Source organism: Phragmites australis, chromosome 22 (assembly GCF_958298935.1).
Source record: "Phragmites australis chromosome 22, lpPhrAust1.1, whole genome shotgun sequence".
In the NCBI taxonomy this organism is placed as follows: Eukaryota; Viridiplantae; Streptophyta; class Magnoliopsida; order Poales; family Poaceae; genus Phragmites; species Phragmites australis.
The window spans coordinates 5,170,502-5,241,330 of NC_084942.1; the positions used below are offsets into that span (position 1 = coordinate 5,170,502).

The following is a 70,829-nucleotide window of genomic DNA, read 5'->3' on the forward strand; positions in this document are numbered from 1 at the left end:
GCCCTGGGTCGGCTCGACAGGAGCGGCCTCGCGCTTCTTTCTCTTCTTCTTTTCCCGCTTGTCGGAGTGGGAAGAACTTGGCTGGTCGGTGGTGGGGCGAGGAGCATGCCACGCCCTGGCCTCCGCAGCCTTGGCGCACTTATCGGCCAGTGCGAAGAGCTCCGCAGTGGTCTCGATCTCGTGCGTACCCAGCTTTTCGAGCATCCGCTCGTCGCGGACGCCCTGCCGGAAAGCAACAATAACAGCATGGGGGGCTACTCGCGGAATAGTATTGCGAACCTGGCTGAAACGCTGTATAAAGCGCCGCAGCGTCTCCCCTTCCTGCTGTTGGACGGCGTGGAGGTCGCACTCCAAGCCGGGGCGCGTAAACGTGCCCTGAAAATTGGCCACGAACTGGTGGCAAAGGTCATCCCAGGAGCTAATAGACCCTGGGGGTAAGTTCATAAGCCAAGAGCGGGCAGAGCGCCTCAAGGCAACATGAAAATAGTTTGCCATCACATTTTCGCTGCCTCCGACCGCTTGGACGACCGTTGTGTAGATCTGGAGGAACTCGACGGGGTCGATGGACCCGTCGTACTTCTCTGGCAGCTCGGGGCGGAACTTGGAAGGCCACCTGACCCGGCGGAGCTCAGCGGTGAAGGCACGGCAGCCGGTGCCATATCCCGCAGCGCGAGCGGGGGTCCTTGGTGGCGAGTGGCGGCGAGCCGGGGATTCCCGATGGCCTTGGGCCGGGAGAGAGGAAGCCTGGTCCTCTGCCCCGACCTCCTGCCGGGTCTCCCGCTGGCGCTCGAGAGTAACTCGGGCATCCTCGTGGCCCCTCCGCTCGTCAAGACGCAAGCGGAGGTCCCGGGCTTCGGACACGGCCAGGGGGACGGCACTCCGCCTGGAGGCCCCTCGGCTCGTGTGGACGTTGCCCGTTGAGGAGCCGGCTCTGGCGGCGCCACGCTGAGAGGTGGTGCGAGGACTCCCGGCCTGCACCTGGCAGCGAGCAGTGCCAACCAAAGCGACGACATCTTGGATCCACCGGCCTTCCGGAGTATTCGGCGTGGCCTGAACGGGCGGGTGCCTGAGGAGAGCATGCGCTGCAAGCAGCGCGCTCCCCGGGCCGGCCTCGCTGAACGCGAGCCTGCGCCGGGATGGCACCCGACGCGGTCCAGAGGCGGACCTAGCGGCCAGGGTCCCGACCTCTTGCTGGGGGTCAGAAAGTGCATTAGCAGCGGCGGCGGCGGCCCTGCTGGGCCCAGCGCCTTGATCCCCTTGAGCGGGAAAAACCGCGCACATGGATAGTGGCTGCTGCTGGAACGCAGCAGCGACTGGGCTCTCCCGGACGTCGGGCAGCACTCCGTCATTGGAAGTAGAGCCAGAACGCTGGAGACGGTGCCCACCAGCCATCTTTTCCTGTGAAAAAAAGCAAACAAACAAATCTAGGGATATTCCCCCCTACCTAGCGTGCCAGCTGTCGGAGAGTGAACTCCTGTCGCAGGGATCCCGAGAGACCCCTTTTTAAAGATTCGGCCGGGGGGATGATCCTGAACGAGCTCGTCGGGAAATAAATGAAAACGGAAATAAATGCAGCGGCTGGTGGTGGGGGAAGATCGACCTAGTGCAAAAGAGATAGATGCACCGGGGTTTAGACAGGTTCGGGCCGTACGGGGGCGTAACACCCTACTCCTGTGTGAGTGCAATATCTTTCCTTGAAGGGAATTCTTCAAGGATGTGCCTGGTTACAAGGGTGTGTTGTCTACAGAGAGCTTGAGGCTCCCGTGTTCTAGCTCTGCTCGAGCTTGTCTGCGATGTTCTTGTTCTATCGTGTTCGTCGCGCTTCTTCTATGTCTCCTGTTTATGCTGTCTTGTCTGACGTGTTCTTTATGTGTTCTCCATCCTTTTCTTTTATAGGCGCGCCGACCTCGACTTATCCTGAATGGGAAAGAGGGGGCGCGAGTGCCAAGGTGCCACGGAGAAAGGTGCCATCATTCCGTCTTGGCGAAGTGACAGGGGCGGTGAAAAAATGCGGCGTGCATCCGACCACCCGCCACTGTGGATGTCCTCCGGCGCCATTAAGAGGGCCCACCGGGCAGCCATAGAGGTGCCCGGTGCGCCCACCCTGTCTTGTTCTTCGCCGGGGTAGGGTGGCAGGCGGAGCGCTTCGATTCTGGCAACGTTATCCCAAGGCACCCAGATAAAACGGGACGGGACCCGTGCATTTAATGGACCCACGCCCCCCTGCCAAAGCATGGCAGGGTCTGACACTAGGGCGTGGGCAGCTGAGAATGTCAGGATGTCAGGCCGCGCGTGACTATTGAATGCGGTATTGGACCTTTGACTGGCTGACACCCCGCCGATGGGACCCTTCGGGTCGTCAGGCGATCTTGCGTGAACCTTCGGGGAACCAGGCGCTCGAGGGCTGCCACGTGCAGCCCCGAGCACCCTCTCCCGAGCACTTCGGTAAGACCTTCGGGGAACCGAGTCCTCGGGGGCTGCCACGTGCAGCCCCGAGCACTCTCTCCCGAGCACTCCGGTAAGACCTTCGGGGAACCGAGTCCTCGGGGGCTGCCACGTGCAGCCCCGATCACTCTCTCCCGAGCACTCCGGTAAGACCTTCGGGGAACCGAGTCCTCGGGGGCTGCCACGTGCAGCCCCGAGCACTCTCTCCCGAGCACTTTCTTCCCGGTACTTGGACTCTGCGGGTCATCGGGGGACTGGGGTGCTCGGAAACCGGAGGCTGCGGCCCCAAGCGCCTTCTCCCGGAACTTAAGTTCTTCTCATCGTGTAGGGGGTCCTCGCGGGATGGTGACATGTGGCGGATGGCCGGCCCGGTCTCGAGACTCAGGGACCCCTGGTTCCTGATACACCGACAATAACCATTCAATCAACTCGTGTGAATGGTCAAAAACATCTAAATCTATAAATAACTGGTGAATTATACTGAAGTATAGAAATATAGATAATTCTCCGCAAGATAGACCCAGAGGAAATTTGACTACCACAGCTAAGGCCCTGCTTGGAAAGTTGGAATAATGCATGTCTCTAAATCATGGCAACAGGAACAGAACACATGAACAACGTAGAAATCCATCGTTAAAACCATGCAGTAGGAAAACACGGCGAAGTTGAGAGGAGTGCGAGTCAGGGCACAAGTGCAACTTGGAGGGATGCCGTGAAGCCGCACGAAATTTGGCAAGAACGCGAACGCCCGAGCGAGCCAGCCGCTCACGAGAGAGAAAGCCGGCGGGCACAACAGCACAGATCACCCGCCAACCGCATCACACCACCCCGCACCACCACCACCAGCGGGAGCGTCTCCTCTCCTCTCCACCACGCGCCCGATCGGGATATACCCCGGGAGGCGCGGGTCCAGGCGGAGCACCGGAGATGCCGGCGGCGGCGACGTGGACGCCGTCCACCTGCTCCTCCTCCTCCTTGCCCTCGTCGTCGTTCAAGGTTGAGCTATGCATCCTCTTGTCTTCTCTTGCCCCCGCTTTCTTTGGCGACGTGATGATTCTATGCTAACTGAACCATTCCATTCCGTTCTTGGTTTGGGGATTCGAAGGTGGGGGTCGCGTCGTGGTCGCGCGGGAGTGCCCCCTCTCCTGCCCCAAGATCGGTCGCCGCCGCGTCCACTCGCCGGCGTCCGCAATGTGAGTCCTCCTCTGCTCGGCGTTGCAGTCCGCATGTAGCTAGCAGTTTATGCAAGTTTTGATGAATAAATACATAAAAAATGTTTCCTACTGTTCACATAGGGGTTGAGAAATTACACCATGCATCATAGATCCATAGTTGCGTGCTGGCATTTATACAACAAACGATCTTTTTTAGAAACACAGGACATCAAAGCGATTCCCCAGCTCCATTATACATGAGGGAACCGAGTTCAGTGTAGCACAAAACAGTCAGAACCTAATTTCACATACGAAATGCTGAAGGAAAATGAAGCAGAGAACACAGTTTTTTCACCCAGCAAGCCATTTTTTCCTGTCTGGGTTCTTATTGAGCACGTTCAAACTCAGTTAAATTCTGAAAGATTCAGCATGCTGCCCTTTCTGAGGTTGATTGAATTGATCCTTTTTCCTGCTGTTCTGTTTGTAGCAGTTGTTCGAGCAGTTGCCGACCTAAATCCAGTGGTCCAGTTGCCGTTAACTGCTGAAAACGTCGAATTGGTTCTGGATGAAGTGCGCCCGTACCTTATTGCAGATGGAGGCAACATCGCATTGCAAGAGATCGATGTGAATGTGGTGAGGTTGACGCTGCAGGGAGCATGTGGATCATGCCCAAGCTCGGTGACCACAATGAAGATGGGCATTGAGCGGCGCTTGATGGAGAAAATACCAGAGATCCTCGCAGTTGAACCTATCACAGATAAGGAGAAGGGGCTTGAGCTGAATGAAGGGAACGTTCAAAAGGTAACTGCCACAGTGTAGTCTGGTTTTTTTGTGTATTTGCTTTCTGAATTCATACATGATAGTTGTGATAATTTGCTAGACTAGACATGATTATGGTAACTACAGAGATCACTTAAACCTGCAGGTGATTGCATGGGAGTATATGGTTGATAGGTTATAGACTGCTAGGTACTGAAATTTGATGCGCTGCCTATCTCAATAAATTAAACATCTAAACTAGTATAAATGTCTAGGATCCATCCAACAAATTTAGTCTACAATGTGCTAATTTCTCAAATTAGCATCCTTGAACGTGTAAAAACAAAAGGAGAAGAAATAAAATAAAGGAAAAGAAAAGATGCTCCGAAAGAGGTTTCAGTCGACAAGCCTCTGATTGTTAGCGGTAATAGTTTAGGAACATGTGTGACATCATCCTTCAGGTATTGGACTATTGGTACTGTTGCAGCTCCTTTCTTGTTTTTTGGTTGAAGCTACATTGTCTGTGTTGACTGTTTAATTTGAAAGTAAAATGCATAGCTTTCTGTTGGTGAGGGATCTATATACCTGGGGCACCACTCTTTCCACTGTTGACAGTATTCCATGTCCAGCTTATATTGATAAGAGATGGGCAGTATGAGATTTGTCAGTTCCTGTTTGTAGGAAAGAGCGCTCCAGAATTTATAAAGAAAAATGCATCTCATTTACTTTTATGATCAAATGATTTTTCTTACAGCATGAGCCATCTGGATATCCACCGGATGGCCACGTTGTAAACTAAAAAACTTTTCTGCTCCTCTCTTAATATGGAACGGCAGAACTCCTGTCTGATTCCACCCAAAAAAAAAAATCTTACAACATTATACCATCATTCCACACCCTTTACACCATTAGATGATTTACCTTCTGACATAGAGCTCCTTTTAACGCAACATCAGGTGCTCGCTGAGATCAGACCATACCTTGCTGGCACAGGAGGTGGTGAGCTCAAGTTCGTCACGATCGTAGGTCCTATTGTGAAAGTCCGACTTAGAGGTGCCGCTGCTCGTGTGACCACAGTTCGAGTGGCCCTAACTCAGAAGCTTCGAGAGAAGATCCCGTCCATCGCAACCGTCCAGCTGTTATCGTGAATTTGTCGAGATTTGTGTGCCAGCTCCTGCACGAGCATAGCAGCAGCAACTGTAGAGGAAAAGGGTGCAAATGTGTCAATGATCACGGCTGTAGTTTCTCACCTCTTGCCAGCAGTCAGGCTGAGATATGTGACTATTGAAGCAGCAATTTGGAAGTACGGGGTGTTCATCCTTAATTTCTGAAAAAAATGCTCTGGTCTCTCTGCTTCCTCTTGGAAGGAAATAGAAAAGGTGCATTCCAGTTGAATTTAACCAATTGTTTCCTAAATCACTCTGCGATTTTGAGAAGCAAGCAAGACAGAAATTTGTCAATGTGGCATTGAATCTGGTTTCATTTCACTTACAGAGAAGTCATGGTGGCAACACTGTTAGACGAACGAGAGCATGTATTTCCATTGTAATTGTAAAAGATAGCAGGCGTCATATCATTCCCTCAATTTTCCTCTGGTCCATTTGAATCAAAAGTATAAGCTGTGACCAATTGCTGCATAGATACAATAGCTCCAGCGACTGAAACTGCTCAAGTATCAGCTGATCCCAGTTCACACATTTTCGATCCGAGTTTGGTTTAGTGGTATCCCTTTCAACTTGGATACTTGGCAGAGGGGGAAGAGGAGCCAATTGATTTTTTGCCACAGCCAACAAGTGGCTTCAGAGAGAAGATGAGCAAAGCAATGGTAGAGACTTGTAGAATGGTAAAGGCGGCGTTTTTAGCCATTTGAATCACACACTCTACTTAGAAACTAAAGCATGAAATCAATTTGATCTAATCCATCGATCGGCATCAGCCGCAAATGGCACATCGCCGATCTCAGCTCACCAGCAGATAAACAACCAAACAAGCAAATCGCTCTCGCATCAAGTCATCAACAACACACCAATTGCCAAGAAACATCGTTGGTTCTCATCTCATTACACAGGGGATTGGATTACATCGCAGGAGCGGCATCAGAACGAGAAGAGAAACCGCCGCTCGGGGAAAGATCTCGGGGTCTCACTCACATCGGATCCAAACGAAACACAAAGCGGAAGAACGATAGAGATCCAAGAAAGTGAACCGATCTAGGCGGAGGAGGCGACGGAGGGCAGGACCCGGGACCCGACAAGGTAGGCGAGGAAGCCGGCGAAGGCGAGCAGGAAGGCGTAGTCCACCGCCACGAACAGCGCCGTGGGCCCGTGGCTCCGCTTCTTGGCCGCCTTCTTCCCCGCTCCGCAGGCGCCGAGCTTCTTGACCGCTTCCATCTTGGTTTTCCCCCTCCCCCTCTCCTCCTCCGGCTCCGCCGACGACCGACGTGGTGCGGGCGAGATCGGGGCAGCGGTGCCTCGCTCTGGTTCTTGTTCCTGATGCGGTGGGACTCTGCGGCGCACATCTGCATGGCATATATCTTGGTGCGGATTTAGATATGTGTATTAAAGTGGATCTTTTTAAAGAGCGGCGCCTGTGGCCTAATGGATAAGGCGTCTGACTTCTAATCAGACGATTGTGGGTTCGAGTCCCACCAGGCGTGCGGTTTTTTACATTTTACGATTGTATGATATGTACATTTTTGTTTTTTTAAATGGATGGATACCCTCCCCCTCCCCCTCCTTTTTCACCTTTTAATGTCCAATGACTCACTTTTTTTTTTACTTTTATCACATCAAGGTACGTACATTTGTTCTGCTGTCCCCAAACGTTCCCCAAATTCTGCGGCCCCTTTGCTTTACTCTTGATTATTCCAATTTTATTTATTTCGAATGAAGACGTTCAATGTTTGATTGCGATGTGATGGTACTTTCTTCCTATTTTTGTCTGCACTAGCCTGTTGTTCTTCAACCTCTTCACTACTGTTCATGTTTCTAGGGTTTTCGCAGATTATTAGTGGTCAGTTTTTTTTGTATGGTGAGTTCCCTATTTCCTTGTTAGTAGTATTGCCCACTACCTGAATTGAAGTCACAATGTAAATTTTACTTATTCAGACACTCAAAAAAACATGTGCATTTCAAATAAGTAAAGAAAATAACTCAAAAAACACATTGCCATGAGCTTTTGTTCTTCGTACAATAATATCTCGAATAATTAGGGGAGTATTTTCAAGATAAATGGAACTATGGTGTCAAGCTACGTATGCCACTAGAGTATTGTCCTACTCCTATTCAGATCTGACTATGCAATGGTAGAACAAGTTGTAAGATGCTAAGAACATATTAGTGTTAGGGAAAAGGCTCAGGCCTATAAAGGAGCTCATGTGGACAAAGTAGCCTATGTAAAGGACTAAAGGTCTGTTTGTAATATTTGTACTCCACAAGAGTTAGAGAGAAAATTTACCGCTCTTTTTCACCTATATAAACGACCCAAGAGGTCAAGAGAATGGAGGATTCCTTCCACCTCCACTCTCTCTCTTTTGCCTAGAATGAACTCATTCGGCACTGTAGATGCAAATAGTTCTAACAGTTGGAACAGTTGGCGTCGCCCGTAGGGATCCGGTTCCAAAGAGTGAGGAAGCCTCTGTCCCCGTGCGGGGGCCTTTGTTCAGGCTTCGTTCCCAAGCGTGGGCCTCCATCGATCTTCATCACCACGAGAGCACTGTCGTCAGCCTTCGTCCCTACGCGTGGACCTTCAACCAAACGGGCCTTGCACCACGCTCGTTGACCTTCGACCAGGCGGCCTAGGCCTTCGGAATCACTCGGCCTTCCCACAGACCTTCAGTCCAGGCCTTCGGGTTACTCGTCCCTTGACGTGGACCTTCAAACCGGGCCGATCACGCTAGACCTTCATCACTACGTCTGGGCCCTCGTCGGCCTTCGCCCCGCGCACCTACGCCTTCGGACAGGCGGCCTTCGCGCCACGCTCGTGGGCTTTGGAGGCAACAGTGCATGCCTTAATGCAAGGATGAACCCTCCGGAAGCAGCAGCTTCGGCCATCGTGCAAGGGAGGACTCGCTCATGGGTCTTCAGGAGTGGCAACAAGTATGGGCCTTCAGCAATAGTTGCACTCAACTCCCATGCTCTATATCCCTACACGTTTCTTATTTTTTGCAAAAGAAAATTTGCCACTAGTAGGCTTTGAACCTGGTACATGTAGGTGGGTAATGAGATTACAACACCCACCGAACCACTAGGCATCTGTTTCGTTGCTGATGTGATCAGGGCATTTTTCTTGTCTATCTTGCGAAGGGTTACTCGTTGGGTAAGAGTGCCACTAGGTGAAAACTTCTTTCTGTACCATCATACAATCTTACATGCTATTAATGAAAAACTAGTTTGTTGTTAAAAAGCTGGTTTGTGTACGCTTTTGATGTATCTGATAATATGAATCATGGGTGTGCACTAAAAAGCTGATTTGTATACAAAGCGTTGTGCACTAGAATTTATTGCTATACTAACATCAGCAGGTAGAAGCGGCTGAGCAATTAGAGCCAAAGGTTGGCACATCTACTCGTGTGCGGAGTAGCGATCCCTTTGGCGAGTAGGAGGCATGGTCCGTTCTGAAGCCGCGTTCATCCTTCGTTAGGCCTTCGTCGAAAAACAAGTAGACCTTCGTACTAGCAGGGTCTTTGTACGTGAAGACCCTTTGTAAAAGGGGCACCCTTCATGAAGGAGGCACCCATCGTCCAAGAGGCAGAACCCTTTATACACAGAGGACTCTTCGTGCTGGGAAGGCCTTTCGTACAGGGCAGAGCCTTCGTCGAAACTCTCCGTGCAAGAGTCATCCTTGTGTAGGGAAGAAATTTGCAGTATTTGCAGAATGGCTATGCTCCGAGCGCTTGAGCCACATGCGGTCCTTCAAGCCTAGACGGGCTTCGCATTGCACACGTGGATTTTTTTCTTCACCCACGCGGGCCTTCGGACATGTGGGTTCGACCTTCGCCTTTACGAGCGGGCAAGCAAGCACGTCTGTCTTTGATCCAAAACACACACCGCTGGGCGTGACTCGGCACCATGTGCAGGCATCGGGTTTGCTTTGTGGCTGTAGCTAGCTAACAAGTTGTCCCAGGTCAGGACTGCAAGCATCTTCAATACGACTGTGCTGGAATGTTTTCACTTGCGGATAGCATTATTTCCTCTATGTGGTTATCAGTTTCCTCCGAGGTTGTTTTTTGGCATTAACATCCACAGGAAAAACGGATCTCTGCATTAAGCATCTGCAGACTCTCTAGCACCAGTGACGTCCACATGGTCCCATGCGGATAGACGGGCCTTCACGGATCTCGACAGCTTCACAAACAAGGCTTAAGATGCTTCGACTACTTCGACATCACATTTGCATTAACATGTCGAGTTGGCTAGCAGTTCTACAATAGACCGGCCTCTTCCTGGCGACCTTCTTGTGCAATGGGCCGAGCTTCACCTCAGGCCTTCGTGTCCTGTGCCTTCGCGCCCCAGGCCTCGTCTTAGGACTTCGTGTGCACACCTATAGAGTTCGAGGCAGCCGCGTCATAGGAGGCCTTCGTACAAGAGGAGCCTTTCATACAGAGTAGGCCTTTATACTAAGAATCACCTTTCATCTGGCCTTCCTCGAGAACAACCCTTCATATAAAAGTTTGCAGCTTTCAAGCCATATACATTTACATGTTCGCATCAAAGAGAACTAGCATGTTAAGGCTTCTTGAATGTTATTCTATATTAAAAGGCATTATCCAAAGGTCAAGTGTACTCTGCAGTTTTTTCTTAACTGCTGATGAGATAGGTTAAAAAAACCACATCATTTTGGATCTAAGTGCTTGCTTGCATGGCTGCATGCACTAGGCATTTTTATACTAACGTGCACATGTGCACACAAGGAGGTGCTATCTGTACAATGGGCTCTAAATGGACCTTGTCGAGCTTCGGCTCCTCGCACGGGTGAAAGGATCGAATGGCCTAAGAGGGGGGATGAATTAGACAATTAAAAACTTCTATCAAAATCTAGAACAAATAGCAACCTTAGCTTAGATGAAAAGAAATGCGACTACAGGAACAAGCTAGGAGATGGCAACAAATTAAGCAAGCAAAGACACTAAGAAAATGAGGAATTGAAAGCTTGCAAGAATGTAAATGCTCAAATTAAATTACAGAATAGTAAAGAGATGGATAAGAGAATACTGGATTTTTTTCCCGAGGTATCGAGGAGTTGGCACTCCCCTTTAATCCTCGTTAGAGCATCCACCAAGGATATCGCTCCCTCTTGAGTCACTAAGACTTCAATGCTCCCTCATGATTGTCACTTCTCTATCTCTGGATTGACGGGTATCAAACCAAGTACATAGCTCTTCTCGGAGTTCCTATAAGAACTCTAAGAGCTCACTGAGACACCTCCAATCACCAAAGACTAGCTAGGTGTTACCAACTACTAAGAGTAACAAGCCAATAGCTTCACTTGACCAAGATCAAACCTAGACTATATGTGGATGCACACTTACTACTCTCCAAGCAATAATGATGTCCTTAATCTTCAATTAGAGACTTGGAGATCAACTCAAGTGCTCTCACTTGCTTCTTGATGACACACACAGTGAATAAACTCCTCTGTGTCGCAAGAGAGCCATATGAGATCAAATGAGAGGGTATTTATAGGCTAGAGATCCAAATTTAGCCGTTGCCTAACCACCCACTTTTTTTGTTAACACAGGATGATTCAGTGACTATCTTCTTACTCACACCGAACAATCCGGTGAGTACAAACTTCTATAGCCGTTACTGTTGAGAAATAGTCTGATCCTATCATCCGGTGAACACCGATCTAACACCGGACCATCCTATGTGTACAAACTAGCCAAACTGCCTGTTGCAACCCTCTGTGGAAAATATGCTTTGGTGATGATTTTAGTGCCATCACTGGACTATTCGGTGGGTTAAACTTCTTCTGCCCTCAAAATCTTCTCTGGTAGAAAAAGCTCCAGTGTACACACTTGTTCATCACCGGACTATTCAGTGAGTGGAATTCCTTTGAACCAAACGAAACAACCCTCTCTGGAAATATTGCCCTGGTGATCCTTTCTTGTCTTGACCGAACCATCCAGTGATTGATGTTTCTTCTGCCACCAGAAATTATTCTCTGCAAGAATTGGTTTGGTGTACACACCATGATCACCAGACCATCAAGTGATCTGAGCTTCAAACTTCTTCACTTGGAATCCCCTTTGGAATAAATAGTCTGATGCTATCATCATTGCATCACCAGATAATCCGGTGAGTTGAACTTTATTTTTTTCTGGCAATTCTCCTTCTGCTGAAATGAAATGAGTCCAGTACTCTTACCGGACTATTCGGTGTTACACTTCTAACAATTTTGGACACGTTTCATCCAGAAAATCATCCGGTGATTCCATCACTTTGTTCATCGGAGTATTCGGTGCATCTAGAGTGTTTTCTGTCTTGAGATAACCATATGCTCCAATGAGATTACTTCACATAGACCAGATCATCCGGTGAGGTAAATTTTCTCTGAGCTCATCCAATTCAAACTTTCTTGAGCCCTAACTACTCGACATCTCAACCATGTGCTTCTATGAGCTATCTAGTGCTAGAATTTTACAAGTGTGTATCAAACCAAGTCTAGACTCACTAGGTCAAGCTACTACTCTTAGCCATTCTTTATAGTACGATCAAAAGACTAAAGAAAAATGACATATACTACTCTAAGTGTCCTTCATCTCTTTTGCGACACTTAGAACTAGAAAATCCTTACTCTTAATGCACAAGTCCTTTGATCGTTCACATAATCGCCTTAGGGATCAAGAATACCCAATTATCATTGTGAAATAAATTTTTTATTTTCTTCAAAATAAATTGTTAGTCACAATGATATGGTTATCATTAATCACCGAAACACTTACCACTTACATAGGAGCCTAGATGCTACAATGAGCCATCGGACGGATGGGCCTAGTGCCATAGGGAGGCCTTCGACCAGTCAGACACGCAGAGCAAGTGGGGTGCGTGGATAGGCCTTCGGGCTGAGCGTAGGCACGCGGAGGATTTCAATTAGACGGGCCTTTGGACCGAGGGCCTTCGGACCGAGGTCCTTCAACCAGAAGCAGGAACCCTCGGGCAGGTGGGCCTAGTGCCGAGTGCATGGGCCTTCGACTAGACAGATGACTCTGCGCACATGGACCTTTGAACCGCGTGCGGAGCCCTTTGAATAGACACACGTGTGTGCCTTCGGACCACACGTGTGGGCCTTCAATAGGGAAGCTTCATAGGCCCCACCCACCGGATTGGTATGTCTTGGTGCACTGCTTTTAACCAGTTGGCCTGCAGCTCTTTTCCTGTTGCAATCCATGGAGTAGACCATTTATCTTAAGCCTTCCAGTGATAATTCTGCTAGCTTTTGTTTCTGCGTACACAAGTATTGTGCTAGGTACGTTTTTGGGCTGGCATGTGCAGATCAGTCCTCATCATGGCTGATGGACCACAAGGTGTGCATGTGACGAATCATTTAATTTTATAAATACGTCACCTCTATGTCCCATGATCACGGGGTTCGCTAACATGCCAAATTTTTTATTCTTCACGCGTTTGCATTACATATGCATCAAAATATTTACCCTTCGCTCATATGTCGAAGTGTTTATCTTTCGCATGCTCACGTTACATTTTCATGAATGTCAAAGTATTCACCTTCCGCGTTTACATAGCATAAATGAGTCGAAGTACTTGTTTTTACCATTCGCAAATATATGCAGGTTTTTATGCTCCGCTTGAGGGGCTATTTCTTCCTACCATGCAGGTCCTTACCCCTCTCATGATATAGCTCATTTTTATATGCCGAAGTGTTTACTCTTCGCATACCCACATCACATGTGCTCGTTTTGCATGCATGTTGAAGTATTTATTTTCTGTGTGTTTGAATTAATGCATACTTCGCGCTTATATATGCTTCGCATACATGAATATCTTCATTACTCATTTGCGATGAAGCGCACACTTTACATATATGTGCATAGTATCATCACTCGGGAATACATACGCTTCGCACGTTTTTGTATTGCATAAATGCATCGACATATTTATTCTCCGTGTATGTTTACTTTTTTGAAGGCGTATGTATCAAAGCGTTTATCCTTCACACAATCGTCGAAGTACTCATTTTCTTTACGCTTGCATTACTCTTGTGCATCGAATCAACTATTCTTACCCTCCCCGCGTGCGAATCAAGGGTTCTTCAATCGCTGCCATTACATATGCATCAAGGTATTTACCCTTCGCTCATGTGTCGAAGCTTTTTATTTTTTGCGCGCTCTCATTAGATTTGCGCCGAAGTGCGTACCTTTGTGCATGAACGTCAAAGTATTTATCTTTTGTGCATTTGCATGGTATAAACGTATCGAAGCGTTCTTACCCTTCGCTCAATGGAATAGTTATTACTCATATGCAGGTTTTAACCTTCGCCTGTAAAGCATAACACGAATCACTTGCAGGAATCTATATGCTTCGCAGGATGAAGCTGAGAATCATTTGCTGATAATCACTCGATTCTATCTATATTGTTATGTTGAAACACTGATTACACGGTGCACAAGACGAGGGATAACACTTACCTACGTAGAAATGTAAGACAAAGTGACGGTTGACCTCAATAAGAGGCAACGCGCCTTTGTGGCATTGAAAAATTGTAAGATGAAGTGACGATTGACCTTAATAAGAGGCAACGCACCTTCCCGACAATGAAAAGACGAAGCATTGATCGACCTCAAAACCGAGGCATCGCCTTCGCAGAAATGTAAGATGAAGTGGCGGTTTACCTGAATAAGAGGCAACACGCCTTCACGACAATGAAAAGATGAAGCGTTGATCGACCTCAAAATTGAGGTGTCGTCTTCGCAGAAATGTAAGATGAAGTGATGGTTGACCTCAATAAGAGGCAACATGCCTTTGCGACAGTGAAAAGATGAAGCGTTGATTGACCTCAAAATCGAGGTGTCGCCTTCGCAGAAATGTAAGATGAAGTGATGGTTGGCCTCAATCAGAGGCAACACGCCTTTACGACAATAAAAAGATGAAGTGTCGATGGACCTCAAAACCGAGACATCGCCTTCGCAAAAATTGTAAGACGAAGTGATGATTGACCTCAATAAGAGGCAACGCGCCTTCGTGGCTTTGAAAAATTGTAAGATGAAGTGACTGTTGACCTCAATAAGAGGCAACGTGCCTTCGCGACAGTGAAAAGTTGTAAGATGAAGTGTAGGTTCTTACCCTTTGCTTGAGGAAATATTTATTCCTCATACACATGTTTTAACCCTTCGCATGAGAAAGCTCTTATTGCCCTTATACAAGAATTTTTAATCTTCGGGGGATGGGACTAATCCCTCATATACCGAAGGTTTTATCCTTCGATGCTACGTTTATCATTATGCTAAAACATGTACTCTTCAATTGTACTTTTCTAACATCTATTTAACACATGCACAAAAGAGAGGCTAAGAGTACTTGCCTCGTACCGAAGACAAACCATGTCTTTGGATTACATCAATGCATTTAATTATTTATTCTTCATGTGCACACACCTAATCGGTTATAATGTGTTTTTCATCTCAAAAAGCATGTGAAGCACCTATAGTCCTACAGGACAAGAAGTCGAAGTGGTATTGGTCCTTAGGTAAAGGCAGCGCACCAATCGACTTGAAAGGCGAGCGAAGGCCCGCCAAGGAGCACCGAGATGCCACTCAACTTCAGGTAAAAGCAATGCTCCACTTGAACCTCAGATAGTAAGTCTTGAAGACACGGTCCTTTGTGCTCCGTGGAGTTGAAGATTCATTCATACACGGTGCGTTGCCAACCACCTTCGTCGACAATGGTTGCTACTCCGACCATGTTCGCACCTTCGACATCGACTCATCGTCACCTTCGGCATCGGCATCAACTCAGACAGAGTTGCCCTCACCATCGGCTTTTACAACGTTGATGAGACTCTGGATGGAGTCCTCGACTGCTTCACCCCCGTCTACTTCGACTAGAGTTGCCTTCGGCCACGTTCACTTCGGCCACGTCAATTTCCACGTCGACCAGGGGGTATTTGGTTGACGACTTCGACTGTGATGATTACGCCTCCGTTGACTCTGACTACATCGACCAGGGGGCTTCGACCGACAACTTCGGCCACAATGACTACGCCTCTTTCGACTCCAACTACGTCGACTAGGGGGGCTCCGGCTGATGACTTCGACCACGATGACTACGCCTCCGTCAACTCTAACTAAGTCGATCATAAGTGCTTCGACTCCGATGACTTCAGCTTTGTCGGGTACTACTACGCCGGCAGGAGAGGCTGCGATCAAGACGCCTTCGCATTCTTCCACTACTTCTATGTCGATCAGAGGTGCTTCGACCGTGACGACTATGCCTCCATCGACTATGACTTCGCCAACACCAACTTCGACTGTGTCAACCATGTGGCACCCTTCACCACTCACGAACACCGATCAAAGAGGGGATAGGGGGTACCCGGGTTAAAATCTCATCCTGGGTCCCAAGAGTTTAGCTGGCGTACGTGAGCAAAGATGGAGACATCATTTGCTTCGGTGAGCCATGACAGCAGCCTTCAACCTCAGGTACGTTGACTATGCATGACGAAGCCTGTCGAAGCCTCGGCAACATCCTTCGCTGATTACTTCATCGAAGACCCTCTTCTCCAAAACCCCCTTCACCGACCAGGACGGAGGTGTACACTCGACTTCGGCTGCTGAGGAGGAGCTACCTCCGCCGGAGACCCCCTTCTCCAAGCGAGACGAAGTGTAGTTATAAGAATGTATCTAGCTCTAGCAGCCATGTAAAGAAAATCCAGTACCATGTACATGCTCTTTTCTCCATGCCCTTTTTTCCCACTGGGTTTTTAGGATGAAGTTTTTAGCGAGATGTACATGATGGCTATAAGTTTGGGTCTTTTCCTAGTTGTAGCTGTTCGCCCTGCTGTCTTATCGGAGCTTACAGCTGATGGGCTACTGTTGGGAAAAGGCCTAGACCTATAAAGGAGCCCATGTAGATAAAGCAGCTCATGTAAAGGCTTAAAAGCCTCTTTGTAATATTTGTACCCCAACAAAGGTTAGAGAGTAAGTTTCACCTCTCCTACTCACCTATATAAAGGACTCAAGAGGTCAAGAGGAGGGGAGATTCCTCCCACCTCCACTCTCTCTCTTTGTCTGGAATGAACTCATTCAGTATTGTAGATGGAAATAGTTCTAGCAATTAGTGTTACCGTCCATTATGATGTATCCATATATACTACGCAAAATAGAGAAACCAAGAGGCTTGGTTAGATATACACAGTTAAAATTCAACTAATAAAAAAATGTATCATATGTCGAGAAAAAGATGCAAATTCAATGTTTCCTTGGTCAAATAAAAATGTTATGTTCGCATCAGAATCTTTAAAGTCAAATAAAAGAGAACAAGGAACTCGATAATTCACAAACTTAAGTGGATCAATGTTTGATTTTGCTTTAGTTAGTTTTATGTTGCTTTCAATTTATAGCAGTCAATTGAAGTAGTTGGCACGCTTTTAATTGAGCATCAAGCATGATTTTAACTTGCATAAAGTCATGAATCAAATTCCAAACTGTTGCAGAAAACGAGATGACGAGCATTACCATGTATTTTTTTTTTCATTTTAATCCTGTTAAACCTATGTGTGGGCCTTGAAAGGGAAAATCATTCACACTCTCAGAAGTCAATCTTAGCTCCAAATACCACCTACAAGTAAATAGTTGAATTATGCACCTCACATATCCCTCCACGTTGCAAACTCACACCTATGGGTACTCCCTCCATTTCCAAATACTTGGTAACTTTGACCAACGCACGCTTGCCAAGGTGTTCCACTTTTCTAGTATATAATGATCAAAATTGTAACACCCAGTGTCTTAGCATTTGTTAAATTTGACTAAACAATTTGAACTTTTTCAAATTTACAACAAATACAAACTTAAATGTGTAAACATGAGCAAAGTAACCAAAATACACATCTAAAGTTTTTATAATTTGAATATGCATAAACTGAACGATGTTGCATTTTGATGTTACTCAGATTTTCTAAATTTTTGTTGAAGATTTCAAATTTGAATCCTTTTTTGTCTCCTTTGAAAATTCCTAAATTCTATAATTTCCAATGGGCCAAATCCCTCACCAAACCCCTGATTACAGCCCAGCTGCCAGCCCATCATATCCCTTTTCCACTCCTTTTCTTTATGGACCCGAACTCCTCCCTCTCAATTGTTCAGCACAACATCTCTCGCCCTTTTTCTCTTTTTTTTTTGTTATTTCTTAACCTGGCTGAAAATCCGCTCATCCTTCATTTCCGAGCCCATCCTCGCTCTGTCTTTGGCCCAACTCCATATTGGCCCCAACACCGCTTGTTCTCACTTCATCCCACCTCAGCCCAATGGCCCAACCATGTTGACTCCGTGTGGATGTCGCTTTCCTCCCAACAACATATGACACTCATTCCTCTCTCTCTTCTCTTAATTTCTCTCTGCTTTGTCCCATCATCAGCTATGAGACCCATCACCTTGTTCCGTCGTCCTCTCCATTGTCCCATCACCAACCAACGTACTGCTCAAACATCGATATAAAAACTTGACACCTGATGACCTCAACGGTGCTTCTACGATAGTCAGATACATAGCCTAGACGCTCATGAATCATATTGACTTGATTCCTCCAACTTAGTCTAGCCCTTTTAGAAGATCTATCTCAAATTTTCATCATATTACAATGTTTATCATCTCATAACATAGACCTTGATTAAGGTGGTTTATTGGAGGCATCACGCGATGAACTCATCAATTATGGGTGGCACTTTTTTATAGGCTAGTCTAGCCTTTCTCCTCTAACTTAGGGAAATTAGGTTGAAACTATTTCAACTTGAGGGGAAATTAGATTGAAACTATTTTAACTTGTGCTACTCATCTAAATTGTAGATCTTACTGAGCTTAAGACTTCTACCTATTACTATGCATCGATAATAATTCCAGTAATATCTTTCAACCACCACGCTCCTTCCGAAGTATTTAACCTTCCGGAGGCGGACTCAGAGGAGGGCATGAGGTGCGTCACGCAAGGATCTAGGCCGTACGTTTTGCGACGAACGTGGCCGATCGAGCGAACAGAAAGCTTTCCCGTTAGGCTGGAAAGGCCAAAACCCTCGGCCGTGAGGGGAGCCGTCCCGCGCTCTCAAGACCCCCCACGAAATCGAAGCGCGCGAAACGCAGGAGCAGCCCGCCCACTCGTCATCACCGCCGGCGGCGGAGGAGGAGCAGATGGCGCCGCTCGTGCCGACGTCGCAGCCATGGGTGGAGAAATAGTAAGCCGCCGCCACCCCCTCTGTCTAGATTTTCCCCTGGATTTTGCAATGAAGCCCTCATGGATCGCTCAAATCGCGCCTGTTCTTCCTGTAATCGCAGCCGGCCGAGGCAGGTGAAGGATGTGGCGCACCAGGAGGAGGTGATCCGGGTGCTCACAAACACCCTCCAGACCGCCGACGTGAGCGCTAAACCCTAACCCCTGTTCCCGTCCCCAAGTTTTTTTTATTCGTGGAAACCCCTAGGAGATTTATCTTATTTGGCGTTTGGTCCCTCGCAGCTGCCACACATGTTGTTCTACGGCCCGCCTGGCACGGGGAAGACCACCACCGCCCTCGCCATCGCCCACCAGCTCTACGGGTATCCTCTTTCTGCGCTTTCTGTGTCTTCGGTTTTTGTGTTCTTGGTTTGGTTTGACTAGTAGCAGTATAATCTATAATCTTGGAAGGTGTGATAGTTGCCGACTGTCATTGTAATTTGACATTGGCAGCATTTGATAGGCGTGATGATTGGTGCATTTTGCTATGATTCATGTTTGATGTTAATTGTTGAAGTTTCTGCCTTGCAATCCCAAGAGTATGGTAATTGTTTGAAGATGACCAAGAGAACAGCGACGGATGTAGAAGTCCCTAATGTACTTGTGATGTCGTACTGTCATATCCAATGTAAGGTTCTATGGATATTCTTTTCACTAGAATTCATTGAGAATGCCTTGCGCAAGCAGTTTTATGTATGGGGGTAGAAATGCTTTTGTAGAAAGTTGGGTGCTTTCATAAGTATGGACCAAGGGCCATCAAGATAAAACAATATTGATTCATTTGCCAAAGATTTCCATATCTGTTTTGTAGAATTCTAAGAATTTAAATGAATGTTTTGAAAGAGTAAACAATTAATTCGAGGTGATGGTTGATTCCTAGAAATGCCAATATTCATTAGCACATATGATGTGTTGGTGTGGAGTGTGGACAAATGAGTTGAATGATGCGTAGCCAAAATTTTGATTCTTGAAGAGTGAATTCTTTATAAAACAAGTAAATAATTCTAGCATCTTTCCACGACCTGTGTATAATTAACATTTGATGAATTTGAACCATGGTTTTTAAGGCGTCGCCTAGGCGACAAGGCGCTCGGAAAATCTGGGCATCTCCATCGCCTTTCCAGAAAAGCAGTGAAAGAGAGGGAGGGAGGAAGAAGAGAGGAAAAACGGGAGGGGAACTGGCCAGCAATGCCAGCAGCCGTCGCCTCCCCCATCCTTGCCGGCTCCGGCGCTGGTGGCCTATGCATAACTCATGTTAGATGCGGCGGCGGCCGATCTGAAAAAGGACAGAGGCGATGGTCGATCTGAGGGGCCCCAGGTAGGGGAGCGAGAGGGTGAAGGAGTGGTGGGCTGGCGGCACAATGGAGAGAGAAAGAAGGGGAGGCGGGCGAGAGATGTGGCGCTGCGAGGGAGTGCAGCGCTGCACATCGAAGAACCTGGGAGCAGCTCCGCATCGACCTGGGAGGGGATGGGAGGGAATATTTACCTGGGGGGGGGGGGAGCACATGTTGGGCTGGCTGGTGGGCTGGGCTGACCTCCCATCCTCCTTTCCCTTTCCTCTTTTTCTTTTTTCTTTTTCTTTTTCTTTTTTCTTTTTCTTTTTCTTTCCTCCTCCCTGCCTCTGTTTTGCTCTTTCTTAGGCTGGTATGACGTCGCCTCGCCTTGCCTCATGAGCGCCTAGGTGTCGCCTAGGCGAAGGGATTGGCTCGCCACGCCTCGCCTTACCGCTGTAAAACCATGATTTAAACTACATTACTTGATTGATTAGAATCAGTTGCAATGTATTCAGTAGATCTTATCCCATTTTCACTGCTTGGACCAACAGGGGCTGTCAGTTCTAGTGGGGGGAAATTAGAAATACATTCATAAAACAGCAAAACTTTGATGCAATAGAACAGAAAAAAATGAAATTATATGCTAATTATATATGTTTAGAACAGCCATTTATGGAGAAAATTCAATTAATACAAAAGTAGCAAAGTTGCATTTCTTTTCAGTTCACAATGATCACTGATCTGGTTGAGAATGGCTATCAGCCAGTTTAGTTTCCTCTCTTATCAATTTTATGCATGTGGTGGTTACTTTACCAAATTTATTCATGAAAGTTCAGTAATCATGACGAGTAAATAAGGAAATAGCATTAAAAGATGCTTTATTTGAACAAACCTATGCAAGACTGCTCTCAGGAGGTTTTGGGGCTCACAGTTTTCTGGTTCTCTTTGGATAATGCAGTCCAGAGCTGTACAAGTCAAGAGTTCTAGAGCTTAATGCTAGTGATGATCGTGGAATTAATGTGGTGAGGACAAAAATCAAGGACTTTGCTGCTGTCGCTGTTGGTTCTTCACGAAAAGCGTAAGCTCATCAAAAGTAGGAACCTTGTGAATTTTCATCTGATAGTTATATTCTGATTAGTTTTCTTTCTGTGATGGCCTTCAGTGGTTATCCCTGCCCACCGTACAAGATCATTATTCTTGATGAAGCCGATTCGATGACAGAAGATGCCCAGGTATATTGCCACATGCAGTACTCTTCTACCCTTGACGCTTTAAAACTTATGCATGTGTTAGTATGAGTTGATTATATTTTGTATCCGTCTGTAGAATGCTTTGAGGCGTACTATGGAGACTTACTCCAAAGTGACAAGATTCTTTTTTATATGTAATTATATCAGCAGGTATTTTATCGACTTGATCATATTATTCCCTGGTGTACATGTGTTGAATTTATGCAATTAATGATCCTAATGTGCAATACAGGATTATAGAGCCACTTGCATCCAGATGTGCAAAGTTTAGGTTCAAGCCTCTTTCGGAAGAAGTGATGAGCAGCCGCATTTTGCATATATGCAATGAAGAAGGCCTCAATCTTGATGCTCAGGTACCCATAGTGGGCTCCAGCACTTTTATCAAAATCAGGCTGCCCAGTCTTGAATTCTTAATGGGGCAGCTGATGTATATCTACATCATGCATATTATCAGGTCAATTGTTTTGAGGGTTTTTTACTTATGTTGAGCTGCTTTTGAATTTTCAAATAGGCACTGTCCACACTTAGTGCCATTTCTCAAGGTGATCTTCGCCGTGCTATAACCTATCTTCAGGTCTGATGGTTTTTTGAGTTTTCTCATGAGTGTTAAGCTCTGGTCAATTTATCTAAGTTTCATATGCTTTTGTTGTGTTGCAGAGTGCAGCCCGCTTATTTGGATCGTCTATTTCTTCCAGTGACTTGATCAGTGTTTCTGGGGTATGCGACACTCACTTCTCTTCCAGTGACTATTTGTCACATTACGAATTTTCTACTTCCTGCATTATGTGATGTTGAAATTTACAGTTTCCATTTTGTCTAGCAGCACTAATTTTGCTTGGTGCCTGGGGTTATTCAAGTTTGTTCTTGCTTGATGTTGTTCCCCTGAACTTAGTAAATTGGATCTTGTGCCAGCCTTCATGCAGGTTTTGCACAGAGCGATCAGATTGTTTAGTCACAAAGGAAATTCATTATTGTGCTTTTGCTTGGAAAATTATATTATATCATGATAAAAAATGAATGGATATATCATGATATAAAAAAATTGAATGGATGTATCATGATAAATTTTACTATGCAAGTAATTGGTGATCTGAACTTGCTTGGGACTAAAGGTTTTGTTGTTGTTGTTGTTAAGTAATTGGTGATGTGACAAAACAGTTGGAAAACTGTTTATTTTTCTTGGGAGACCAAACTCTTTCATTCATCATATTGGTCCTTCTGTGTCAGGTTATCCCTGAAGATGTTGTAAAGTCATTGCTTGCAGCTTGCAAATCTGGTGAATTTGATGCGGCAAACAAGGAAGTTAGCAACATTATTGCAGATGGGTATCCGGTTTCACAGCTGATATCACAGGTGTTTTTTTCCCCTTTTTATCTAGTGTCATACTCTAGTTACCTGGTCGTCCTGTTCATCTTATCAGTACCGCTGACTAAAGTTCTTGTTCAGTTTGTAGATGTGATTGTTAGTGCGGATGATATTCCAGATAAACAGAAGGCACGAATATGTAAAAAGCTTGGGGAAACTGATAAGGTTTGTCTTGCTGAAATGATACTATTATACTAATTCCGTGCTTCATCCTTTCTCTCTTTTTATGTTATCATGAATCACATTCGTGTAAAGGAAAACTAGAACATTAGAGGAATTTTGATGGAGGACAAATAAACTCTCTTAATTTGTGTTCCATATGACTAGTTCACACGTTGACATTTTCGAGTTCCATTTTTTCCATGTAATTCCAAAATAATATCCATTCGTGTATGCAATACCGAGACTCCCAAAGTATGTGTCTTTACATTCCATTTCTCATTTTCTTTCTCCTTTTGGCGAAATTCGCAGTGCTTGGTGGATGGGGCAGATGAGTATCTTCAACTTTTGGATGTCGCCAGCGAGACTATCCGTGCTCTTTTCAACATGCCACAAGGGTTGGTCTTCTGAGAGAAGTCCGTGGTGATGACCATCTTTCTGCTCTTTTCTTAAGATGTTGCAGAAGGCTAATCTCGCTCACCATGATATTGTTCAGTAGCATTGTCATGGGTTAAACGCGATAAGCTCGCCCTATGTACCACTTGAATTGGGCCTGTGGATGTCCAAAATGGCAAGAACACTTTCAACGTGACATCTTGTGTATTGTATTTCCCTTCTCTTGCTTTGTTGATGCCTTGATGGCAGGCAGCAGCCTAGCATTGGCATTCCAATTTTAAGAGAGCTCCAGACTCTAGGGTACACCCGGTTGAGGCGTTCTTGTGGTGGGGCATTGTGGTCACAATTTGTTTCGCCTCTGGAAACTTGGAATGACATGTTTATACTTTATGTAGCAAGGTTACAAGTAACGTGATGCATATGACAGTAATAGTGGCGTGCTATTTGTAAGGATGAGCTTCACATGACAATACGATATTATTACCAAAAGGCCAATTCCTTGTGATCGGTGCACAGTAGAATCCCAGATGGAATGAGCTGCTACACTTGTGGTTTTTTATGACCAATAAATGGGAAATGAATGGGAAAATGCATTTCTCAACTGAAGAAAGCAAAACTGGTTTAAGAAAACTTGAATAGCAGCAGTACACCACAACAACGTAATTCATGCATTCCAAAAGCTACACATCATTGATTTAGCAATCTAGTATAATTCGCGCCAAAAGCTACACATGCGTTATTCATGCACATTGTGCATCCTTGATCTTTTTCCTCTCTTTTTTAATACTGGGTTTATGCATACTTTTGTGCGCCCTTTTCGTTTTTTATACGAGATTAATGTGTACCAAAAGTCGTGTGCAACTTTGTAGGAAGACGCGGAAACAAGACATATAGTCCTATACGACATAGATTCTTTAACAGTTTTTTCGGCCTAATACATCTAGGCGACATTAGTTAAGTGTATCTCCTAATACAATTGTGTGTGCCTGTGGATGTCCAATATGACAATAACAGCTTCAACTTGATAACCTTGTGCATTTTATATCCTTTCTCTTGCTCTCTGTTGATGCCTTGATGGCAGACATCATCCTAGCATTGGCATTCCAGTTTTAAGACAGCTCCAGACTCCAGACTCCAGGGTACACCTGGTTGAGCCGTTCTTCTGTGGTGGACGTTCTCTAAAAAGAATAACGTGTATAATACTATGAGTATAAATGAAATGCAACAATGCATACCATAAGGTGCAAATGATGAAATATTATGAAAATATACTCTAAAATGTAGGAAAATATTTTTACTAGCTAGAACAAGTCATAAGAAGACTACAAATATTTGGTTTCATCCATTATGGACTTGTAAAGAATTAATGGTAAATTAATGAAATTTGAGCCTAATTAATTAGTCTCAAAAAGTTAATTAATTATTTTCAGGATGAACATATTTTTAACATGTAGAGGCTGTTACAACCAACAAAATTGGTTTCATGATTTTTGGAGTTCGTATTAATTAATTATGAATTTTACAAGTTATCAGCAAAGAGAAAAATCCTCTGATGAACAGTGCACCCTGATACTCCGGTCTAAGCCGGATACTCCAGGGTACCAGGGTCTCCGGATGACCCTCTGACAGCGCCTCTCTGTTATTTCAGGCCGGGACTCGTCCGGAGACTCCGGACTAGTCCGAAAACTCCGGTTTCAGCCGAGAAACGCCCGTTTTTTAGCCGAAAAATGCCTGATTTGATTTGCGATCTTCTCCAATCCAAAAGAGAACATGTTTGAGCTAGTTCAAGAGTTCTAGAACTCACTTAACAACCTAGAAACTCCATTTCTAACTCAAATTCATCCAATTCCTCTATTTAGGGTTAAACTCACAAAAACTCATGAATTTCACTCTTTTGCGAAATTGACCAATCGAATCACGAATTCCTGCCATGGGGAGCCTAAGGGACTTACCCACAGCACTTGTGAAGGTTAGTGGCTATCGGGTGATGAAGAAAACGGTGGGAAATCGAAGAATTCCGGTGTTCTTCATTTTTCAACCCTAACACCAAAAGACATCCAAATCGGCTCAAATCCTTCAGGGATGAGCAAACAAATTGGAGTAATGGGAAGCTTATGAGCTTGTGATCGCAATGGTACGACATGCATGCCTTGATTCGGCTCCTAGAGCACGGATTTGAGGAAGAAAGGAAGAGAGTGTTTGAGAGAGGAGAGAGGGGGCTGCTCCCTTGCTTTGGCTGGTTGGGAGAGCACGGGTGGGAGTGAGGAGGAGGAGAGAGAGGGCAGGTGGGGCTGCTCTCCAAGTGGAGGGAGTGGTTGGCCCACATGTGGGGCCTACGTATTAGAGAAAATGGGCCGTTTTGACTGCGAATTTCATTCTTTTCTTTCTCGAATTTCTTTCTCTCATCCAATTGATTTCAAACAAAGTGCTTTAGTGTGCTAAAATAATTTACCTTAAAAATAATTATGACGCTAATGATGCATGATTAAGTTTAATCACGCGATTATAGAATTTGGGACGTAACATATTGCCTTGTCATATAGATGCATTCACAAAAGGTGCTTATCTAACCTTCTTAAGATAGTGGTGAACATGGATTTTGCTTAAGATGGTAGTCCCCTTGTTTTTCTCAAGGTATGTTGTTGGGTTTACCATGAAGAAGCTTGAGAAGGGAAGTAATATGACAAGATAGATTTATTTTTATGCTATGCATTCATATGTTATATAATGTGCACTCATGTTTAAATTCATGTACTTATTTTGCATTGCATGTGGATTGGCAGTAGAGAGATCACAAAGGAGAATATCACTCTTTGAGATTGTTGTTCGCTCCCATTGTGAACATACATCTCTATAAGTGTGATTAAAAATATGTTAGTGCTTAATACCTATTGAGTCATGTCCTAGTGAATTTAAAGACTTAATATTTGAATTTATAGGCAATATGGCTCAATCATTTTCTTAGAGTTTTCTCCCTCTTTCCTTGGTTTTTATTATCTATTTTGAAATTATTATAAGATAGCCATTTGAAAAATATTTGAAAATGAGTGTTTGAGAGGGTAAGACTTCACTCAAATTGGTACAAACATGTGTTTTTGTTGTGTGGTTATTTGAAGTTTGGACTCAGCGAGAGATTTTAGTTCACCAGAATCTCTTTCTTAACATCAGATGATCCGATGCTCTCTCCTTTCTCCTTAGCGGATCATCCGGTGCTCAGTGGTTTGTGTTGTATGAAGTCCCCCTGCAAAAAGTCCAGTGTCAACTCCAGGTCATCACTGGACTATCCGGCACTCAATCAGAGGTAGCAAATTCAGAGATGTTCAAAAATAATTCGGCGAGAAAAAAAAATATCAGCACCAGACCTTCCGGCGTTCATAAGTCAGTTTTTGCTCAGAAAAGGTCCAACGTTCAATGCTTTGCTCCGTGGACATTCCGGCGTGTGAAAGTCAGATTTTGGCTCAGTTTGCAAGCTCTATGTAAATATTGGTCTGGTGCTATTTCCGGTGTACTGATGGTTTATCGCTGGACCTTTCGGCATTTGCATTTGTCTCGGGTCCCACCTGCCATATATTCTTTTGGTCTCAACCATCTCGTCTCTTCTCGATCTGCGCCGCCACCCGAGCTCCTCTTGCTGACCCGCCGAGTCACCACCACCGTCGAGATCCCACTGCCGACCAACCTCGCCAGCTACTCCTCCATTGCTCACCGCTGACCAACTGCCTGCCGCTACTCCTTCATAATCGTGAACTGCCGCCTAACCTAGCTCCGCCACTGCCGTCGGATTCCTCGCTGCCGGCCACCTCCGAGCTTGCCGTCGGTCTCCCTGCTCTTCATCTCTTTGCGGTGAGCACTCATGTTCAGCTGATGACACAAAATGACACATACACTTACTCATTCAGTTCTTTTCTTTATTTATTCACTCGTACCTGATGAAATAAAGTTGTGCTAAACCTTAGATGTCGATCACCATGTGATATGAAATGACACATGCCAAATCATGGCACAACCAGTCTATATTCAACAACTGAGATGATGAATATGATACTATGCATCATATTCGGCATTTCAGATGCCGAAAACAGTGGGACCGGCACTTTTCAATAACTCAATTGACAAAAACGAGTTTTTGGTGTTTAAGCAAATACATATATTAAATTTATAAATACACTGATATATTTATTACCTATTTTAACAAATAGATGAGTATATATCCTCTATTTTTCTATTTTTGCATTAGCGATTGCGGTCAGAGATGGAGATAGTCTGCAGATGAAAGGACGCGCTCGAAATCTAGTCTAAAAAAACAAATCGAGAGGAAGAGCCCAAAATTCGAACGAGCTGGAAGCCTCCTCGATCGCCTCACTCCCCTCGCACGTGCCTCCGGACCAACCGCCGTGGTCCCCCACTCGCGGACACACTCTCTGGGCTCCTCCCACCTCCGCCTCTTCCGCCGCCGCGGGTGCCGGCGACGATGCCGCGCAAGGCCTTCTCCAACTCAGGTACGCGCCCCGCCCGACCCCACTTCGCGCCTCGCAATTCCCGCATCCGCAAAACCCTAACTTCCTCCTCCTCCCACTCCCAGATGCGCGGGCCAAGTGGCGGAAGCAGAAGCGCGCCGCCAACCCCTCTCAGTCGAAGCAGCCGGGCGACCACTCCGACGACTCCGACTCCGCCGCGGCCGCGAACGGCGGTGGTGGCGACGACGACGTGCCGCGCTCCGCCTCCGCGAACGGGGGCGGAGGAACCCTAGCCGGCGGCGGCGGCGATGAGGACCCGGTGCTTGACCTCCGCGAGACGGAGGTGCTCTCCTCCGCCGATCCCGTCTCCGGCTTCCCCGCCGCCGTCCGCCGCGCTGTCGGCCGGCCCCATCCCTCGGTGCTTGCTGTGGTCGCTGCGGAGCGCGCCGCGGCTGGTGCCAGCTGCGCTTCGGCTACCCCGGCCCTGGCGCCCGCGCTCGAGAACATTTCGCACGGGCAGCTCCAGGTGCTCTCGGCCATGCTGCCCGACCACCCGTCCCTGTCGAACGACCCTGACAAGCCGTCCACCTATGTCTGCACCGCGCATCCGCTCATGGAGGGCCGTGGCGTGCCCAAGCAGTTCTACGGCAAATTGCACATCGTGCCCAGGCACTCAGGTTTCTTCTTCTCACTGAAAACCCTTGTCAGCAAGCTTTCCCTGTATAACAGGTTGTTAATTTAAATTGGTGGGGGGCATGTGTTAATTCGTAATTGTAGATTGGTTTTTGCCGACGACGGTGCACAGGTTGGAGCGGCAGGTGGTACCACAATACTTCTTGGGAAAGTCCCAAGGGCACACACCAGAGAGGTACATGATGTTGAGGAATAAGGTGATTGCAAAGTATTTGGAGCAATCTGAGAAGCGACTTGTGTTTTCCAAGTGCCAGGGACTTGTCACAAGCACGGCTGAATTGTATGACCTGAGTAGGATACTTAGGTTCTTGGAAAGTTGGGGGATCATTAATTACCTTGCAGCCGGGTCTGTGCATCGGGGCCTGAGGATGGCAGCATCGCTAATCAAGGAGGAGACAACAGGGGAGCTGCAGCTGGTATCTGCACCAATGAAATCAATAGATGGTTTGATTTTGTTTGATAGGCCAAAATGCAGTATCCGGGAAGAGGATATAGCTTCTGTGGTGTCAACTTTGTCTGTTCCAGTGGTGGAAAATGGTGATGCCGCTGCAGATTTGGATGAGAAGATCTGGGAGCACTTATCAGAGAGTTCTTGTAGTTTCTGCTCACAACCTTTGACCGACTTGCACTATGAATCACGAAAGGAGGTGTGCACAATTATAACTGCTACATAAATAATTTTGATTCATCATATTTGGTGACCCCCTCGTCTCATCTTTAGGACTGTCCATTTCGCAATGCTTGTCACATTCTTAACCCCATATTGCTCGATTATATTCATCATTTCTTTTGTAGAATGATAGTATGTTTTGATTATCTTACATTCAAAACAATTGGTTTACCAAATGGCTGACTATGTGAGAAGCAACTGGTCAAGACAACGATATGATATGCTTTATGAGATATTCAATTTTTTTTTTTTGCTTTGATCTGATTACGACCTTACTTCTAAAAGATTACATTCAAATGCCAACATTTATGCAAGATTGACTACGTTGTTCCAATGAAATGGATATAATCTTTTAATTCCTAAGGTGAAATAGTTATCTTAATGTGGTTTTTCTCTGAGGAATTTGCAGACCAAAAAGTTTGGATCTTATGCTTCAAAGTGTATGTATAGCAATGGAGTTTCAACTTTTAAACTTGTGATTTCAAGTACCAAAATTCTAACAAAAGTCGATAAGATTGACATATGATGATTTGGTTAAAGACGTCTTGTGGAGATATCACTCTATGCAAACTACCATCAAATTCACTAATGTGACAATTGTTGACTTCATGTTAGTCCAGTGTAAATCGCATTTTGGTATCAGAATATGAATATCACTTAGACAAAATCAATTAGCTTACATTTCCAATCTTAAATGTACAAAAAGTTTTGTTGGGTCCTTTTTCTTCTTGCTCTTTGTTATCAGCCAATGATCTTTGCCCCACAAAATGTGCACCTTGTTTGTTAACAGACTGTTGCTATGTCATAAGTCAGCAGTTATTTGAATTAAAAAGGACATCTTCAAGTACTCCCTCCATTTGATAATGCTTGTCCAGCTTATTGGTGTGCCTTGTTTCAAACTAGTTTTCCATTTCAAATAACAACATTTACCGGAGGGAGTACACGGCATGCTATGGAACCTTCTTTATAACCTGCTCGCAGTGTACTGTTTGCTTTTGTTAACAACAAGTGATCCGAATTGATTGTGTATTTGATTTCGGTGCATTATATATTTCATGATGATTTTCCCTGTACCTTAGTTTAGTTTTGACACGTCGTGTTTTAAGAGTGATATGCATTTTAATGCAGACATTTTCTGTTCAGGTGGGTGTTCATCAATATCTATAATTTTCTAGCAGTTTATCAATTCTTTTGCTTTCTTTTTTGAACTCACTCTCTTTATCAAGGAAGCATGTAAACGAGATTAACAAGCTGTCATATTTTAACTGGTGGAGCAGGCAGACATTTCTCTTTGTTTGGATTGCTTCCATGATGCAAGATTTGTTACTGGGCACTCAAGTTTGGATTTTGAGAGAGTGGATGGGACGAAAGATGGTTCAGAAACTGGCGGAGACAGATGGACTGATCAGGAAACGTTACTGTTGTTGGAGGGCATAGAGAAGTTCAATGATAACTGGAATCATATAGCGGAGCATGTCGGAACAAAGTCAAAGGCACAATGTATTCACCATTTCATTCGTCTTCCAGTGGAAGATGGTTGGTTAGAGAACATCAAAGTGCCAGAAGCATCCCTTCCGTCCAGAATGCAAAGCAATGGAATTTTGCATTCAGATTCCAATGGTGGTACTTCAGGTGTGTTTGCTAATTGTTCAATAAGCAAACTTCTTGTTTTTGTTACACATCAGTATTCATGGTTGCAAAATGTATCAGCCTCCTCCATTTTTGACTCATGATTTGTTCTCTTAGGTTGCATTCCTCATAGTAGGCAACCTGGAAACCAGATTCCATTCATTAATTCTTCTAATCCGGTCATGTCACTGGTGAGTTATTGCACAGTGTGTTGGGCCAGTTGGTTATAAAGTCATTGTACTGCTCTTTTCAATTTTGGGTAGCGAAATATCTCAATGCTTTTTCAGTTGTACTTATCTAGTTATCTTCACTGATACTTTTATATGGCTTTCAGTGATGTGCATACATCTATACTACAGATTTTAGATCCTTGACTGAAATGTTTCTGAATTGAAGCCCCTACTATCTCGAAGACAAATCATTTGTGAATTTTGATCATTGATGTGTAGTTGCCAACCATGACGCCGGAGTTGCTAATCCATATTTCTATGCTGCATCACTTTAGAACTTTACTCGATGTGTGACTAGATAGCTTGTCGCAGTTGTTTGATTGATCAAACATCAAAAGTTGTTGAAAAACATAATTTTTTTTGGAAAGCTGTACCCTATTAACATTCATCTTTTGTTAGCATGTGACTTTTTGCTGTTGATTGGCTGCTCAAACTCACAAACCTGAATGAAGGCACTAGCAGTATAATCATATGGGCCATTCCAGCATTAGTTGGAAATCCATGTAAAAACACTTGGTGGGGAAATATCTAGAGAATAGCCATATTTTAATGCTAAGATAAATAGATAATAACTCCGAACATGAGCCATTGGGTGGGTCTTGGAAGCATCATATTTGGTGAAGTAGTGGAGCAAATAGGTTCACAAGCTTGTGAATTACAAACTGAGGCACAGTGTTATTAGTTTTATGTGTCTTTGTTATACATGCGTTCAATGATCAATCTGTTGTAGAGATCTATGATGATCTTACTATTCAGATTTGTTTCGCAGGTTGCATTTTTGGCCTCTGCTGTAGGGCCAAGAGTTGCAGCATCCTGTGCAAGTGCAGCGTTATCTGTTTTGACAAGAGATGATCCCAGGTGACCCACCTATGCTGCATAAGGGGTGTCGAGTCACGTGATTATTGACATTTGCTGATTCTGACTTGCCATGTCGGTTTAATAACTGGCATGCAATATTCAGTTTTGGAATTTTTGATTAATCTTGGAGTTATCTCTTAAACTCACATTACTGGAGTTATCTTTTAACATGATCTTTTCCATTCTATAAAGGATATGTTCAGAAGGCATTGATGCTATGAGTCATGCTGCTCATCCGAACTACGGTAACTGCTTTGTTCCCAAAATTACTAATTCGCATTGTTTTACAATCTTATTGTTTAAGAGATTAGTGAAAAAATACAATCAATCTTCTTCTGAAACAGAACCCTCGTCATCCATCTCTCCTGAAGCTGTCAAAAATGCTGCAATATGTGGATTGTCAGCAGCAGCAATGAAGAGTAAACTTTTTGCAGATCAGGAGGAGCGTGAAATTCAGAGATTAGCTGCCACCATCATAAACCATCAGGTTTGCTGCAATACAGAAGTTGTGGGTGCTGCAATATTGTTATGTCTGTGTTTGACCATCAAGTCTTTGCTGTACAGTCTTGTATTTACTGTATCAGTTCTTGGATGTTTATGACTTAAAGAAACCCTGATTCTGAATTGAGGTAGCTGTTGCTCTGGAAGAACCTTTTGTTATTGGTTGATAAAAAATAGAATCTCAAGCATCCTTGACATGATTTCTTGTCCTTATCTTTTGATATGGTAATTCGAAGTGTATACTTGCATTCTGAAAAACATTGACCAAATACTGAGAAAAGAGAAGTTTTGAGCATGGAAGAGCCACTGGGAAAAACACAAGTTTCCATTTGAAACCTTAACTGCGCTGGAACTTCTATTAACCAGCTAGACCAATTGTCCTCCATAAACCTTTCCTAAATCTGTTGAGGCCTGTGGACCGCTTCCTTTAATATTTGCCCTTTTAAATTTGTACTTGTAGTGCTGGATAAAAATCAAATGCTGATCTAACTTTCATCTCGCCATTTTCATGGACATGCAAGATGCAACGTGCTTGGTGATATTTAATGCTACTTTTATTATTCTCACTTTTTATCCAACACTCATTTACAGTTAAAGAGATTGGAGTTGAAGTTGAAGCAGTTTGCCGAGGTTGAGACCATGCTCTTGAAGGAAAGCGAGCGGCTTGAGAGTACGAGGCAGCAGCTTGCAGCTCAGCGCGTCCGGATGTTGTCAGCTCGGTTTGCTTCCACAGGACCCGGAGGCAGCAGCACTATGGCTACAAATCCAATGAATCAGGCCACCAGCCCTAGACCGCCAGTAATGTCAGGCTCAATGCCACAGGCCAGCATGCCGGCGTTGTACACCAATAACATGCAAGGGCATCCCCAGATGGCTCTGCTGCAGCAGCGGCAACAGATGCTCTCGTTTGGGCCTCGCTTGCCGCTCTCAGCAATCCACCCTGGCTCATCCTCGTCGGCACCCAACACCATGTTCAACCCTGGGATGCCCAACTCGGCAACTCCTAATCACCATCCATTGTTGAGACCACCCTCAGGGAACAATTCAAATGTAGGTTAATGAGATTAGTTTTTTTTTCCCGGTCGTAGAGTCCTGGGTTGTAGTCCTGATTTGTGAGCATTGACCATTGTAATTCATTTGCACAATCACATATAAATGTAGTTTTTACCAGCAATAGGTTTTCCCCTCTCTAATTATTTTAATGGAAAATTGCAAAAATAGCATCAATCTTAAAAAATTCTCAAAATAGTATCTTGTCGGTAAGTAACATGCTAACAGGAGACCTATTATTGGCGGGTCAAATGCCGACAGATCTTGTGTCGGTAATTGGCCTGCCGACATCAAATCCTGTCGGCAGAAGGACCTGTCAGCATATGGTGTGCAGATAGAACGCCCTGCTTTGCTGATAGGCCTGTCGACTACCTATATGCCAATAAGTAAGTTTTTTATTTTTAATTTTTGAATAGATAATAATTTTGAAAAGTATTTTTATATGAAGTTAAATGGATTTTTTTAACAGGACTCTGGCAAGATGTAACAAACAAATGTGGTATTAGTAAATTAATAGTAAGTAAAATATTATTGAGTAATTGATCATTCAAAAAGGTAATTATACTTAATGTTTTTTAGAGATGTTAGTCTTTTCAGACAACCTTTTTAGACGTAGTTTTTTAACCTTTTTAGACGTAGTTTTTTAAATAACATAATCGCTACGGAAAGAATTTCTTTTTTCAAATATTTTTTTAGACTTAATCTATGAACCATCAAGGATTTTGTATAAATAGAAGTGCATGAGGCTACTTGTAGAACGAAACTAATTGGCTTAAGCTCTTTTACTCATAAAATAGCCTCTGATTCTCTCCCAAAGAAATATAGGTTGGTTCCTATGCCTGCTGCTGTGGAGGTGTCAGTGTGCTTTTATGAAGACCTTTGTAAGTTAAAGAAGTCCAACGACTTCTTATACACTTTCAGAAGGAGGTTCTTCATGTGTCCGAACTACGAGTACAACCCATTGAAGGGTTGCATCCCTAGTGGTTACCATTAGATAAATACTTGTGGCCAAACTACATTACAACTATCTGTCATTTACTATTGATCATTCTTGTCTCTGTTGGTAGTCTCTGCCACCTCTTTATGAGTTCATACAATGAATGGATACTGAGCAATCACAAGCAGATGTGTTCCTCCTACGTAACAAGTATCGGGCTGCATGAAGACGATTCAAACAAATGGTTATTGCCATGATTTCATCCACCTCCACGGGAGCACTTGACTTGCCTTCTCTAGAATCTATCATTGTCCCTTCTACAAGTATGATATGTTGAAAATTTTGTTCTAATCTTAACCTCACAAATTGCCTCCACTGCTTAGTATTTTCAAGCTCTCGTAAATCCCACTTCTACCAAGTCACACACCACTTAGGCAACATAACTCTGATCGATAAACGTTGCTTGGATGGGCTAATTTGTAACACATCATGTAACATTACTATCTTAACTACGTCACATTTCACTTGGATTATTAAGATCAACTTCCACACCCAAGAAATTGCTTAAATCTATCACATTGTCAAATTGCTGAGAATATCCTTCTTCATAATACACACTAAAAACCATGTCTCCCAATATCCTTGATCCGAAATCATATTATTGTCCATTAATTCGTCAAAATTCATAAAAAAAAAATTCTAAATCATGCTAAACTTGTTGCTAAATTACGCTACAATTATTCCTACATCACACTAAAATTCTTAGATTTATTGCTACTATCATTGCTAAAAGTATTCCTACCGGTCCTACATTATTTCGAAATCACACTGCAATTCGAAAATTACGCACAAATTTCTAAACTATTCTAAAATATTCTTCGAATAGAAAAAATAAACATTTTTTTACCTTCTTCCTCTCTTCTTCTTCCTCCTCCCTTCTCTCACGCGCATGGAATGCAACGACTCTCTACGCACGGAAGCTGTTGTCGTTGGCGTCGAATGTGGAATGCAGCAGAATGGGGCGAGTTGCCGAGCGGCGGCATTATAAAGATGCCAGGCGTACTGATAGGTTCTATCGACACATCAGATGCCGACAGGCACCACATGTCGGTAGGCCAAATCTGTCGACAGCTCGCTTGCCGATATTTTAAAATGGATGCTATTTTTGTAATTTTATATTAAAATATTTTTTAATCCTCTTTCTATGATATTACTACTGGCCAGGTTGTTCATATATAATGTAGAGTTTCATTCTGATTAAAGTAACTATTGCTAATTCCTCTTAGAAAGTAGAAGGAAATTGAACCTGTGGTTTATATTTAGAATCGTGGTGTGCCAAACTGATTTATATTTGGACTTGTAGGGTGGCCAAGTAGTTTATATTTTAAATTGTGGTGCATCTGACTCCGTATAATCTACCATTGTAAACCTGTAAAGGCACATTATAACTGGACCAAAAACGCAGGCTGTGGTTTCCCCTTCTGTAACTCAAGGCATGTCGTCAATGGCAAGCTGTACTTGCGACATCGTCGAGCATAGTCCCAGGAGCACATCGCCACTCAGATAATAGAAGGGCAAAGAAACCAATACTTGAACACAACCAAATTGCGAAGGCAGAAGCGGTTTAAAATTTGTACCATACCACTTGTCAGTTGAAATCAACGAAAGATGATACTACCATAAATCGGCAAGGCAATACTGATCCGCAAGCAGCTAGTTTCCGACCTGCTAATGTTCTCAAGACTCATAATAACATTTAATGAGAAGTGGCCTCCAAAACTTCCACAAAGCGAAATCAACCTAGTGGCGTATGACATAAGAATCTGTGATAACACCGGAAGACGGGACTATCAAACTCATGTTTTCCCCTCAGCCTCACAACTTCAGCTCTGTCGAGAGTATGGTGCTTCAGAGTGGGCAGGGTGGTACTTCAAGTGTGGTTCCGGCCTGGATCTGGCCCCATCCGATGAGGCGCCAATGCTTCTCAACACGACGGCTCAGGGCAACCTTCTCTCCTTTGCTTGTGCAGACAGGCGCAGTGAGCTGTAGCTTGGCAAGATCGTTCTTAACAGCGACCACGCGGGCGCCTGTGGACATAGATCCTATGTTAAGCATCAGGATCTCACCCTTCGTGAGCTTGGACACCTTCCCTGCCTTCTCTGTACCTTTTGTCCTCACACCCAACAGCCTCCGGAGGAGGAAGAAATTGATCTGCGACACAAGGTACAAGGATGTATGTAAGTAACAGCTGTTTCTATCCATCTATGCTGAACAAACAAAGATTGTACAAACCTCAAGCTCCACATATACATCAGGTAGTGAGCCAACTTCGCCGAGAACCTGGCCAACAAGCCTATCAGCACGCGTTAAAGTGGGATCCATTGTTGTTCCCACACCAATAAGCCCTCCCGGCACAGCAAATTGGAGTTCATTCTGCTCAGCATAGAGTGAGACAATCCTTGAGTAGATTGGAGTGCATTTGATGTTGCCACTCTCATCCTTCATGACAATGCCAGGGCGAACTTCAATCTTCTGGTTCACCCTCAGAACTCCCTGTAAAGAATCACTGATGTTCTGTTCATATCAACCATAAGTGAAAACAGAACAGTAGTACCATGATTGAGCTACATACTCTGAGGATGCTGCCACCTGCTACGCCACCCCTAATTTCATCAACCTCTGAACCAGGCTTGTTAACATCAAAGGAGCGAATAACAATCATATTGGGAGGTGAGGTGAAATTCCTTTCAGGGATGGGGATTTTCTTCACAATATATTCACAGATCACATCAATGTTATACTTCAGCTGGGCAGATATAGGCACCACAGGAGCACCTTCAGCTATTGTGCCCTGCTCAGAAAAAAGAGGGATCAAATTATCAAATCATGAAAGAGAAGACATGTATTAAAACGAGAGATGGTGAACAGTATGGACCTGGATGAATTTTTGGATTGCTTCATGCTGATTCATCGCGGCACTTTCCTGGATAAGATCAATCTTGTTCTGCAGAATGATGATATGTTGGAGACGCATGATTTCAACAGCAGCAAGATGCTCAGATGTCTGTGGTTGTGGGCAACTTTCATTCGCTGCTATCAAAAGCAATGCTCCATCCATGATAGCAGCTCCATTAAGCATTGTGGCCATGAGAATGTCGTGACCCTGTTCAAGGAGATAGGTATTGTCGAAATATATTATCATTTCCTAATATAATTTTCAAACTAATAAAATTATAAAATTAATATCTAATGACACATCAGAGAACAACTTGAGATGATCTCAGTTCCCAAGACTTCTATCATACCTACCGGTGTTTGATCATGTACCTTTTAGCTAAAACATCATTATTTATAAACAGCTTAATGCAGCTTATGATCACAAATGACTCCAAAGGGGAAAGCAAAACTAAATAGAATTATATGCAGCTGACTCGTCCAAAGCTATCATTTGCTCACTTGCATGCAGAAATGTTAATAAACATTCAGGTAGGCAATACAGTTAATCTTATACCCTTAAAAATTCATGTATAACAGCATATTCATAAAGAGAAATGGTAAGGTTTTATCATACCGGGCAATCAACAAAAGAAACATGTCTCAGGAGCTTCATTCTAGTGTTTTCAAACCCAGGCACATCACAGGGAGGGCCATCTTCTTTTCCACTTCCATAGGCCCTTTACATAACGGAAGGAAAGTCAACACGTAGTGTATAAGGGCTTTACAACATGGCATTAATTCTAGGCAGTTGATAGGTAAGTGCTAATATTTAATATTGTTGGGAGAATCAATCAGTCAAGAATTCAAGCATGGTCTTTACCACATATTAACTAGTAAATAAATTATATGAAGGGAAATTCGTTGGTGACCAGGGTTTCCGATGTCACATTAGCAAAATATGATAATCCAACATGTTGCAATGTTTTAAAAGATGTCATAAAAAAAATCATGTATGTAGTTCAATTTCAAATTCATATTTGATATCAAGATACAAAAAACACAAGTGGCACTGGTAGTACATGATGAACAACGCTAGATCGATTCTTGTCTATTTTGTTTCTTGACATCTAGGATGAATCAGATGCTAAATTTTTACAGATTTCCTTAAATTCATGTGTACTACATACATAGATTTTTGGAGAAGATTTGAAACATTGCAACATGCTGAATTCGCTAATGGGGATGCCGGAACCTGGACACAAAATCCACTCTTATATGAACAGCAAGGTTCAGCAATGTTAAGAGTTTAGAACAACCGTGCTGAGTTCTTCTCTGCATTGTTAACAGGAGACAGAAATAGAAGCTCATCATGTTAAGTGAGAACTGTGACATTTCGTGTATGATAAACATACTTGTAGCACATTGGTCGCGGACATCTGTCGTCCTCACACTTATAGATTTTTGCGTTAGCATAACCCAGCTTTATTGTGATGTTACGCTCCAGCTCATTCTTGAATCGAACGGTCTACATATCAAAATAAAGCAATCAGAATATTTGTAGAAAACATATAAGATATCAAGGAGAAAAATGGTGAACAAAGATAGGCGACCTCAACAAACATCAGTTGCAAACGCAGAACTTCACTGAGTCATATTGAAATAAAATCTAAAATGTATTCCTAGCATGAATGTAACTTTCCAATGCAATTACTACTCTAAAAGGTGCCCATCTAAAAATCACATGTTGGAGTAACATGGAGAATGCACAAGATGTTCCTGATAAATGTGATACATAATTGACAGCGGTACACATAATTCAGATTCAGTGCTTGGAAGAGAATGTGATACTGGAATAAGTGAATAATACCTGAACTCCAGATATAGCTTTTACAACAGTAGACTTTCCATGAGCCACATGTCCAATGGTACCTGAGATGTTAATGAAGAATATTATGCCCTGCGGGAGGTTTTGATTCACACAAAATTTGAATAAACCTTGGTCATGCTGAATTCATAGGGGACAAAAAAAACCAAAAGTAACTGACTGTTCACAAACCAAAGGCTTTCCTAGTTATACAATACAGAATGCATCATGTGGATCTCAATTAGGCACAAATCACAACATCATAAAAAGATTGCTTTCCCTCATTAACAATATCTTGCCAAAAATAGAATGATGTAGGCCAAGTACAAACAGCAATGGTGTATCCAGGTATTATGTGAATGTGAGATTTCAGTCTCATCAGCAAGGCTTAAACAGGTGCATCCATAGGAAAGAAGATAGTTCCAACATCTTAAGTATTAGAAAATAAGCAACAGCATGCAAATGAAACTCCATCATGGAACAATTATTCTGTGTAAAGTACAGGAAATATATCTTGAAGAACCATTCCACAGTTCATTACATTTTTTTTTAGAAATCATGAACCATAGCTTTTATACATAAAAAAATCAAAGAATCCAAATACAGCTATAGATCATGTGTACTGATACCAAATCACAGAACAGTACAACCTTGCTAAAGGGATTGCATACATACCAATATTGATTGTGGCTTGGCGTGAGATAACTTCAGGTGACAGTGGGTGGAGCTTTGTCACATCAAGCTTGCTTAAGTCCTGTTCCATCAATCCTCGGCGAGCCATCTTGGAAACTGCAAAATGGTACTCGGAAAATTAACCAAGTGTTTTGTTCAGTGCTTACTAATTCAATACCATCTGCAGGAAAAACAGAAAACACACTGTGTCCAAGCATGAAACCGGCTAATTAAACCAGCATGTCCAGCGTTCTTTCTCTATTGCATTGCCCACCGAGCACACATGTGCAGGCAGGGCCGTCAATTACCACAAATTCCATAATACAAATACACAGACCCTCCTAAGCCCTAACTCCTACTCAGCCAAGGGCGGACTTAGCGTTGGACATGGGTGCTCAGTTGAACACCCGATCTCTTTTCCTTTCTGATAAATTTGGATTTGATAGCACACAAAGCAGGTAACAGATCTATCTCCCAGAACAAAATGAATCCATGGTCTCAAAAAGAGAGAGAGAAAATTGCATGCAAGCAAGGTAGGGTTCCTTACCAACGAAAGAAAACAACCCTCCCTAAACTGGGATGAATCCACTCGACGCGTCGGCGGGGAGAGTGCGACTGGTGCCTAACGTTGGCGGCTGCCGTTCTTCGTCGGAGGAGGAAGGAGGAGGTTCGCGGCGGCTACGGAGTGGCCAAACCAGGTGAGAAGCTGAGGTGCTGTGGGTGATCGAGGGAGGATCTGAGTCAGCCCTAGCCCGGGTCTGGGCCAGATTTTGGGCCGATCCGAGCCCGACGTTGTGACGCCGGAGGCCCAAAATAATTAGTAATATACTCTTTTTTCAATCATGTAAAGAAATGTCTATCTCCCCTTTGAACAAATCTCTTCTTCTTCTCTACGAGTTGATTCTTACATAACACATCTCACATTGCCTAATAAAAATAAAAAAATCCTCGCAAAACTAAAAACTCAGAAAATCAGATCGTCTTTTCTGGTCATCCTCCTTCCTAGCCACAACAGATCGGCCACCTCCAATCCTCACTCGCATAGTGATTAGCAACAAAAAAATCTGATTCACGTACGTCCGCGAGTGATCAACTCAGGCACCATGTACTATCCGCGAGTGATAAATTTTTTTCGATAATTTTTTTTCAAAATTTTGTTCAGTAACTTTTTCTCAATAAATTTTATCTCAAAACTTTTAAGCTAGAAAAGATTTTTAAGAAAACTCTTAAAAAAGTTACGGAGAGAAAAACTTTAAAAAAAAATATGTTTTGAGCTTTGGAAAAGTCCGGGAGCTGCCCTCCTAGCGCGCACGGGGATTAGCACAAACCTCCTCCACGTCACGAACCTGCGCTACGACCGGCAACCTCCGCGCCGCCAGCATCCCGGGCTTGATCGCGTTCTCCCCGCAGCTGGCCTCACGCAACTACGCCGCTACTCCCGGGCCATCACGCCGATCCACCCCTGCACAGCGTCGCCCCAATGCCCCTCCTTCGTTTGTACGGTCATCGCTCTTCCTCCCCAGCCTTCCTGCTTTGAAGTAAACCGTGATGAGATCGAGCAAACCTCATCACTGCTCCTCCCTGGCATTGCCATCGCTTCTCCTCCCAGACCACCGCATCGTCGCCCTCTCCACCCTCAACCACTCGTCGAAGGGTGGCGGGCTAGATCGACTTCCATGGCAGGTGAGAAACCTACCCACCTCCCTCCTCCTGCCTATTTCATTCCGTAAATTTCCTTTCGTATTCCCTTTCTGACATGTTGAATTTTACGTTAAGCATTGGATGGCGCGTTGGTTCATTTGGTGTATGGATATTAATTGGTGCCGCGCGCACCGTGCCCGTAATGGCGGCGAGCGCGTGCGCGCACGCATCGGTGTGGATGCGGCATTGTCGCAAGTCGACGCGGAGGTCAGGATCGAACGCCAAGAGCGCGATGATGTTGTCCATCGCCTCACCGAACTGCTAGAACTGCTCCATCCTGACTGGCGATCGTGGATCTCCCCTTGACGAGGTGCGCACAAACCAAGTGTTTGCATGCTTTTGGATTGCTTTGTGCTCTTTTTGTTTAGATGCCACGAGCCTCGTTTTGTTTCGATGCAATACAAGATGGTAATGTATGTTCATACGTCTATTGGAAATGTTAGAATTGCACGTATGAACAGATATTTCTCTACTTTTTTTAACGTCGAGAATACAGCATTGATTTCAGTTAGTAAAGGCTAGAAATTTATTTTGGAGGATTTCTGAAGATTCTACAGTCCTTTTTCTCGTACGCTATAGGTGACTCCTTGCCATGCTCCCATGACATGTTCGGTGAAATGCATACATGGAGTGCCACCGCGTCTAGGAGGGGCAGCGTCATCTGCGGCCAGACAGGCACATAGCCCACAGGGCACTGGTTGTATGTGCAGTGCACCAAATTATTCTTTTTTCTTGCATTGTATGCAGGTGAGCACAACATATATACAGCTCATGATCATGGCATATGGGTTCCTTTATCCTCCATTTGTTTCTTTGATCACCTTGATTGGTAATTTGGGTTCCAATGTGTTAGTTTGATGATTCCAGGTACAAAATAAATGAAGGAAATAGGGGGGGGGGGGAGTTGGTTTTTAGTATTGTAGTCAGAATTTGTTTTTTTTTTTGCTGCAACAACTTGCCTTTTGTAAATATTGAGCTGAGCAATGCTCCTGTACTCTCCAGAAAAATACGTGGCATCTTAATATATATTGTTTTCCATTGGTGTTATAATTTTTCGGTATAATTCTGAAATGCCATGTATGGTTTACACAAATGGTTCATGATTTCTGCTTTTCTCATGTTTTTTTATACTTTCATTTATCACTTATCATAACTTCCGGTGAGGCTCATATAAATTTTCCAAGCTGTATACCAATCAGTTTGGCAAGCTTCAATTGTCGGTTTTCGCTGATTGTAACTACTGCAGAGGTTTAGCATAGAATATAAAACCTAGAATTCATAAATTGGTTTAAACTGAAAAATTGTCACTCTGCTTGAAGAATTCAGGCCAGCTAGGCCAGCTGGTGTTAGGGTCAGTATCTATTGATGTGTCAGTATCATTGGTGTATTAGTGATTTAAAAAAAGATATGATGTATTAGTTATTTGATTAACGGATCAACACAATTTTGCATATTTGTTCTAGGATTGTTTCAACCAGCGTCAAAGCATAGGTTGTAGATTACTAGGATTGTAGACACCAAGAATAGGAAAAGGAAAGGCACGATTTACTTTATTTCAATGGAATATATCGGAGCCCTCTTGTAGTCTGCAGATCTCTGAAGCAAAATATTCTTTTTCTGGTTAAGGATGCAAATTTCAAAACTGCCGGTCTTACTGGTGTGGTGGATTCTATTATTTGGATAGGAATATATATGATTGTAGCATTTCTAGGTCAATGTAAATTGCTGTAGTTTTCATTTCTCTGTTTTGTCAACAAGCATATGGTGTTAATCTTTGGAATCATTTTATCGGGTTATCTAATTTTGTTTATATATATAAGCATCTTTGAAGAGCCACGTTCTTTGATGTAGTGTTCTGTAATTATTAGATCAGATCTAAGAGCAATATTTTCTTTTTTCTTTGCAGGGTTATCTACATATACATTGAAGCAATGAATGAGATGGAGAATTGGGGGATTAGTTAAATGCTCAGTAGAGTTTTTTTCCCCTCTTATATGGTGAGCTCTTCGTATTCTTTCCATTGATGTTGTAAGTCTTTGATCAGGTATTCGGGTAGATTTACATCTTATGGATTCATGTTGTATTAGAGAATTGATGAGCATTCCGTATAGTATAGTCTCATGTAATGACGTGTTGCAGATTCTACAACTTGAAAAGAACCTGAGGGATCGGCATTCATCTAGACTACATTGGTGTTTGTAATTGTTTTTTAATAAATACTAAGGGTATACCCTCTTATCTCTACCACTGAAATATTTAGGCACAAAATATGCATCGTTTAGACATCATTTGACATGAATTAGCATATAGAACATGTGTGATGTTCATAAATATTGGGTGTAACATTTGAGAACCGTTGCAACGTACATGTATTGTACTAGTAAATTTCTATGAGGGAGACTCTTTGTACGACATCAATTGTAACACTTCGGAACCACCGCAAGTCCGGAACACTACTAGTCTTCCAAAGCTTTTAGGTTCTACATGCCATGACAACAACTTCAACCTCTCAACATCCTTTAGAGAAAGGATAAACCTGAAACCTTTACTGTTCAAGATTAAAGAAACATCAACACTTCACTATATCTACCAACACCGCTAATTCCAAAACATGAGTGTGGGTAGACTTGCTCAAGAGACGATCGCAACCTTAAGGGCATTTTTATTTTAGCTTTGGATTATGAAAAACGGCTTTTAGATTGTAGATTTTTTTTAAAAAAACTGGATTATAAAAAGCTGAGAGTTGTTTGGCATTCTGGATTCTGAGGTGGGTTATATATTTCCTTTGGTGTGTAATATCTGTAATACCCTTAGTTTTTCTGAGTGTATATTTATATATATTTAACAATTTCTTTCATTGTATATTTTGAGCACAGTAGAGATGGTCTGTTGCTGTCCGGATGTGGTTGAGGCTGGAACCAAAGGGCGGCCTATTAAAATTAAACTTGCCTATCAGTGAAGCTCGATTACAAAGCAAACAAGGCATAACCTATAAAATAGCATGACCTGCAGGCCCACTAGGTTATTACTAGTCCATTGCAGCTGCAGATCAACCTAGAATAGGAGACAAAATAGCAGGAGAGTCCACCAATACCAGCATTGCAAGTAGCCTATCCAGCATTTGAACCAAAGGTTGTACCCATTCGATCGCTACTATTTCCTGAACCACCAATCGATCGAAAGAGGGCGTCATGGAGCAGGAGATCTCTGGGTGCCACTGCGAGTATGATCGCTAATGGGTGGGGCGTCCCTGGCAAAGGCGAGGATGCAGGCGGGCGGTGCCACGGTGAGGAAGGTGAGCTTCAAGTGGAGCAGCTGCTCGACGGCATCCTACGTGGTCGTTGCGGCCATCGGCAACTGGATGGGTTTCTGCTGATTTTGAGATGCACTCAGGGATGGGACAAACTGAGCACGCATGGGAGGAGCACCCGGCGGCGACGGTGGTTGATCCTTTTTTGTGCGCTTTCAGGATGACGGGAAACAACAGGACGAAAAAAAATGCTTCGGGAAGAAAATAATAGCATTAGTGAGTAATTAGATGATGCTTGTGTGTGCACTTCTATTTTTTCTATAGTCACAATCTGCAATAAGCTGGTGGGAGGTAGCTTATAGATTGTGGTAGAAAAGATAGCTAGATTTTGAAAAGCAGACTGTATAATCTAATTGTTTTTTTAGCTTTAACTTTTAAAAGTAGTTTTTCAAAATCCAAAGCTAAAACAAATATGCCCTAAGGTATGAACCTTTCATTAGTTACTCTTACACTGGTGCACTATCGAGTCTAAAAGGGATAACCAGGAGATTGCAACTACTTACCTAAAAGTTTTGGTTTGGTCATTAGTTAATGGTTCTATTCAAGAAAACAAGTAGGAAAATTTGTTTTTGCCCATATCGAGCTGAAACTCTCGTACTACCGTTGTACCAAAAGGGCAATTGTTAGTCAGATACTCCCTATGAGTCATTTTAGCCTACTCAATTATTCACCAAATATAAGTCGTTTCAGGATCCTAAGGTAACTTCGTCTCACTTATTCTAGCTTTGCCCTTCTTTAACTTCTTCATCGAAGAGAAAGAGTGAGAGATTGTGCAACATTAATTGCATATTTTACATGAGAATAATTGAGGGAGGGAGTATTGCACATGAGAATAATTAAGAGCATGGATATTTCATCTACCTCCTTAATCCTTATGCCAACTCTAAACAACCTATATTTGCAATCGGAGGGAGTACTTTTTTTTTGTTTCTAGTAGGAAATGTAGTTTTTGATTATGAGAATCAGGTTATTTGTTTCAGCTTTTGATTCTGAGAGCATAATCCAAAATCAAAAGCTAAAAAAACAAGGCCTAAGGCAGTTCTGCTTTGAAGACCAGTAGTTAGTAGTGAATTTGCAAGAAGTTGTTATAGAATTGAAGAAGTTATAACTTATCAGCATTATCTAGTAAAAAGAAATGCTAACATTGAGTGACCTAATTTCTTGAATCATTCACATCACTTTAACATCTCGGTGAAAAATATCATACATTGTTATAGCATATGTTTAAAATAGTTAAAGACTATTATGGAATTGGGGACATTCATATGTTTTAAACAACCCCTATAGACAAAAATAAAAGAAAATAAAAAACCCTAACATCCAAATCCTCCAAAATTCTTACAATCTATCAATTGGGTAGTAAATAGTGATCCACCGTTCTTTTATCTTTAGGCAAGCCTAAAATAACTAGCAAAGCCCAACAAAGTTGGCAAACCCACTCAGGGTTTGATTTGGCAAAGCTCGGTGATCGCGTGCATTCTGTGCTTTGAAAAAAATGCAGATATAGAATCATGTCACTCGTTGGAAGGGCAACACGGACATGTCGCTTGTTCAACAGCCGATTGGTCGACATGGCCTACTAGCGTAGATGGACCTTGCTACCTGTCACCCGTTCAATGGGTGATAGGACGTGTCGTCATTCCAATGGGTGACAGGTACTTTTTTCAATGAAATTAGGATTGGTTTTAAAATAGAGTGTCATCATTCCTACGGATGACATGTACCTTTTTCAATGAAATTAGGACTAATTTAAAATAGAAAATTATGGTTTTTTAGAATTGTTTTAGATTAATCGAACGAGAAGAGTAGATGCTGACAATTTTATTCATAAAGTTAAACATTTATGATTAATACAAAGTTTGTGGTACTTGGTTGTAAATGTTACATACCAATGATTGAACATGGATTCTACTGCATCAACTGAGGATATTTCCCCCTTCTCTCACATATCACTTCGAGCTCCTCTTCTTCCTGGTGACGTAGGAGATATTGATGCTCCTGAAGTAGTTCATAACGCCTATAAAGTTTGGCCTCCTACCTCCTTAAAATGTCCTCCCAGATGTAGCATTCCTTCTCTCGCCTTTGATGGTCATTGGCTTGTCGCTTGCGTTCCAGTTCTCATCGTTGACGTTCTTGTTGCCACGCATGATGTGCCTCCTGCCTCTGTCATGCTTCATCCATACTAATTTCTTACCCTCATTTGGTTTCAGCCTATCTGATCCATCCTCTATTGAATGGTGGCTTAACCACATCGATCCATTCCTTGAAGCAGTAAGGTTGTTTAACAATTAAAGGTGGTGTTATGAGTGTAGTTCACAATATGGAATTGGTATGTGTGGAAGAGTGGGAAAGAGGAACACACCACAATATCGGGGTCGATCCCGGGACACACGAAGAACCTCCTACCAAATGTCTCCACATCGAAGGATGTCAACATCCATGCTTGTTCACCACATGAACACAGCAGACACTCATGCCAGTGTGGCACTCCAAATGGGTGGTTCCTCCAATAATCCATGACACCCTGTTAAGATGTAACATTACAATTTAAACATTAGTAAACAATTAAACTGAATAGAAATTTGCAATAAATCAATAACAAGTTTACATCATAACAGAAACTTACAATACCAACACAGTTTGTTACACCATACGTCGTTACAACATGACAATAATAAGTCTAACAACATGAATTACACATAGCAAGGTACGTTAGAACATTATTCATTACAATGTGTTCCATAATGCATGGATGAAGCAGATGAACGATGAGGCTGTGGACGTCTCCCATCAGAAGATGAGCCAGAAGGACCTACTTCACCGTCCTTGCCACCCACCGAACCTTTGGTGCACTTCTTGAAAGTGTGTCCATTTTATTACACCTGCTGCACCATTTTATATGATGCCCGACTTTGGATTCGTCCATGTCATTATGAATCCTTGTTGTCTTGAGATGTCCTTTCTTCTGCTTCATGGTATCGGGATCCCATTGATACAATTTGTTTGGTCTAGGATTTGTTGTGAATGAACCCACTATCCTGAATCCATATAGCTAGGGGTTCTGCATCTTGAAGAGAGCTTCCTTTATGAAGTACTTGGAGACATAGCTCCGAGGCCTCAAGTCATTCTCAGCACAAGTAGCAATGACATGGGAGTACAACTTATGCAATAGCCTTGACTTATAGCAACTATAACTCATATTTTAGTAGTGAGCACACACTCATGAATTACTACATATTTTAGTAGTGAGCACACACTCATGAATTATTCTTTTATAGTTGCCCCCCTCCGACCTTTGTCCCTACAAAAAAATTCATATTGGTGTCGTGTAGTCCCCCATGGGCTTCATTAGGTGCATCTATGCCTTCTTCGTCTTATCAGCCATGTATTGAGTCAATTTGGACCCATATATCAAGCGACTTTCATTCATCGCCACTGAAGTTGTTGCAAATCAGTCCATGGAGTATTTGCTGGTCCCTTGTAGAATGAATTCCACTATTTTGACTAGTGACAGTCCCCTAACACCTTCATGACCCAGTTGTAAACAGAAGCTAAATTTATCATCATAATTCCATACTGTTTCGCGGATTTGAAACATGCCGTTGTGTTCGAATTGCTGTATTGTAACTGTATATGTTACAGGCGTGCTAGTATAGGTAAAGTATACGAAAGAAATAGAGACAATTGTAATTGAAACATGTAACTTTATTCATTCATTATCGAAATCATAAAGTACAGTTTCATCCGATTACAATGTTACACACGCGTACAAACGCACACGCTATCTGACTAAACTTCCTCAGCGACTGCTTTCCTGGTTCCCGGGGCCTCGTTAGGCTGTCGGTTAATTACGTCTGGCTTCTGGCTCGGACAACCTCTGATTAAGCTGCTTTGCAACTGGTCGTCATCAAGTCATCTCCGAGTCTGCAAGACTGTAGTCATATACATCATAGACAAAGCAAAGTAAGCGTCAAAAATCAACACAGTAGAAGAAACAAGACGAACAGTCTAGCATGAGCTTTATGAACTGTTTATATATCCCGGATCATCATCGGCCATATAGGCCTCAGAAACTGTAGCCCCTCATCATTGGCCATAGCCTCAGGTACTACAACGAGATAGATGGAGAGGGAGTCTAGCTACACGTTTATTTACTAGCTACAACCTCTCGGGAGCCCGGCAAACGATGCATGTCTGACTCCTATCTACAACCTCTAATTATCCCACAGGCAACAGGCAACCCCTCTAAGGCCTCCACAAGGTCATCGGCCATATCTTAAAGGCAACCAACACTGCCATGAAGGCAAAACCACCAAGGTCAGGGTAACCACGTCAGCAAGGCAAAACCGGCACTAAAGCAAGATCACTCCATAGAGATAATCTCAAAGACATCATCACCAGCTCAGGGGCATAAGGCATAGCAGACCATCCCAAACAAGCTAACAACATCATCAAAATATAGATGTCTATCATCGGCCGACTACAACAGGACATACCCAGACCTCATAAGATAACAGAGCCATCTACAAACGTATCATTCAGCAAGCCTCTTTGCTAATAGAAGAAAATATCACAGCCACCATCCATCATAAGGTAATCGACCAACATCAAACAAATAGTCGCATGAGTATACGATTAATCGTAGGTTCAGATGCACAAGACCAAAATCGAGGCATCCCTTAAAGGAGCCATCTGAACAACCTCAACCTGCAACCGGATGCTATTCATAGCAAGCAACCATGGCGCTAGTATGATACCAAGGAGTCATGAATCCACTCAGGGCACAAGAACAAGCCACAGGGCCAAGCCGCAACCAGGGAATGGTCAAGACCCATCACCATATCTAGAGTTGCCATATGCACCAGACTATCAAAAATGCTAGCAACAGGGGGATTAATCAACACTAAACTGGCACCCATCAGCACAGAGAAATCCTAATGGCGACCAGACACCAGCACGAGCATGATGGCGACTAGGATGTCAGCTCAATGCACATAGCACAGCTCCCATGGCCACGGCGCGAGCACCGGCCAAAGCTCATCACAGATCAAAGAAACACTAACAGGAGCTCGATGACGAGGGCACACATGAACACCCCCGGGGCCTGGCGTTCAAAATACATGCCCGACGGCTCCCAGACACCCAGCCAGCTTGCCTGCGGCCCTCTGGCTCCCAGCCGGCCATACATGATCACAATAGCATATCTCCACGGTCACAGCGACTAAGGTCAGTCGGATTTCACCACAACAAAAGAATATCATCCAAAACAACATGTATTCATCTCCACGATCGTGGCAACGAGGGCCGGCCGGCGCATACCACAGAGTGAAGAACAACCGAACCAAATCACAACACCTCTCTCTCCACGATTGTGGTCACGAAGCACAGGCCGGGACCACACCTGTTTGCACGGACACGGGCACGAAGCACCGTCGGCAACCACCACCAAGCAAAAGAACTACGGTGGCCGGGTTTAATTACAAACACCACGGCACGCAACAAAAACAACACTTCCATCGCACAGCGCGGCACGAGGGCCGGTCGGCCATAACATCTCATCGCACGGAGTGGCACAGAGGCCGAACGACACCCCTGTAGCAGCAAGAGGGAGGCGAAGGGGGATATTGCAGAGACCCACTAGCTAGAACAATAGCCATGGCGCTCCGGCGAGGCGAAAGTGGCGACGGCAAAGCAGAAGATCAAGGCGGCAAGGGCTCTCTCTTTCTTTCTTTCTCTCTTCTCTCTCTCCTCTCTCTCTCTCGCCTCTCTCTCTCGTAGGCACCCGTTCCTAGCCTTTATAGTGAAGACTAGGGCTCCCTTGAAGCGAAATCAGATTGAGATGGTTTGGATTTGGGGGAAGGGATAGGCACGGGGAGGAGATAAGCATGGGCGAGCGGCTTGGGAGAGGGGTGGCGCGGCTTGGGCGCTGCCGAGGCAGTGCGCTCGGGCGCTCCGGCCCAGGGAGCAGAGATGGGCGCGGTGTAAATTGAGCGCACGCGTGGCACGACCCGGAAGAGGCAGCACGAGCATGAGCGTGAGGAGGGAGGCGGTGGCCGCTCAGTCACACGAGAGAAGAGGCGGGTAGCCACTCGGGCAGTAGAGAAGAGGGAAGGGAACCGAGCCGGCCCAAAAGGAGAGAGGCCGATCAAGATTTTTTCTTTTTTCTTTTTTTTTCTCTTTTTTTAATGTATATGTACGCTATTGCAAATATACGACAAAATGACGTCATATGCATACCTTGGTCCCTTGTTATCATAGAGCAGAGCCCACTTCTCCTTCGGCTAATTCTCAATTCACTTAGAGAACATCTTTACAAATGATCCGATTCTCCTTCTCATTCCTGGAGGATCAAGTGGGAGGCTACCAAGAGAACGGGGATGTACTCATGTCCCCTCACTAGCCTTCATGCATGCTCTTTTGTTTGCTTCATAGTAAGCTCATCTAGTGTTCTCCATAGGGCGTCATTAGGTTCTTGTTCTTGAACTACCTCTTGAAAAGGTTTATTTAGGTTCTTGTTCTTGACTTGCCTCAATAAGTTAGCACCCAAATGCCTCATGCATCACCTGCTATTCAAATCTAGCTAGGTGCATTAGTTAACCCAAAGGTATTACTAACCACTCATACAAACCAAACTTAGTTTTAAAAGCAATTTTCCATTCATCTCCAAGTTTCATCCTAATTTGGTGGTATCCACTTTGTAAGTCAAGTTCAGTGAAAATTATAGAACCACTCAACTCATCAAGCATATCATCTAACCTAGAGATAAGGTGACGATATCTTATAGTAATATTATTGATGGCTCTACAATCAACACACATAGGCCAACTACTATCTTTCTTAGGAACCAAAAGAACAGGAATAACACAAGGGCTAATACTTTCTCGTACATACCCACGGTCCAAAAGGTCTTGGACTTGTCGCTGAATTTCCTTAGTCTCTTCCGGGTTGGTCCTATATGCAGTACGGTTTGGCAAAGTTGCTCCCAGAATCAAATCAATTTGATGTTCAATCCCTTGAATAGGTGGCAATCCCGGGGGTACCTCAGCTAGAAATACATCCACAAACTCCTGCAAAAGGTTGGCAACAACAGGAGACAAAGAGCTACATATATTCTCGAGTGAAACTAAAGCATCTTTGCATATCAAAGCATAGCATGGCAACTCATTATCACAAATTTCAGCAAGGTTAAATTTAGTAGCAAGCATAACACACCCTTTTAGTCTAATTCCATCAAACTTAGAAGTTGTTATTGCTTTCTCCTTTTTGGGTGAAATTTTTTTTTCCTTTACTTGCTGATTTTCATATTCATTTTTAAACTCTTTTCTCTTATTTTCAGCTATCTCTTGTCCATATTTTATAATTTCAGCAGGGATTAAAGGTAAAAAAGTTATTTTCTTTCATTTATGCATAAGAGTGTACTTATTACTTCTACCATGATGTATTACAACAGTGTGGAACTCCCATGGTCGTCCTAACAAAAGTGAACATGTTTGCACGGGTACTACATCTAAATCAGCACAATCATGGTATGAACCAATAGAAAAATGCACCCTACCTGTTTGCATTACCTTCACCTTACTGCTATTGTTGAACCACTGAATGTGGTATGGATGAGGATGTGTTCTTGTTGGCAAGGAAAGTTTCTTGATCAAATCTGAACTTACCAAATTGTTGCAGCTTCCTCTATCAATAATGGCTCGAACACGGAAATCCTTGACTATATGGAACATCTTAAATAAATTGTGGCATTGTAACTGTTCTGGTTGCTCCATTTGAGTACTTAACACTCGCTGCACAATGAGTGTCCTATAATTCTCCGTAGCAGCTGCACTCAATTCTTCCTTATTATCGATATCCGTCTCATGTTCGTCCTCATCACCTGTATGGTTAGCTGCAAGTGCATATTCATCCTCAACATCACTAGCACTTACATACCCACTGTCTTCTGTCGCAATGTACGCTCGCTGACTTGGGCAATCTTTCATGACATGTCTCATTCCCTTACATCGGTGGCATACAATCCCGGTCGATCGGCCTGTAGAAGCAACCGAAGAAGAGCTCTTGGCTGGACCCTGCACACTTACAGATTGCTTACCTCAGGAGCGTGTGACGGTGTTGAAGGTACTGTTGAACGCGCCCTACCTGAGAAGGGGGCAGCAGACCGTGTAGCTGAATGTGAGGCTATTTTGACTTGTCCAGTGTTGATTTTGAAGTGTTCGTGCTTTCAAAATTGCTCCTTGGCCTCTGTTGTTGTCCCTGCAATTCTTTTTTTGCCAGACATGCAAGTTGGAACAATCTAGAAATACTATTGTATTCTTTGTAATCAACTATATTCTGAATTTTACACCTTAACCCTTCATAAAAGCGTGCCATTACAGGCTCTTCATCCTCAATAATATCACAACACAACATACTAATTTGTAACTCTGATAATATTCTTCTATAGATCTATCACCTTGGTTTAAGCGCTGCAATTACAAATCACGTTTAAAACAGGGTGGAATAAATCTGTTACGCATAGCAACCTTTAAAGCATTCCAAGTAGTAGGATCTAATCCGTCAATGCATACCTGTCGGAGGGTGAACTCCTAAAGAACGGATCCGGAGGGACCTCCTATGAGATTCGGCCGGGGGGATGATTCTGAATAAGAATGTTTGTCTATCCTAGAGCTTCGGGCTCCTTGTTCTTCGATGACCTCAGCTTCTGTGCTTGTACTGAGTGTTCTTCGATCTTCGTCTAGCCTCGGATGTGTCTGGATTCGGGGTCTTCAGAGAGAGAGTCTTTCCGTGTCCGTCGGCTCCTCTTAAATACTCGCCGACGGTAGCGTGCCCCAAAAGGGAGGGCACGAGTTTTAAGGCACCATAAATGGAAAAGCAACCATCATGGGCTACTGCGCGAAGTGACGGGGGGTTGAAAACGCGCCCCCGCCCGGTCTCGGTCGTCATGATGGCGTTCTGCAACGGGCGCCGCAAAGAGGGCCCACCGGGCAGCCACCGAACGGCCCGGCGTGCCCGCCCGGTCTTGTACGCCTGACACAGCAGGGTGGCAGGCGGGGCGCCTTGGGCCTCGTGATGCTATCCCGAGGCACGCCGGATGACGTGGGATGGGACCCGTGCATTAAATGTCCCCACGCCCTCCTGCCAGAATGTGGCAGGGACTGACACCGAGTGTGGCTGAAGCAGTTGGAAGTGACAGGCCACGCACCCTCATAAATGCGACATTGGACCTTTCACTGGCTGACACCTCATCGCTGGACCTCTGTGGGGGCCACCGGAGAAGGACTTCTTAGGCCGTTGGGGAACCGAGTGCTCAAGGGTCACTGTTCACATCACCGAGCACTCTCTCCCGGATATGCCATTTCTTGGTCATCGGGGAACCAAGTGCTCAGGGGCAGCTGTTCACGACCCCGAGCACTCTCTCCCAGAACTAACTCCCTTGGGTCCTCGGGGTTCTCGGATGCTTGGGGGCCGCTGTTCGCAGCCCCGAGCACGCCCTTCCCGGTACTCGGCTTTTCTGGTCGTCGGGGGACTTGGGTGCTCGGGGGCCACTGTTCATGACCCCGAGCACTCTCTTCCCAGCACTTGTTCTTCTCAGATCATCGGAGAACTCGGGTACTCGGGGACCACTATTCATGGCCCCGAGCACCCCCTCCCAGGACTTAGTCTTCTTGTACCTCGCGGAGATGATCCCCGTGGGAGGATGCCACATGCCAAACTGCTGGCCTGGCCTCGGGACTCGGGGACCCGTGGTTCCTGATTCACCGACAGCAGCCCCCGGGCCCATTGGCAGGCAATGGCCCAGAGACTGCGGATGGGGCCCTTCATCGAGGCCGAACCCAGCACCGACGCCACGTGGCGTGTTTTTAGGCGCTGGCCTCTCCGGCCAAGGCTTCTGGTATGGCCCAGCGGGGAGCCGAACGGACACGCGTCCAGCCGACTCCCGAGGCGCGTGATAACGAGGTAGGCGGCGCGCGTGGCAACCGCGCAGATCGAGGATAGTGCGCCTGGCGACTGCTGACATCCGCGCAGATCGAGGGAGATTCGTCTGGCGCTCGTGCCGGCCGAGGAAGTTCGTCTCGCAGAGCGCGCCGCGGCAGGCGTCGTTTGAAATCCCTAGGGTATAAAAGGAGGAGGGGAGTGAACCGTTGCCCCTTTACGCCTTTTTCGCGATCAAGCCTTCTTCTTCTTCCTCTTCCTTGCGCTCCAGAGCTCTCGCCCCCCTTTAGGCAAACAGCGCACCCTTCTTCCCCCATCGTTCCAGTACATCCCTCACCCCGACACAATGCCGAGGGCAGGAGGCAGCCATCGTGACAAGGGACCCGACAGCATACTGCCGGAGTCGAGAATTGTCAACGAAGAGGGGTTGGACAAGGTCCGCAAGTTGATGGTGCCCGAGGGCCAGCGGGAGGCCTCGGTGGTGAGGCCGGTGAGCTTCCCGCCCATCACGGACCGGCCGGAGCGCATCGTTATCTTCGTCTCCTTCGTGGCGGCTGGACTGGTGCCGCCATTCTCGACATTCTTCCTCCAGATCCTCGACACGTTCGGGATTCAACTGGCGCACCTCAGCCCAAACTCGGTGGTCATCTTGGCGATCTTCGCGCATTTCTATGAGATGTTCGTCGGAGTGCCATCGTCGGTGGCGCTGTTCCGCCACTTCTTCATGTTGCGGTCGGCCGAGAAGAAGAGCGGCTCCTCCACCGCGGACGTCCCCGGCTGCTGCAACTTCCGGCTGCGGGACGGCTTGGCGGAGCTGTACATCCCCCAATTGCTGCGGAGCAAGTGGGATGACTAGCGGCGCGACTGGGTCTATGTCGATGTCAGCCCCCATGACCGCCTCATGTTGCCGGAGCTGGTGGCGGATCCCCAGAGGTCGATCTGGGAGGCAGCGCCGGCGGAGGACTAGCGGATGCGGCTAGTCCTGGACCGCATCGACTACATGCGCCAGGCAGAATTAACGTCGATGATGGTGATGGCAGACTACCTGCGCCGCCGCCTGGCACCTCTGCGGGAGCGGGTCCGCCCCAGCTGGATGTACACGTGCTCCCAGGACATCACCAGGACCCGGATCGGCGAGGACGGGGACCTGGATGAGGCGGCGCTGGCGGGCCTGCTGCGGGTGGTGACCGGCGTGGAAGACCATACCCGGGCGGTGCTTCCCCGGGAATAGCTGGTGCTCTGCGCCAACCCGAACCGGGTGGCGCTATAAGCGACGCTACCCGAGTTCGACGCCTAGGGTCTAGTCGACCGGCCAGGGCGCCGGAACCCTGGGACTATCCAGATTCCCGGGGTAGACGAGGCGACCGGCGGTGCGCCGAGGACCGACGGCGGGGACGCCGCAAGTGGCAGGCCGCAGGCAAGTGGCAGGCCGCGGGCGGTGACGGCTCAGGATGCTCGGGAGGAGCAGCTTACCCTGCGCGAGGAGGAGGCTGCCACAGTGTCGGCGGCCGTAGCTGCTCGGGAGGAGCAGACCGCCAAGTGGGAGGCCGAGCTGGCCGCCCGGGAGCATGCCCTTTGTGCCCTCGCCAAGCAGGTGAAGCGGGGCCAAGCCCCAGCGACCAGCAGCATCCCGACCAGCGTGGCAGAGGAGATTAGCCTCGAGGAGCGGCTGCAGATCGCGAAGGACGAGCTCGAGACTATTGTCACCGAGCGGGCCAACATCAAGCTGATGATGCGAGAAATTCTTCGGCAAGCACGGAGGTTCGTGAGGGTGGCCGGGCTCGGGCGAGTCAACATGGGCGAGAAGGGGATGGATCGGGAGACCATCGGCCACATCGCCCACGGCTTCGAGGAGATTAGCCAGCGATTGAAGGTGCTTCCCCGGGCCGTGCAGGAGTTAGCCTCCCGGGAAGGGTGCGCTCTGGCCCAATCGGTGGCCGAGCACGTCCTGGCCTGTTACAGGAGCCGGGACCCCAACTTCTCGCTGGAGCCAGCCCGGCAAGGGGTGGTCGAGGCTGAGGAAGGGGCCGCCCGGGAGGCTGTCTGGGGCATCACCGCCGAGGTGGCGGCTTGCTTCACACGAGAGCCGCCGCCGGTACCGAGCAGTGGCAGCAGCAGCGAGGACTCCTCGCCGCCTCCAGAGCCCGCCGACCTAGATTAGGCTTTTGTTTTTTCTTTTTTGACTTGTTGTAAATATGGGAGTGATCCCTCTGAATAGCTCTCCTTTTTTGAATATAATTGAAGCCTTTTCTTGGGATCGCAACTCCAATGTTGTCTTGATGCTTGATGAAGTCTTTTCTCTTTTCACTTGATGTTCCGAGGAGTACTTAGTCGGACCGAGCCCGACCTTCTCCCCCCCCCCCGAGAACGAAGTCGCCCCGACCACTCATCGTCCGAGTAGTGAGGCCTCTTCGTGCGTTCAGCCCCCGAGCCCTCGCGAATCCGCATCGACTAAGTCAAGAGACAAAGGCACAAACTTCCTTGCTCGGGAGATAGGTCGATCCAGCACGGAGCACGCCACGACCAGTGAACGCTTTCCCACTTTGCGACCACTCAAACAAGCAGACGGGAGACACGTGGGGGCGGAAACGCGACCAAGAGTCCCCACGGTTTGATGGTGCCCGGGCAAGGACGGACGGGACCGAGCACCGACAGCCCGCCCCCAGGGTCTAGGCTCCCGACTGCTCTTTGCTCAAGCGGTAGGATTACCCGAGAACCCCAGGGCCGAACACCACGACCACCATGAAGGACTTCGGTCAGATATTGCCGTTCGTACGGTACACCTTTCTATTGTCTGTTTTGTCATTCCGGAAAAAGCGAACACGTGGGCAGGGTTTTGTGCCCGAGGAGATCATCGTGCCGAACAGATTAGAATGCGAGGGCCCCAAGGACAGCTCGGGAACAATAGATTGCTGAATATGTAAGAATGTAAATTCGTATGACTTTAGCCACTCACCGGACAGCTGTCAGCCTTTCGGCCGACCGATCCAGGAGGGGTATGCGTTCCGAGCTCGGGGTGCCCGGGAACTTGGTTCCTTCGGTCGGAGCGCCCGAGCACTGGAAAACATGGGAGGGAGCCCGGGGCCAGGCGGTCCCGACCACTCATGCCCGAGCGGTAGGACTACCCGAGGACCCCCTAGGCTTGAGCAGCAGCCTGGGCACTGAGGCCCTCGCGGTCGAGCTGCTTTTATTCTCAGTTGTCGATCTGTAGCTTAAGAAAGTTGGAAAAGATTCTTTGCTTGGTGCGCTCTGTTAGTGCGGTACTCATTATAGCCTGCTCTCATTTTTGACCCGAGACCTCTCGAATACCTGGACCGGCGAAGTATACAGACAGAGGCATAACCCAGAGGTCCTATGGTTCGGTGGCGCCCGGGAAGGACTGACCAGACCGAGCACCGACAGCCCGCCCCTGGGGTCTAGGCTCCCAACCACTCTTTGCTCAAGCGGTAGGATTACCCGAGAACCCCAGAGGCTCGGTGATGCTCGGGGTACTGCCATGACACCGAACACCATAGCCTACCACAACAGACTTAGGTCAACGGCAGCTGCCTGCGCGCAAACCGATCGGGATTTTTTTTATCAACGGGAAAAATGAGAGAGCATGTTTTTTTCGCACAATCGAGCATCTCACCAGACAGATTAAACATATGGATTCCAGAGAAAAAATAAAATTTGAAATAAGAATTGGACAATGATAATATATATTGACAATTTTTGTACAAGACTCGGTGACTTACACGGTTAGTGGTAGCCCCCGGCCAACTTGGGCCGAGGGGGGGGTGCACCCCCGCCCAGGTTGGCCCGAGCACAAACATGCCACCTATGGATAGAACTTGCGCAGATGCTTGATATTCCATGCGTTTGGGAGCGGCTGCCCATCCTCTGCAGCCAGCCGAAATGAGCATTCTCGCGGGACACCGATCAAGGTAAAGGGGCCTTCCCACATAGGGGACAGTTTATTCCTTCCTTCACGCGATTGGACGTGTCGGAGAACTAGATCCCCCACCTCGAGAGACCGGGCCCGGATGTGACGCTGATGATAGCGCCGTAGGCTTTGCTGGTATCGGGCTGCTCTGATGGCGGCACGCTGCCGGCGCTCTTCCAAGTAGTTGATGTCGTCGCGCCTTCGCTGCTTCTGTTCGCCTTCGGAGTAGGCATGCACCCGAGGGGAGCCAAGAGTGAGCTCGGAGGGAAGGACCGCCTCAGCGCCGTACACGAGGAAGAAAGGAGTTTCCCCGGTGGCGCGACTTGGCGTTGTCCGATTGGCCTATAGCACAGCAGGTAGCTCGTCGATCCACCCTTTCCCGTGCTTTGCGAGTACGTCGTAGGTCCGGGTTTTGAGCCCATTCAGTATCTCAGCATTGGCACACTCGACCTGCCCATTGCTCCGAGGATGAGCGACAGAGGCGATGCAGAGCTTGATGTCGAGGTCCTCGCAGTAGTCCCCGAACAGGGCACTTGTGAACTGAGTGCCATTGTCGGTGATGATCCTGTTCGGGACGCCGAAGGAACTTGTGATACCGCGGATGAACTGAAGCGCCGTGTTCTTGTTAACCTTGATGACTGGAACCGCCTCCGGCCACTTGGTGAACTTGTCGATGGCGACGTAGAGGTACTCATAGCCCCCGATTGCTTGGGGGAATGGGCCTAGGATGTCCAGCCCCCAGACCGCGAAGGGCCATGACAGGGGGATGGTGTGGAGAGCCTGAGCTGGCTGGTGAATCTGCTTTGCGTGGAACTGGCACGCCCTGCAGCGTTGAACCAAATCAGAAGCATCCTGGAGAGCTGTAGGCCAGTAGAAACCTTGCCGGAAGGCCTTCCCGACCAGCGTGAGGAACGATGCATGGCCACCGCACTCGCCCTCGTGGATCTCAGTGAGAAGCTCACCGCCTTCTGCCCGGGTGATGCATTTCAGGAGGACACCGTTCGTGCCGTGCCGGTAGAGACATCCGTCTACTATGGCATAGCGTTTGGACTGTCGTGCAATCCTCTCGGCAGAGGTATCATCCCCAGGAAGGAACTTTTCTTTCAAGTACCCTCGGATCTCGTCCATCCACGAGGTATCTTGAGAACCGCCGGCAAGCACAGCGCACTCACCGGGCGGCGGCACCCGGATGGGGCTCCCCACTGAGGGCGCCGCCTGGGTCCCCTCAACTAGGCTCGAGGGGTCCCCTTCATCCTGGTCGGCAGGCAGGACGGAAGGCCGTGTGAGCCTTTCTTCAAAGACTCCGGCAGGGACGCGCGCACGGGAAGAGGCCAGGCGAGAAAGGTCATCGGCCAGAGCGTTGTCGCGGCGAGATATATACTGCAGCTCTAGGCCGTCGAAGTGCCTCTCCAGCCTCCTGACTTCCGCCACGTACGCCGCCATTTGAGGATCCGTGCACTGGTACTCTTTCGACACCTGGTTGACCACCAGCTGGGAGTCTCCCTTGACCAGGAGGCGACGAATCCCGAGGCCCATTGCGGCCCGGAGGCCGGCGACAAGGCCCTCATATTCCGCCATGTTATTGGTTGCTCGGAACTGCAGCTGCACGACGTACCAGAGTTCTTCACCCGTTGGGGAGGTGAGAACCACTCCGGCCCCCGAGCCTTTCAACGTGAGGGAACCGTCGAAGTGCATAATCCAGTACCCGGGCGCATCGTGCCCGGGATATGCGGAAATCTCTTCTTGGTCGATCTTAGGGACGGGCGTCCACTCTGCCACAAAGTCAGAGAGCACCTGGCTTTTGATCGCCTGGTGGCTGACAAAGTGCAGATCAAAATCCGCTAGCTCCACCGCCCACTTGATGATGCGCCCAGTGCCTTCTCGGTTCCGGAGGATTGGCCCCAGCGGATACGTGGTAACCACTGAGACCTTGTGCGCCTGAAAGTAGTGGTGCAACTTTCGGGAAGCGACGAGCACGGCATAGAGCAACTTCTGGGCTTGGGGATATCTTGTCTTGGTGTCTCGGAGGACTTCACTGACGAAGTACACCAGTCGCTGTACACGGCGGGCCCGAACTGCGGCTTCACCCGAGGGCTTGTCACAGCCCCCGAGCTCAGTGGCGTGGTCGGGGCTGGCCGAGTACTCGGACTCGACTCCCTGGTCGGGAGGAGCCAAGTGCTCGGGCTCCGAAGTACACCAGTCGCTGTACATGGCGGGCCCGAACTGCGGCTTCACCCGAGGGCTTGTCACAGCCCCCGAGCTCAGTGGCGTGGTCAGGGCTGGCCGAGTACTCGGGCTCGACTTCCTGGTCGGGAGGAGCCAAGTGCTCGGGCTCGACTCCCTGCACGGGAGGAGCCTTGCGCTCGGGCTCGACTCCCTGCTCAGGAGCAGCCGGGTGAACTGGAGACTGCCCGGGGGCGGCTAGGAGCTGGGACCCAGCTCCTTGTCCCGAGCACTCATCACGCTCCACCATCAGTACCATGCTCACAACCTGAGGAGTGGCCGAGACGTAGAGCAGTAGAGGCTCGCCCTCGGAGGGGGCCACCAGTACGAGCGGCGAGGTAAGATATTTCTTCAAATCGCGGAAGGCCTGCTCGGCCTCCGGCGTCCAGTCAAAATGACCGGTCTTCTTTAGAAGTTTGAAGAGGGGGAGTCCTCGCTCCCCAAGCTTGGAGATGAAGCGCCCGAGGGCCGCCATGCAGCCGGCGAGGCGATAAACTTCCTTGAGTCGAGCCGGGGGTCGCATCTACTCGATGGCCCGGATCTTTTCTGGGTTGGCTTTGATTCCTCGGCTAGAGAGCAAGAAACCGAGGAGCTTGCCCGCAGGTATCCCGAAAACACACTTCTCGGGGTTGAGCTTCAAGCGGGTTGTGCGAAGACTGTTGAAAGTCTCAGCCAGATCTTCAAGCAGGGTGGCGCGGTCTCGGGATTTGACCACGAGATCATCGATGTAAGCCTCGACGTTGCGGCCAACTAGCAAATCAAGGGTAATGCGCACAACACGCTGGAAAGATGACCCAGCGTTGCGCAAACTAAATGGCATCGATACATAACAATAAGTCCCCACCGGAGTGGTAAAAGAATTTTTTTCTTCATCCTCTACGGCCATGCGAATTTGATGATAAGAGTTTGCATCTAGAAAACATAAAAGATCGCACCCCGCGGTTGCATCTACAATCTGATCTATGCGGGGTAAAGGAAAAAGATCTTTTAGGCAAGCCTTGTTTAGGTCGGTGTAGTTGACGCACATGCGGAGCTTGCCGTTGGCCTTCGGGACGATGACTGGGTTTGCCAGCCACTCAGGGTGGAGGACTTCTTGGATGAAGCCGGAGTCAAGGAGCTTACTTACTTGCTCCCGGATGAACTCCTGGCGCTCGGGCGCCTGCCACCGGACTTTTTGCCTCACCGGCCGTGTGTCCGGGGGCACAGCCAGGTGGTGCTTGATCACCTCCCTAGGGATCGCAGGCATATCGGATGGCTACCATGCAAACACGTCGACGTTAGCTCGGAGGAAGGCGACGAGCGCGCTTTCCTATTTGCTGCCCAGGTCACCGCCGATTCGGACGACCTGGGAAGCGTCTTCGCCCACCACGACCTCCTTCGTGGGAATAGAGGCATCGGCAGCGAGTCGGGGTTTGGATGAAGAGGGTTCCGGGCCCCTTGGGTAACCCTCGACCTCGGCCCGAGCTGAGACCAAGGCCGAGTATAACTGCTCGGCGCAGGAGACGGCGCTGCCGATCTCGGCGGACACGGAGATGGGGCCCCCAGGGCCCGGCATCTTCACTGTGAGGTACGCGTAGTGGGTGACCACCATGAACCGAGCGAGCGCCAGGCGCCCGAGGATGGCGTTGTAGGGGAGGGGAAGTTCCACGACATCAAAGATGAAGTTCTCCGTCCGGAAATTATCCCGGCTCCCGAATGTTACGGGCAGCTCGACCTGCCCGAGGGGCAGGGAGTGCCTGGGCGTCACCCTGTAGAAGGGGAGAGATGGCTTTAGGCGCCTGGAAGGCACCTGCAGCTTCTCGAAGGCCTCCCGGGAAAGGAGGTTCAGGCCTGCACTCCCGTCGATCAGCACTCTGCTGACCTTTATGTTGCAGATGGTGGGGGACACTACCAGGGGTAGTCGCCCCATGCCTGCAGTACTTGCAGGGTGGTCGGCCAGGCTGAACGTGATCGGGGAGTTCAACCACTTCAGGGGCCTTGCGGCCTCAATGCTCGGGGTCACCGAGCACACCTCACGCCGCATGGTCTTGACGCTGCGGCGGGAGGAGGGTGTGTACGTGCCTCCGTCGTTCAAGGCGACGGTGTGCTCAGGCTCCTGGAAGCCGAGCTCTTGGTTGTCGGGGGCGGCTCTGTCGTCGCCGCCCCTGCGGGGCTCCTCGCGATCCCTCTGGCGCTGCTCGATGAGACCTTTGACCGTGCGGCACTCCGTGAAGTCATGCCACTCGGTCTGGTGGATCTGGCACCACTTCCCCGGCTCGGGCCTCGCAGGAGTGGGGGCCCTTGCGGGAGCAGAAGCCATCGAAGGGGCTCGGACCGGAGCCCTTGCGGGTGTGGGCCTTCTGTGGGCGGCCGCCTGGCGTTCAGGCTCCTGGGCTGGCCCAGGGGCAGGGCCCTGGGCCGGCACGACAGGGACTGCCTCGCGCCTTCTTTTCTTTTTCTTTTCCCGCCTGTTAGAGTGGGAAGGACCTGGTTGATCGGCGGCGGGATGCTCAGGGCGCGGAACATGCTACGCCCGAGCCTCTACCGCTTTGGCGCACTTGTCGGCCAACGCGAAGAGTTCCACGGTGGTTTCGAATTCGTGCATGCCCAGCTTCTCGAGCATCCTCTCGTCGCGGACACCCTGCAAGAACGCGACAATGATAGCGTGAAGGGGTTATCCGCGGGATGGTGTTGTGGACCTGGCTCAAGCGCTGTATGAAGCACCGCAGCGTCTCTCCCTCCTGCTGTTTGACGGCATGGAGGTCGCACTCCAGGCCGGGGCGTGTGAATGTGCCCTGAAGTTTGCCACAAACTGGTGGCAGTGGTCATCCCATGAGCCGATGGATCATAGGGGTAAGTTCATAAGCCAAGAGCGGGCAGAGCCCCTCGGGGCAACATGGAAATAATTGTCCATCACCTTTTCACTGTCGCCAGCCGCTTGGACAGCGGTGGTGTAGATTTGGAGGAACTCGACGGGGTCGATGGACCCGTCGTACTTCTCCGGCAGTTTTGGCCGGAACTTGGTGGGCGCAGCCTGTGCCATACCCTGTTGCGCGGGCAACGCCCTTGGGCGGTGAACGCCGGCGAGCCAGGGAGCCCCGGCGGTCATGGGTCAGCATGGAGGAGGCATGGTCCTCAGCCTCGGCCTCATGCCGGGACTCCTGTTGGCGCTCAAGGGTAACACGCGCGTCTTCGACGGCCCTCTGCTCATTGAGGTGCAAGCGGAGGTCTTGAGCTCCGGTAGTGGCCAGGGGGGCGGCACTCCGCTTGGAGGCCCCCCGACCGGTTCGGCCGCCACCTGAGGATGGGCCGACCTTGGTTGCGCCGCGGTGGGAGGTAGCGCGAGAGCTCTTGGCCAGCACCTGATGGTGAGCCATGCCCACCAAGGCGGGCACCTCCTGGAGCCAGCGGCCTTCTGGGGTTTCCCCCGCCGCCGGGATAGGCGGATGCCTGAGGAGAGCTTGCGCCGCAAGCAGCGCACTCCCGGGACTGGCATCGCTGAAGGCGAGCTTGCGCCGCAATGACGCCCGGTGCTGTCCAGACGTGGACCTCGCGGTAGGAGTTTCTGCCGCTTGCTGTGGGTTAGGCGATACGCTAGCGACGGCGGCGGCAACCCTGCTGGGCCCAACGCCATGGTCCCCATGAGAGGGGAGCGCCGTGCGAGCGGATCGTGGCTGCTGCTGAGGAGTAGCAGCGACTGGGGCCTCCTGTGCGAGGGGCTTCATTTCCTCACTGGAGCTGGAGCCGGTGCGTTGGAGACGATGGCCACCTGCCATTTTTTCTGCAGGAAAAACAAACAAATTCAGGGATGCAACCCCCCTACCTGGCGCGCCAGCTGTCGGAGGGTGAACTCCTAAAACAGGGATCCGGAGGGACTCCCTTTGAGATTCGGTCGGGGGGATGATTCTGAATAAGAATGTTTGTCTATCCTAGAGCTTCGGGCTCCTTGTTCTTCGGTGACCTCAGCTTCTGTGCTTGTACTGAGTGTTCTTCGATCTTCGTCCAGCCTCGGATGTGTCTGGATTCGGGGTCTTCAGAGAGAGAGTCTTTCCGTGTCCGCGGCTCCTCTTAAATACTCGCTGGCGGTAGCGTGTCCCGAAAGGGAGGGCACGAGTTCCAAGGCACCATAAATGGAAAAGCAACCATTATGGGCTGCTGCGCGAAGTGACCGGGGGGGGGGGGTTGAAAACACACCCCCAGCCCGGTCTCGGTCGTCATGATGGCGTTCTGCAACGGGCACCACGAAGAGGGCCCATCGGGCAGCCACCGAACGGCCCGGCGTGCCTGCCCGGTCTTGTACGTCTGACACAGCAGGGCGGCATGCGGGGCACCTTGGGCCTCGCGATGCTATCTCGAGGTGCGCCGGATGACGCGGGATGGGACCCGTGCATTAAATGTCCCCACGTCCTCCTGCCAGAATATGGCAAGGATTGACACCGAGTGTGGCTGGAGCAGTTGGAAGTGACAGGCCACACGCCCTCATAAATGCGGTATCAGGCCTTTCACTGGCTGACACCTCACCGCTGGACCTCTGTGGGGGCCACCGGTGAAAGACTTCTTATGCCGTCGGGGAACCGAGTGCTCGGGGGTCACGGTTCACATCCCCGAGCACTCTCTTCCGGATATGCCCTTTCTTGGTCCTCGGGGAACCGAGTGCTCGGGGGCCACTATTCGCGGCTCCAAGCACTCTCTCCCGAACTGACTATTAAGGTCCTCGGGGAACCGAGTGCTCGGGAGCCGCTGTTCACGGCCCCGAGCACTCTCTCCCGGAACTAACTCCCTTGGGTCCTCGGGGTACTCGGATGCTCGGGGGCTGCTGTTCGCAGCCCCGAGCACACCCTTCCCGGTACTTGGCTTTTCTGGTCGTCAGGGGACTTGGGTGCTCGGGGGCCACTGTTCATGACCCCGAGCACTCTCTTCTCGGCACTTGGTCTTCGCAGATCATCGGGGAACTCGGGTACTCGGGGACCACTGTTCATGGCCCCGAGCACTCCCTCCCAGGACTTAGTTTTCTCGTACCTCGCGGAGATGATCCCCGCAGGAGGGCACCACGTGGCAAACTGCTGACCTGGCCTCGGAACTCAGGGACCCCTGGTCCCTGATTCACCGACAATACCCTATTACACCAGATGATTGCAAATTTTTTAAATTCACTAGTGGCTTGTCTAACTCTATGCACTTCAGGAACTAAATGAGCATTAAATTTCTATTCTACCGTCATCTCCCAATCTAAATACCTTTCAGTATCATAAGCACCCTCAAAAGATAGTATAATAAACTTAACCTGAGCAAATGGATCGTCATTAATACATGGGTTATGTTGTTGAAAATTATTACCTCTCATACCTTGACGGTTGAAGTTCAATCGGTTCCTTTGTCTTTCATCAAAGGTGTCACGTTCTTGTCTCAAAATATTATCATCCGTGACAGACTCCACTTGTTCATAGGCTGCACCATGAGGATCCACTCGACCATTGTTCGGTGGAGGATTAACCAATCAATCAAAGTGTCTATTGAGCATTGCAATCCTTTCATTGAGTCGTTGCAATGCGGTATTGGTTACCGCAAGCTTCTTGTCAATATCGTTATTAATAGTTTGTCGATAATCATCCAACAACATTGTGAGTTATTCCCTCAAAACACAGTCTTTCGCATCTGATGTTTCACCTACCATGGTTAGTAGCAGATAGAAGATAACAAAAGATATCCCTATCAACTACTAGATGGTGGAGGTGGAGTCACACACTCTCAAGCATCTTACCATACTCTTCCAAGTGTTCTTACCAATCACCACAGTTGGCACAACCGGTGGCTGGTTCATGATACTTTATCGGGTGTGACTGAGGTAGTTGCAAGGGGAGAAAACCGTTCTGATCGAGAGAAGGTGTAGCTTGGATAGGCAATATTTTGTAGCAAGGAATAGCAATAATTGAAATCAGAATAGCAAAGCTGAATAAGAGTCCACTGTACTCGTCACAGTTGCTAGTCCGAACACGTTCCTAGAACTAGCTCAAGTAAGCCGAAAACTATATCAGACACAAGCACAATGGAATAAAAATTTGCAATACAAACTGATTCTCTCTGTTTTTTTTTTTGCACTCCTTGCTTCTTTTTTTCTTTTTTTTTTTGCACTCTTTGCTTCTTGCTTGCTTTTCTTTTCTCTCTCTTTTTTTTGCAAATGTGACACAAACTCAAAACTCTTCTACTGCATTTTCTAAGACCAGTGAAGTATGTGGGTCACAAATTCTCTCTCTCTCTGAATTTTGGCTACCTCTGTTTCGGCTATGGTGGTCGGATCCGAGAAGGTGAGCGACTCTAACTAGGTGGTCAGAGCCGAGAAGGTGGGCTACTCCGACTAGGTGGTCGCGACGACTAGGTGGTCGGACCCAAGCGGTTGGTCGGAGTGCCTGGTCGGACCCCGAGTGGGTGGTCAGAGTGACTAGTCGGAACCCCGAGTGGGTGGTCGGAGTGTGGGTGGTTGGAGTGCTTGGTCGAAACCCCAAGTGGGTGGTCGGACCCCGAGCGGGGACATAAACTCGGCTATAGCAGACTAGGGCAAGCCGAGTAACTCGACGACTAAATTAGCAAAGACTCGACACTAGAAACTAGAACACAATAACCAAAACCAGCAACAAAGGCACCAACGATGGACTCAAACTTAACAACACGAATACTGAAAACAAAATTGCGGAGGCACAAAGTGGTTTGGACAGCGGAAAAATTAAGATCTAAATATTTTTGTGGGGCACTTTTTTGGACTTTAGGTAATGGAAAATGATGAAACAAAGGGGATAACTGAGATTACCTAATGGGCAACTGAGGCTCTGATACCACTTGATGCGCATTTGTCCGATCTTCTGAAAGGTAATATGATAAGTCGATTGGTGGAGCTTTGATGTTGATGATCCAAAGGCTCCGAACAGAACAAATTGAGAACCCTCGCAACCACTACACCACTATTGTGGTTATCAACCGTGCCAAGATGCGGTTGACCTCCCCAAGAAGGCTTTTCCTGCAAGCGAATCGAGAAAATAAGCAAAAATAGGTAGATGCAATCTGAATATTACTAATTACCAATGAAGTGCTTGAGTTGGGATTCCACAAACCGAACAAGCGGTGAAACTATATAGAACAGAATAATCTAAGCAAAACCCAAGACTAAACTACGATGACTGCTGTGTATATATAGGAGGGACATGAGGAAGTCGACCTAGGGTTGTGCAGCCATGGAAAGAGGCATGCACAACCTGGACTCCGTCCCCGACATGATTACAAGACCTAACAAGGCCCAAAATGATGATACAGCACCTTATTTTAATAACTTTGATTAATCTATAAGTAATCTAAGGGTGAGATCAGATCCATTGAAAAGGTCTCATCAATAGCTTTCCAACGAGTCCAAGAACACCACAATTGGACTCCGCATGCAAGAGTTATGCCTGTTTTATTGACGTGCTGTCCTAGAACTTGACCACGACCACGACTTCGACCACGACTAGAGCTCGGCCTCGAGTTCGAGTAGACTTAGCCTTCGAGGGGTGACGTTCGGGTAAGGTTGTGGTGTTTCTCCCATGTTCCTAAGTAACAAAATATCACAAGAATTTAGTAGTAACTCATCCAAGGAAGCATGAACAGCGAGAAACGAGTTCACCTGATGGTCTAATTGTCATGCATGTGCTCTTGTAATTGGACCTTGTATGATTTGAGGAATATTAGTAGTACTGATTGTATCTGAAGGAGCCATGGGCTCATCAGCAACGGTACAAGCTCGGCCTCAACTCCGGCACCGGTGGCCGAGTGGATGCCAGCGGCCGTCTACTTCTCACTGAAGAGGAATGGTAGGACAGGCTCCGCAAGCACGAAGACAACAACGGAGGAAGATCAGGCAGAGGATGATGTGGGTGTGGCACTGGGACATGTGATGGCGGCTTTGATAAAGGCACCTAGGCTAGTGAACATGACAATCCTAGAGACCAGTACTAGAATTACGGCAAGTGTGGCCACTGGACCAAAGACTACCACTCCAAGCCCTGGTGGGATCAGGCTGATCTTGTCAACAGTGACGATGATGAACCAACTCTGCTGATGGCCACAACCACTCCCCAAGCCGACGTGATTCTTTCACCGCGCTAAGCTTCTCGACCGACCCCATTACGCAGCCACGTGACCATGAATGAGGCGAAGGTCCTCCTCCGAACTAGGCAACAGCTGAGCCATCGATGGTGGGTCCTCAACATAGGGGCCACCAACCACATGGCTGGCTTCAAGTCAGCCTTCTTTGAGCTCGACACATTAATTTGCAGCACGGTGAACTTCGGCGATGGGCGCAACACCATCATCTTCTCCTGCAGAACAGGGGAGCACCGAGCACTTACCGGGGTCTACTTCACCCCAAAGCTGATGACCAATATAATCAGCCTCGGGCAGCTCAATGTGGTGGGCTATGCTGTGATGATCGATGACGGAGTGATGAAAATCCTCGATCAATGGTGACAATTGCCAGCAAGAGTGAGGCATTCCCTATGCCACCTGTACATCATCAAGCTCGACATCACTAGGCCTATCTACCTTGCCGCACGAAGATCCGACATGGTGTAGCGCTAGCGTGCCCAGTGCGGACACTTAAACTTTAGGGCACTCTACAAGCTCAAGTAACAAAGTATGGTGCATAGGCTGCTGCCGATCAAGCAGATCGATTAGGTATGCGCATGATGCCTAGTAGGAAAATAGAGAAGCTCACCGTTTCCTCTGCAGGCACATCACCATGCCAAAGTTTCCCTTGACCTCATCCATGGCGACCTATGTGAGTTGATTGTGCTGGTCACCCCAGATGAGAATAAATACTTCCTCCTCTTGGTTTATGACATGAGTCACTTTATGTGGCCCATGTTGTTCAAATCCAAGGGCGAAGCATCGAAGGTGATCGCGCATTTTGAAGCCAACACCAAAGTGAAGAGCAGGCGTAAGCTCTGAGTTCTACGCACCAACCGCACCAGTGAATTCACGTCAATGTAGTTAGAAGAGTACTATGTGACTTGAGGCATTCAACGACAACTTATGATACCTTACTCCCCCAATAGAACAAAATGGTGGAGCACTGGAATCAAATGATCATCTCCATCGCCCGTAGCATGATGAAGGCGAAGTGTGTGGTTGGTAGGTTTTGGGGGGAGGCAGTTACCACCACCATTTTCATTCTGAATTGGGCACCGATGAGGATCTTAGATGAGAAGACACCGTACAAGGCATGGCATGGTGAGATCCCTACGATACACTTTTTCCGCACGTTTGGTTGTATCACCTACGTCAAGAACATCAAGCTACACTTGAAGAAGCTAAAATACCATGACGTCCCCATGGTTTTCCTCAGCTATGAGTCGGGCTGCAAATCCTACCGCCTCTTTGACCCAGCCACCGATCAAGAACATATCTCACGCGATGTTGTCTTCGATGAGGAGGTGCAATGGGGATGGACAAATCAAGGCAATGAAGGTATGTCATCCAGACCTGAGCCTTTCACTATCGAGTACTTGGATGCTCGCTCTAAAAACAAAGCCGCACCAGTCGACAATGCGGTGCCACTAGTTGCAGCAGCCACAATGGGAGCTACCACTCGCCTGGCACAAAGCCTCGATGGTGATCACGATGACGATGCCCTACTCTAGCTTCGCATGATTGACAGTGACATTAGACCAACGATGCCACTTGGGTTTGTGCTGCACAAGATTGACTCGAACGGCCTCTTCACCACAGCCGATGAGTCAGCACCCTTTGGCAAAGCTAAGCAGCAGGAGTGTTGGCACCGCACCATGTTAGAATAGATGAGCTCCATCAATTACTACAAGACATGGGTGTTTAAAGTGAAGCAAGATGAACACAATGTTGTCATCAAGCACAAAGTAAGAATGGTCCCGAAGGGTACGTGCAACATGAGTGAATCGATTTTGATGAAGTCTTCGCACCAGTGGTACACATTGAGTTGGTGCGCCTGCTTCTAGCCGTGGTTGTACACTA

General features: G+C 46.9%; 4 protein-coding genes and 1 non-coding gene across 5 annotated transcripts; 4 read left to right on the forward strand and 1 right to left on the reverse strand.

Annotated features, from left to right (window-relative positions):
• The first annotated feature begins 3,125 nt into the window (after positions 1-3,125).
• Positions 3,126-5,662, forward strand: LOC133905514 (nifU-like protein 1, chloroplastic). Its single transcript, XM_062347322.1, has 4 exons — positions 3,126-3,441; positions 3,551-3,638; positions 4,090-4,400; positions 5,315-5,662. Exons 1-4 carry the CDS (start codon positions 3,373-3,375, stop codon positions 5,504-5,506), a joined length of 660 nt encoding a protein of 219 aa, XP_062203306.1. The 5' UTR covers positions 3,126-3,372; the 3' UTR covers positions 5,507-5,662.
• Positions 5,663-6,941: 1,279 nt separating this feature from the next.
• TRNAR-UCU (transfer RNA arginine (anticodon UCU)) lies at positions 6,942-7,014 on the forward strand. The gene has a single exon. It is a non-coding gene; the product is annotated as a tRNA-Arg (tRNA).
• An 11,500-nt stretch (positions 7,015-18,514) lies between these two features.
• Positions 18,515-23,541, forward strand: LOC133905566 (replication factor C subunit 2). Its single transcript, XM_062347391.1, has 12 exons — positions 18,515-18,764; positions 18,865-18,943; positions 19,043-19,122; positions 21,032-21,151; positions 21,236-21,305; positions 21,400-21,473; positions 21,556-21,676; positions 21,835-21,897; positions 21,981-22,040; positions 22,551-22,676; positions 22,770-22,853; positions 23,160-23,541. The coding sequence occupies exons 1-12, from the start codon at positions 18,721-18,723 to the stop codon at positions 23,256-23,258; spliced, it is 1,020 nt and encodes a 339-aa protein (XP_062203375.1). The 5' UTR covers positions 18,515-18,720; the 3' UTR covers positions 23,259-23,541.
• Positions 23,542-27,573: 4,032 nt separating this feature from the next.
• Positions 27,574-33,455, forward strand: LOC133904862 (SWI/SNF complex subunit SWI3C homolog). Its single transcript, XM_062346482.1, has 9 exons — positions 27,574-27,742; positions 27,826-28,377; positions 28,478-29,040; positions 30,341-30,695; positions 30,810-30,883; positions 31,692-31,780; positions 31,973-32,025; positions 32,125-32,267; positions 32,873-33,455. Exons 1-9 carry the CDS (start codon positions 27,715-27,717, stop codon positions 33,338-33,340), a joined length of 2,325 nt encoding a protein of 774 aa, XP_062202466.1. The 5' UTR covers positions 27,574-27,714; the 3' UTR covers positions 33,341-33,455.
• Positions 33,456-35,920: 2,465 nt separating this feature from the next.
• Positions 35,921-40,484, reverse strand: LOC133904887 (eukaryotic translation initiation factor 2 subunit gamma-like). Its single transcript, XM_062346525.1, has 9 exons — positions 40,289-40,484; positions 39,745-39,858; positions 39,073-39,134; positions 38,618-38,730; positions 37,840-37,942; positions 37,204-37,431; positions 36,901-37,119; positions 36,561-36,821; positions 35,921-36,479 (listed from the first exon to the last, which is right to left on the reverse strand). Exons 2-9 carry the CDS (start codon positions 39,848-39,850, stop codon positions 36,177-36,179), a joined length of 1,395 nt encoding a protein of 464 aa, XP_062202509.1. The 5' UTR covers positions 39,851-39,858; positions 40,289-40,484; the 3' UTR covers positions 35,921-36,176.
• Between the last annotated feature and the right edge of the window lie 30,345 nt (positions 40,485-70,829).

Coding starts and splice junctions, on each gene's coding strand:
- LOC133905514 (XM_062347322.1), top strand. CDS start 3,373: ATGCCGGCGGCGGCGACGTGGACGCCGTCCACCTGCTCCTCCTCCTCC. Junction 3,442..3,550: donor TGCCCTCGTCGTCGTTCAAG/GTTGAGCTATGC, acceptor GGGGATTCGAAG/GTGGGGGTCGCGTCGTGGTC. Junction 4,401..5,314: donor ATGAAGGGAACGTTCAAAAG/GTAACTGCCACA, acceptor ACGCAACATCAG/GTGCTCGCTGAGATCAGACC.
- LOC133905566 (XM_062347391.1), top strand. CDS start 18,721: ATGGCGCCGCTCGTGCCGACGTCGCAGCCATGGGTGGAGAAATA. Junction 22,677..22,769: donor TTTCACAGCTGATATCACAG/GTGTTTTTTTCC, acceptor GTTCTTGTTCAG/TTTGTAGATGTGATTGTTAG. Junction 22,854..23,159: donor AGCTTGGGGAAACTGATAAG/GTTTGTCTTGCT, acceptor CGAAATTCGCAG/TGCTTGGTGGATGGGGCAGA.
- LOC133904862 (XM_062346482.1), top strand. CDS start 27,715: ATGCCGCGCAAGGCCTTCTCCAACTCAG. Junction 28,378..28,477: donor CATCGTGCCCAGGCACTCAG/GTTTCTTCTTCT, acceptor TCGTAATTGTAG/ATTGGTTTTTGCCGACGACG. Junction 30,884..31,691: donor CTAATCCGGTCATGTCACTG/GTGAGTTATTGC, acceptor TTTGTTTCGCAG/GTTGCATTTTTGGCCTCTGC.
- LOC133904887 (XM_062346525.1), bottom strand. CDS start 39,850: ATGGCTCGCCGAGGATTGATGGAACAGGACTTAAGCAAGCTTGATGTG. Junction 37,432..37,839: donor TTTCTTTTGTTGATTGCCCG/GTATGATAAAAC, acceptor CTCCTTGAACAG/GGTCACGACATTCTCATGGC. Junction 36,480..36,560: donor ATGTATATGTGGAGCTTGAG/GTTTGTACAATC, acceptor CTTGTGTCGCAG/ATCAATTTCTTCCTCCTCCG.